General features: G+C 46.4%; 1 protein-coding gene across 1 annotated transcript; it reads right to left on the bottom strand.

The window, feature by feature from the left end:
* Nucleotides 1-38,506: 38,506 nt before the first annotated feature.
* cbln1 (cerebellin 1 precursor) lies at nt 38,507-67,665 on the bottom strand. The gene is made up of 4 exons (XM_068739454.1): nt 67,646-67,665; nt 60,015-60,273; nt 59,190-59,309; nt 38,507-38,704 (listed from the first exon to the last, which is right to left on the bottom strand). The coding sequence occupies exons 1-4, from the start codon at nt 67,663-67,665 to the stop codon at nt 38,507-38,509; spliced, it is 597 nt and encodes a 198-aa protein (XP_068595555.1).
* Nucleotides 67,666-72,089: the final 4,424 nt, after the last annotated feature.

Raw genomic sequence — 72,089 nt, 5'->3', positions numbered from 1 at the left:
GAGCATTCAGGCCTCAGGCTCGAGACAGTTCATTAAAGACCCGCTACTGCTTTGTTGGCCTGGCAACCGCCTGGATTGATGCCTAATGTGCCTTTTTGTTTATAGAGAGAGTGGACAAGGGGGAGGAGAGGACAAACTAATTGAGCTTGTCCAATTATTGTCCTGATCGCCTCATGGCCTGTTTGATGACGAGCCAGCGAGGCAGAGATCCTCCCCGTGAGCAATTAGTGTTGCGTCTCCAGCTCGGGACCGTCGCAGGGACGGCTTCAGGTGTGATCGTTCCTGGCAGACTTTTTGAGCATGGACAGAGCAAAGTTGTAACCCCCTGCGGCTCTTGTCAGCAGATTTTTTTAAAATCTCCTTTATCCTTTCAATTCGCAGTAATAATTGAATTCATACTCACACATGTGAACAAATGGCCCCGCTGGCTGTTAGCGTGCGAGTCCAAATAGACCGCGCTATTATGGCGTCTCACACAGTAATTACAACCCGGCTTTGCCTATTAATTGCTCCTCCTCCTCCTCATTTTATCAACCCTCTCTTATTCCCCCTCCTCCGCTTCCCTCCATTCCGGTCTGTCGCTCCTCACCACACTACACTTGAAAAATTAGCTGCGCTAACGCAGGCCCTAATTGGCTGTCACCATGTGTTCAGGAATGTGGAGCCACTTCTTCACTGTAATCGTGTTTAATCGTGTTTACACACCGGACTGCCGGGCTCGTCTCCATCACGCTTGTTTAGGGAGTCATTTACTGTAAAATTGGTGATGATAGTCAGACGCAGAAAAGGAGAGCAAGGAAGAGGCAGAGCGTGAAAAAGACGGCTGATGAGACACAGTATACGGCTTCATGTCTTTCTTCTTGCTAATGTGTATTTCTTTGGAGGTGGGCGTGTCAGTTTCTACTTAGTATATACCATGGTCATTATCACCATATTATCGTAACCAGTTTAAGACTGCTTAGTCTATTACCATAACTAACTAATCACACGTATCGCGGCACGTCTATTTTCAGAAGAGCGCATCATCATTTATCTTTTGAATTTGTTTATGTGCAACTCTTTTCTTTTACTCAATTTATCACACTAATTGGGAGAGAAAACATTTCAGACATTTCAATGACAAATCAAGTTCTAACAGCACAATTCGTCCATTGCTGCAATTCCACCCAGTATAACAGATCTAGATGGTAAAATGATCAAATGTGTTAGCTCAAATATAACAGTCACACATCAGCGTTCACTTCTAACTAGTATCATTTTCCATGTCTCGAGAGGATTTCAGATTAAAAGCATCTCCATTTGGAAGCAAGTGACCGGAGGGCAGCTCTCCTCGGAGCATCTTCCTTTTTGGCGGTCCTGTTAATTCCCATTCCCAGCACAGCGAGGGTTCGGGAGCCACTTGAGAATCTGCACACTGTGAAGTAGACCTGACATTTCTCTCCTCTAATTGTGTTTTCTTCTCCCTTAGCTGGATTGCAGTGTTCGTTTATTTATCTCAGTTTGTGTGTGTGTAGCTGTGCAACAGAGATTGTATTTACAATATGCCTGTGTCCATATGTTCAAGTGTACTTATTCATCTGTGTGTGTGTGTTTGTGCAAAAACAGTGTGTATGTTTTTGCCAATTAGGCGCTCAATGACAGGACATGTGGTGAAGCAGCTCGTTGGGCTATTCATGGATCAGCAGTTATGAGAGGAAATTTCAAAATACCAACCGGCCACACACACACTCACAGTAAGAGAGAGCTAAAGTCATTTGAAATACTCTGGGTACGAAGCTCCTCTGTGTGACTCAGAGCATCGTGTATCGACACAATTGTCTTTCTCCAGAATCACATATTTCTAAAGTTTTGACATGTGATGTTAAACTGAGTTCTCTGCTCTGCTTTGCGCTCAGGCTGGCAAATGAATGACATCATGAACAAAAATTAAAGCTCTTGGCAAATATATATATCTGTATTAATCTACAGTTGGTTTCAGGTCAAGAATATTTTTAGATTGGATTTAGCAAAACTGATTTTAAAAGACTTGGTGTTTCAACGTGGGACTAAATACCCTCCTCCAGAATGGAGAAACAGCAAATCATTGGGCAAAGGCTGCGAGGTCTTTGAAAATAATGGTTTGCTGTTCAGGGATGACAGGATCAACTTGGGATAACCGATCAGCTGACGCAATGTGGCTACTCTTTACCGACAGAAGCCCTGATTTTATTAAAGCATGATAAAATACGACCATGGGGGTTCTATCTGCATGGAAGTAGACGGTGTACTCTCTGCTGCTCCTTTCTCCACACACCTTCACAGTGTTATTGAAGTACAGCTATCAATCAATAATTATCCCAATTACATGGCACACATTCCACAATTTCACATGTAATAGTTGCTATTTCATATGTTGGAGAACAATTTGCAGTTACAGGCAGCACTCATGTCGTTAATGTATAGGAGGAACAGTAACGGCCCTAGAATGCTGCCTTGAGGAACCCCACAGCTCACCGGGAGGGACGAGGACAAGGTTCCGTTTATGTCCACCATTTGTTCTCGTCCCTCAAGGTACGATTTCATCCAGTTTGTTGATGTGCTATCAAAACCAATCGCCCCTAGTTTATTCAATAGGATTGAATGGTTAACGGGGTCAAAGGCCTTCTGGAGGTCCAGCATGACCATGCCGCAGTATTTGCCCGAGTCTACTTCACGCTTGACGTAGTCGGTCAGATATATGAGGCACGTGTCAGTGGAGTGGGATGTTCTGAAGCCTGATTGGAATTCAAAGAGCAGGCTATGCTCGGCGAGGTAGCGGTTGAATTTTACTACATAAATGTACTTAATAAACATTATCATCCACCTTGCTTTGCATTCAGGCTGTGTGTCATTTAAACAAACAAGGAACGTGGGACATTAAAGCACTATTAAAGCAATAGGTAAAAAGGATTGTAACATCCAGTCCCATTCCGGTATGCAGTCAGACAAGTTTGGCTCAGGGATGAGGATGCCCCTGCCGTTCAGAGTCCAGTGCACTTTGGGTAACAACACCATATCCTGTGTTTCTAAAACTGATCATCTGGATAAACCAGTGACTGCTGAGAAAGATCAGCTGGCAACTAGGGAAAGACCTTGTGACAGCTTGGAAAGACTGCAGACAGGAGGGAAAGACCCCGCCGGGCCTGTGCCACAGGCTAGCTCCCTGTGGTGGGAGGGGTATGGCACTGTAGTGCACATATCCCACCCAATATTGGCTACGAAAAATCTAAATAAGAAAATACCCCTAGAATCTGCGAGAGCGGGGGCGGAAGATGATTCAATGGCAGACCACACGGTAATTGACCCTGGAACAAACTCGACAAGGAACATGATGATCAGCACTTTACCTGAGAAAACAACATCTACTCCAGGAAAAACGCTCCAGAGTTGCATTTGTGGCTGGGCGAAGGTTACATCTGCTGCAGGCCTGAAGATACATCAAGGCAGGAAAAGATGTTTGAAGGAAGTGGCGCAGGGATCTCGCATCGACCACTACTTCTTAAGAAGCAAGTCGAGTCGGTCAAGTGAAGTTCAGCGGCAGGACGTAAACCATAGTCCGCATGGTTGGGCCCTCTGACACCTGTGGGTGGGATGGGTGAGGCTGGGGACTACGGTCGGGCTACCTCCTCCCCCCGCCTGGTTGGCTGGGGCCTCATGTGCTGTGCCTCTTAACTCACCACCTTAGCACAACACATTTGTAAATATACACATAGGGTACATGCACCTGGGGGGCCTGGTGCTGGGGAGCATTCACCGAATGTCCCTCTGCAACCCCCCCCCCCCCCCATTTTAATGCACCACGTGGGGTTACGCGGGTGCTAGGCGGGGAGATAAGGGGGAGGGCGCAGGGCAGGAGTGCGCCGTTGCCCTCCTCCGCATCCCCCGTCTGGCCCCTCCTGCCCCAAATTTTAACGCACTACATACATGTGTATATAGCACCTGGGTGTCCACACATTCACGGTGTTGGGAGGGTTCCCCAGTCTGGGATCTGGGGAGCCATATAGACAGGGTATGGGGGGGGTTCATAATCAATTTATTTATTTTGGCCTTGGCGCGGCATGTGGGGCCTTAGCGGGCTGGGCTTGGGGTGGGACGGTGGTCCGGCCTCCTGCTCCCTACTCTCCATCCCAGGGAATAATACTCTCCTCCCAAATGGCTGTATAGGGTCGGATAGGGCTGAAGCCCCTGCACTGTCTACTCCCGTTCCCCAGACGCTGGTTCGCTGGGTTGGGGGGTTGCCCGAGCTCGGCGGTGGGTTGGGTGGTGGGGGGGGGGTGCGGTGGGGGGGAGGGGGCGGGGGGGCGCGGGGGGTGGGGGTGGGGGGCGGTGGTGGGGGGGGGGGGGTGGGGGGGGGCTGGGCCGTGGGGGGGGCTGGGGGACTGGGGGGTGTGTGGGATGGGTGGAGGGTGCTGGGAGGGGGGCGGGTGGTTGGGGGGGGCGTGGTGTTGGGTGCTGGTGGGGCGCCGGGCCGGCCCGCTGTGCCCCGTGCCGCTGCGCTGGCCTAGGTTTCGTCGGCTGTGTTGGTGTAAGTCGCCCCCGGGCCCTGGACTGGTTCTTCTGCGTGTGGCTCTGGTGGGGCCATGGTGGTCGTTCTTGGGTTGCTGTGGCTGCTTGGGGTGATCTGGGGGCTTATGTCGCCATTGTTGGGTCCGGGATGGCTGCCCCGTTCTTAGGTGGAGGTTTCACGCATGCCAGATCCACCACTCCAGCACCTATTAAAACTCGTTTAGAGAGTCAACCCCGCACACAGATCTCTGAGTTAGTGGAGGTTGCTGGGTTAGTGCTTGTGGCTCTCACTATGCTCTCTCTCTTTTTCTTCAGATCTGAGAACTTGGTGATCCATACTTTCCTCTAGAGACGAATGTGAACCTGGTGTATTGGGACAACTCTTGGTGATGATTGGATGGAAGGGGTAGAATTAAGGGGCACAAATAAATCCATTGCACTTTCTTCTCAGAACACTGTGTATTTGTCACTTTTTGTTTGTTCATGTTGTATGTTCACTGCGGTGTGCACAGCCCTCTACGGCGGTAAGCAGGTAATAAAACAAATAAAATAGGAATAGGCTAGGCTGCCAAGAGGGCAGGTGACGGTCACAATCACTATAAGAATAAAAATTGCATAGAACTCCAGCAGTGACTGACGTTATGTCCGTCACTGTGGAGCACGAATGCAGACAAGGTAAAAAAAAAATAAAAAAATAAATAAATAAATATATAAATAAATAAATAAAAAAGTAAACCATAGTCCGCAGGACATCAATCCCCCTGTCCAAGAGGAGGAGGAATCAAGCACAGCAGAGTACCATGAGCCTAGCATACAGCATCATGCAACAGAAACGAAGACCCAGGAGCGGAAGTCACCCATTAACTGGCCAAAATCCTGTGATAAAAAGGTATGGGAAACAGTCAACACAGACCTCATATTGCTGTTGGAGCAGCTTCGGGGAAATGCAGTAAGAAACTGGAGAGACTGGGAGAGCTTATTTACAACTATGGAGCTGAACGCTTCGGAGCTGCAAGCAAAAGGAAGAAAACACCATCCATCCCTATTCAATCCAGGAGACAGCAGGAAATAATTCGACTGGTTAAAGAAAGAAGGCAGCTGAAGAAACAGTAGAGGAAAACCACAGAGGAAGAGAAGGAGGGTATAAACGTGCTGCAGGCAGAAAGTAAGAACCGGCTAGCCGTACTGAGGAGAGCTGAAAACCTGAGAAAGAGGCGTAGAAAGAAGGAATGGGCAAGAGCTAACTTCTTCAAAGACCCTTTCAAGTTTGTAAAGGGTCTGTTCACGAAGGAGAAAAATGGATTCAAGATTCAAGATTCAAGATTCAAGATACTTTATTGTCATTATGCGAGCATAATAAAATCGTGAGAAGGCCCACGGCTTAAGGCACACATCATAACATAAACTAAATTCTCTCTCTTAAGAAACAATATATATACACACAGAGAGAGTGAGAATCACAGGCAGTAGTGCAAAATAGCAACAGCAGCAACAGGACCGGCATAAAGTGTCCCAGATCGCTACGAGGGAACGACTGCTTTCACAGCTCGGGGGAAGAAGCTGTTCCTGAGCCTCGCTGTGCTGCTTCTTATTGTCCTGAACCGCCTCCCTGATGGGGGCGGGACAAACAGTCTGTGGCCCGGGTGGGTGGGGTCTGTGGGCGGGACAAACAGTCTGTGGCCCGGGTGGGTGGGGTCTGTGGCGATGCGTCTGGCCCTCCTCTGGACTCTGGAGGTGTAAACAGAGTCCAAATCAGGCAGACGGTGACCCACAATCCCCTGAGCTGTCCTCACCACCCGGGATAGGTCCTTCCTGTCCTGCGCCGTGCAGCTGCCGTACCACACGGTCGCACTGAGACACAGGATGCTCTCTATCGTGGCCCGGTAGAAGTCTTCAAGCAGCACAGAGATTCCAGCCCGCTTCAGCTTCCTGAGGAAGAAGAGCCGTTGCTGGGCCTTCTTCACCAGGTGTCTGTGTTGAGTGTCCAGGAGAGGTCAGAGGAGATGTGGATGCCCAGGAATTTAATGTTCTCCACACGCTCCACTGCTTCCCCTCGTATGCACAGGGGGGCGTGTTCAGTCTTCCTGGACCTCCTGTAGTCCACTATGACCTCCAAACAACAAGGGAAGACCTCGAAGCCCACCTATCACAAATATACTCCGACAGCCGCCGACATGAACAGGTCTCACTACCACATGACATGCCACCGTTACATCCTCCAAAACATCAGCTAGACGTCAGCCCTCCCAAGTGGAGTGAAGTAGAAAGAACTGTACGTCGAGCAAGAGCAGCATCCTCCCCAGGGCTCAACGGGGTGCCATACAAACTCTATAAGTATGCACCAGATGTCCTGCGTTTCCTATGGCGACTGATGAGGCTGGTATGGCTGAAGCAGACGATACCAACAGCCTGGCGGAGGGCAGGGAGCATCCTGATCCCAAAGGAAAAGGACTCTACTGATATTAGCCAGTTCCGCCAAATCAGTCTCCTGAATGTAGAGGGTCAAATCTTCTTCAGTGTAGTGGCTCACAGGCTGACCAACTATCTGGAAGTGAACAACTTCATTGACACATCTGTGCAGAAAGCGGGGATGCCAGGCTTTCCCGGGTGCATGGAGCACCTGAGCATGATATGGCACCAAGTCCAGGCTGCAAAAAGGGATGGAAGAGACCTCCATGTTGTTTTCCTTGATTTGGCCAATGCCTTTGGCTCGGTTCCACACAACATCTTATGGTCGGCATTTAGCTATTTTCAAGTTCCAGATGTTATCACTGCCCTCGTCAGGGCCTACTTCCGAGATGTGCAGATATGCCTGTCAACAGCAGAGTACACCACAGCTTGGCAGCATCTGGAGGTGGGCATCATGGCAGGATGCACCATTTCCCCACTCGTCTTCACCATGGCCATGGAAGTCATTATCCGTGCATCTCGATGGGTGGTGGGAGGAGAGCGGCTAAAACCAAGCTTGCGCCTCCCTCCAATTAGGGCATACATGGATGATATGACCACTCTAACTTCAACCATTCCATGCACAAGAAGGCTGCTGAGGAAGTTGCAGGAGAACATCGAATGAGGTTTAAACCAAGTCCAGGAGCTTATCTGTGGTGAAAGGGAAGCTATCAGACCAGCACTTTAACATCGGCGAGGAGCCCATACCAACTGTATTAGAGAAGCCAATCAAGAGCCTCGGGCGTTGGTACGATGCAACCCTTAAGGATATGGTTCAAGTGGAGCAGCTTAGACGGGATGCCATCAGCGGTCTTCAGAGAATTGACAGGACCATGCTCCCTGGCAGGCTGAAGCTTTGGTGTCTTCAGTTTGGTCTCATACCTCGGCTGATTTATGAGGTACCGTGCTCGAAGGTTGAGAAGCTGGAGAGGGTCATCAGCTCTTTTGCCAGGAAATGGCTTGGGCTTCCCAGGTGCCTTACCAACATAGCACTGTATGGTAAAGGCATCCTGGAGCTTCCTCTATGTAGCCTCACAGAGGAATGCAAGAGCAGCAAAGTTAGGCTGGAGATGACGCTGACAGATTCTCGAGACCCCTGTGTAGCTCAAAACGCTCCTGCAATTGCAACTGGGAGGAAGTGGACTCCAACTGTAGCTATACACCAGGCTAAATCAGCCCTTAAGCACCGGGATATTGTCGGCCACGTGCAAATGGGAAGAGGAGGCATTGGCCTAGAGGAGAGTAAACCATCCTGGTGCAAGGCATCTCCAGCTCAGCGACGTGGGCTGGTGGTGGAGGAGGTTCGCCGAGAGGAGCAGGCTGCAAGGTGTGCAAAGGCTCCCCTTTCCTCCCATCTTACATCATTAGGACATTTTGTCCGTGAAGGGGAGAAACAACAAAAGAGATGTATTCCAAAATCAGAGGTAGGACAGATGGGAGCAGCACGGGACTGGAGGCTCCTTGTTGATCTGGAACAGAGACTCTGCTTTCTAGTGGAGATTGCCACACCCAACCTCAGGCCAGATCTGGTGTTGTGGTCTACCTCAATTCGAAGTGTTTACATCATAGACCTCACAGTGCCATGGGAGGATAATATAGGCGAGGCCTTTGAGCGGAAGAAGCTTCGGTATGCTGAGCTGGCAGCGGATGCTGAACAACGGGGCTGGAAGACCACAGTCCTCCCTGTAGAAGTGGGCTGCAGAGGCTTTGTGGGCAGGACTGCTACTAGTCTCCTCAGGGGCATGGGAATCCGGGGCCAGGCCCAACGTCAAATCATCACAGCCCTGTCCAGTGCTGCTGAACAAGCAAGCCAGTGGCTCTGGATCAGGAGAAGAGACAACAGCTGGGCTCCAAAATGACAGAGACAACATCAGGGGGTATAGAAGGGGGTAAGGCAGAGGGGGGCACACCCGGGACGCCAGGTGTTGCTGCTGAACCCTCTTGAGGTGTCGTGGGCCTGTTCAGTGAAACACCTATGATGGAGGGTGCCCACCTGATGACCCCAATGAAACCCTTAGCCCCTTCTATCCTGCCCTGTGATGACTATAATCCCTACCCATTTATCAAGGTAAAAAGGATTGTAATTTCCCCCCCCCCTCACTCCTCCCTTTTTTTTTTTTTTTTTTTTTGTCTCCCTTGTTGGTGTCAGTTTTTATTATTTTAATTATCAATGTAAGTGTGTATGGATATGTGTACATTGTATGTGTATGAGTATTTGTACATGCTGTACTTCAATGTTTTATGTGTTCATAAGAAAATAATAAAAAGATTTTGGAAAAAAAAAAAAAAGGATTGTAATTTCCAGTCCCATTCCGGTATGCAGTCAGACAAGTTTGGCTCAGGGACGAGGATGCCGCTGCCGTGCAGCGTCCAGTGCACTTTGGGTAATAACACCATATCCTGTGTTTGTAAAACTGATCTAGTTAGATCGAATATAAGTTTGCAACAAAGACTCAGTGTGTTTCTGTCAGGATCAAGCATAGGAGCTCTTGTTCTACACAGATTCAGTTCTCTCTGATCAATCCTATAGAATCGTCTCCCCCCCATCGCCTGAGCTCGTAACACAAAATCAACACAGTTTGTCTTGGAGTCCAACATGTCGTGTATGTCTGTGTTTTGCTCTGTTGAAATATGCAGTGCCAACAATGTGACTGCCCAGCCTTTGGATGCTGGTTCTGATCAGGGAGGGGCTGGCTGGCATCTGAGAGAATGACGCAGGCCCCCGGTCATGAGCTAATCTGTCTTGTCTGTTTTTTTCTTTTCATTGTTATTTTATGTTTCATATCTACCAACCTCTATCAGTCTTTTGATTTCTGTTTTAATTATTCTACCAAGCTCACAATCCTCGATGGAGCAAGTTGACTTCTGTGTTCAGGTTTAAAGATGTTTCAGCTCACATCTAAGAGGCTTCTTCATGTCTAACTGCCTGGTGGGGGGGTAACACATTAGAAGCTAAAGGTAATATTACGAGTTGTATAAGTCATTGAAAGCGCACGTGGCTTGTTTGCCTAATGGTGCATCATGTGAATCACTTGATTCAGGTGTGAACGCTGTGAACTTTTCACAATTGGAGAGAAGAATGACAGCAATTAAAAGAACGGCAACCAAAACAACAATAATCATAGCATTGTGTTTACCGTGACAGCAACCTTCTGATTAGCTTGAACGCGATGCTCCCTGGACGCCTCCTGAGGGAGGTGTTCCAGGCATGTCCATCTGGGAGGAGGCCCAGAGGCAGACCCGGGACTCGCTTGAGAGGTTTTATCTCTGTTGGCCTGGGAACGTCTTGGGATGCCCCCAGAGGAGTTGGGGAGAAGAGTGTCTGGGCTTCCCTGCTGAACCGGCTGCCCCCGCAAACTGATGAACGAATGAGTTATAAAGCTATGAACCATCATCTGTGTGTGTGTAGGTGGTTTTACTGGTTATACATTTAAGACGGGGGTTATATATATATATATTCCATGGAAAATTTGAGCTCCACATTTTCCAAACAACCGTAAGATGGCAGTCAGTCAGCTTAAGTCTTTGGTACGCCACTTAGAACAGAGTGATCAACATGAAAGGTACAAGTATAACTTCCCTGATATAGTAGAGAAAGGGAATGCTGAAGAAGTACCAAGTGAGGATGTGGGGGCTGATAATGGTTCGGTGTGGCATCTGCCACATCATGCAGTGGTGACTGCTTCAAAACCAGGTAGGATCTGTCCTGTTTTTGATTGTGCAGCCAAATACTTTGGAGTAAGTCTCAACAGTGAATGTTTGTTGAGTTCTGTTGAGATTCCGGCAGCATCCTGTTGCAGTGACTGCAGATATCAAGGCCATGCACCATCAGGTCAAGATACCCAAGAAGGACAGGAATGATCTATGTTTCCTAGAGATGGGGCTGCTGCAGTACAGAATGACTTCTTATCTGCTTATCTTTGCATGTAGTGATTTAGTCAAGACAACGGTAAATGAAGCCTTCTCTGTTGATGATATGCTGAAGTCCGTTAAGACCTATGATGAGGGCTTAGGGGTTGTCTATGGCACCAAAGCCACTTTACGTCAAGGTGGGTTTAACGTGGCTGAATTTCAAACGCACATCATTACTACGAAATTTGTCACAGCAAAGTGGGACCTCTGAGGAGAGACGCATGTTGCCAGATTTACAGATTGTTTTATTATTGTCATTACTGTTACGATTGCACAGAGAAACATTCAGAGTCTGAACCCTCACTGACAATGGCAATGAACTGATCCTGATTCTGATAGGGGTCAAGTGGAATATTAGTCCGGATGTATGAGCAATTACCCACCAGTGGCCCGAGCGAAGTGACAAAACGTTGCATAAGGTCTCGAGTACGTACGATCTTCTTGGTTTGAACGCACCTATCGTGCTTCAGGGAAGACACGTGTTGTAGTGATGGGAATTCCGGCTCTTCTAAGAGAACCGGTTCTTTTGGCTCGGCTCACTAAGAAGTGGCTCCTCAGATTTTTTGTTGTTGTCAAAATTTATTTAATACCAAATCATGTCCATTCTGTAAAATTAGCTACTAATGTAAAAACATACAATATATCAAATGTTTATTAAATGTCTTTATTTAAATTCTCTTTGCACTGTTGCACTGAGAGCATGAGTATAGCTTCTGAATCCTTTGTCATCCACAACTGAAAAGAGCTGAAAATCTCGTGCAACCATTTTAGCCAGTTCCTCATCATTTGTGTTCCGTTTTGCTGGGGTCAGACTCTTTAGGCTCGTAGAGGTCTGGCTTGCAGGTCTAGCTAGTTTACTGGACGATGCTGCTGGGGTCAGACTCTTTAGGCTCGTAGAGGTCTGGCTTGCAGGTCTAGCTAGTTTACTGGACGATGCTGCTGGGGTCAGACTCTTTAGGCTCGTAGAGGTCTGGCTTGCAGGTCTAGCTAGTTTACTGGACGATGCTGCTGGGGTCAGACTCTTTTAGGCTCATAGAGGTCTGGCTTGCAGGTCTAGCTAGTTTACTGGACGATGCTGCTGGGGTCAGACTCTTTAGGCTCGTAGAGGTCTGGCTTGCAGGTCTAGCTAGTTTACTGGACGATGCTGCTGGGGTCAGACTCTTTAGGCTCGTAGAGGTCTGGCTTGCAGGTCTAGCTAGTTTACTGGACGATGCTGCTGGGGTCAGACTCTTTAGGCTCATAGAGGTCTGGCTTGCAGGTCTAGCTAGTTTACTGGACGATGCTGCTGGGGTCAGACTCTTTAGGCTCATAGAGGTCTGGCTTGCAGGTCTAGCTAGTTTACTGGACGATGCTGCTGGGGTCAGACTCTTTAGGCTCGTAGAGGTCTGGCTTGCAGGTCTAGCTAGTTTACTGGACGATGCTGCTGGGGTCAGACTCTTTAGGCTCATAGAGGTCTGGCTTGCAGGTCTAGCTAGTTTACTGGACGATGCTGCTGGGGTCAGACTCTTTTGGCTCGTAGAGGTCTGGCTTGCAGGTCTAGCTAGTTTACTGGACGATGCTGCTGGGGTCAGACTCTTTAGGCTCGTAGAGGTCTGGCTTGCAGGTCTAGCTAGTTTACTGGACGATGCTGCTGGGGTCAGACTCTTTTAGGCTCATAGAGGTCTGGCTTGCAGGTCTAGCTAGTTTACTGGACGATGCTGCTGGGGTCAGACTCTTTAGGCTCGTAGAGGTCTGGCTTGCAGGTCTAGCTAGTTTACTGGACGATGCTGCTGGGGTCAGACTCTTTAGGCTCGTAGAGGTCTGGCTTGCAGGTCTAGCTAGTTTACTGGACGATGCTGCTGGGGTCAGACTCTTTAGGCTCATAGAGGTCTGGCTTGCAGGTCTAGCTAGTTTACTGGACGATGCTGCTGGGGTCAGACTCTTTAGGCTCGTAGAGGTCTGGCTTGCAGGTCTAGCTAGTTTACTGGACGATGCTGCTGGGGTCAGACTCTTTAGGCTCATAGAGGTCTGGCTTGCAGGTCTAGCTAGTTTACTGGACGATGCTGCTGCAACACTTGCAGTGGACATACTGACACCTTCATTAGCAGGTTCCATTGCCCGTCTTTTTTCCTCTAATGGCACTAAACGATGAAGAGTCTGCATGTGCCTGTGTAAGTTATTTGTAGAGCCTGCTAGGTATGATTTTTTTTTTTGCAATGTCAGCCTTTGTGCCGTCAACCGCATTAAAATGTGACCAGATTTTACTCCGTTTTCTATCACTCATTTTCTTTCCTTACCCTTTCGTGTGTAGGCGTGTGTAGTTTCTGCAAAGCTCTCTCTCCCTGCCTCCCGTTTGTCCGCTTGTGCATGTGCGTGCGTAAACCCTCCCCTCCCCCCGCTCGTTGTGGACATACAGACGCCCACACACATCTCGACCAATCACGTTAGACTTTAACATAAAAAAAGTTTGGGCTCCCAATCGGCTCCCAATGATGGGAACCGGCTCTTGTTCACTTCAAAGAGCCGGTTCTGAGAACCGGCTGGTTCACGACCGACACATCACCAATGTGTTGGATCACTGTTAAAATTGGTGAATTATCTTGCATATATTTGTTTATTGTTGTTAAATTGTGATGGAAGTTGTTGTCATTGTATTGGTTGTTTCATTTGAAGTTTACCACACATACTGTATGTACTGCATGTACTGCATGCTGTGCATATGGAAAAGAAACCCTGCCCTGAGAAACCAGTCCGTGTTAAAGTATTACAGTCCCTACTCTCAATCATAAACTCTTCCATTCCCTCTTCTCTCGCTGCAGATGCACCCGTCTCCTCCGTCTCTGTCTTTGACCCACAGGCATAACAATACATCCTGGGAATAAAATAGTTAACAAAAAAGATAAGCCTGAACTAAATACATGTATGGAGTCTTGATACTTTTGGTTGTTCCGTTCCATTTTTTGACTGATTTGTGTTTTTTTTTTTTTACCTTAAAACAACCACCATGTCCTGTATTGGCCTCCATGTCCTTGCACACATCAGGATATAGTTGCATACTTGCATTAAACTTATAATAGCTATGCTGTGAAATCCTTCCAAGACTCAATGTAATCATTCAAAAAAGAAAGAAGAAAGAGGGATATGGAGAAGTTAGAAAAAAAAACATTTCCCACAATTATGCAAAAACAGGCAGACGGGGAAGACGTAGCTGGCCGTAGCCTGCCTCCCCGAATGTGAAAATGTATTTAGTCATATTTACCTTTGGAAAAGGCTTTCCAAAGGTAAATATGTGTCTGCAAGCTTTTGTTTGAGGGAGAAAGGGTGAGCCAAAGGCAACGGCTTCAAGGGATCTGTGTCAGAGATGGAAGCGTCTGCATTTGTGCCAACCACAAAAAACGTGTGAGTGCAGTGCAGGTCAAAGGTCAGCTGTCATTGGGATGGAAAAAACTGAGTCTATTCTTTTTGTTCTGTCTAGATGTCAGTCTGCTTCTCTATCGGTCATTATTGCTGGCTGTATATCTGCCCTCATGCCCATCTGGCTGGAGTGAGAGGGCATTGGGGAAAAACTGTGTACGGCTGCAGGAAGAAAGGATGTGTGAGTGCGTGCTCAACTCTTGGCAACTATATTAAGTGTGTGGACATTTCCATAGAGCTGAAAATAAAATGCTGCATCAGACCCCTCTGTCAGCTCTCGGTTGACATTGAGAGGAAAGGTGAGGAAGAAGAAAGGAGGAGAAAAGAGGGTGAATGCGCCTCCCCCAACACACACAGAGACAGACACGCACACACATTTGTTTGTTATGCTGTAACCTGCAGCAGACAATTATGCTACTGTGCTCTGCCACAATCAAATTACAGTTGGAGGACGGGGCCTCTGGAGAGACCTGGTGTGAGAGGAAAGAACGCACACACACACACACACACATAGCTTAGAGACAACTTGCCTCGTCAAAGCACACTTAACAAAAAATAATTTGTAAAACTGAACAAAGCCCAAGAAATCATTGTCTACAAGAGCCGTTTAAACGTGTTGGTCATCCTTCAACGGAATGAAGGAAGCACTAGAAGAGCAGATGCAGCCGTCAAGGTTGCACAAGGTCAGAACTCTGAACCATGAGAGGGACATGGCAGGCTGTGCAGCCTCAGGAAGGAGGTGGAAATTAAAGTGCTTTCTGACTTTTATCATCAACATGATTTGAAATAGTACAGAGTAGCCACCTGAGTAGTACTGCATAGAGTAGACCCTGCAGCATATTTAGCAATAGAGGGTTTGTTGCACATCTTCTTATACCAGATTCAAATTTTGGATCTGTGTATCTTTATCTTTTACTATTTGAGCTTAATATATATTTTTTTTATGTTTCTTAATCAATATAAATCAGCAATGTAATGATTTTATAAACCCGTGTTGTTGGAACAGCAACAAAGGTTTTTTTCGAGACCGTTTGAGGTATCAGGAGGCAGTTCTACCTCCCATTTCACTTTAACAATAGCAGAATTTGGATTAAGTGTTTTATATACTAGATATACATTTTTCAGAGCATGGAGCGACTTGGCCAGATATAGCAATGTCTCTGTACCACTAAAATACCAAAAATTCTTGAAATTCTTTTTTTCCAATAGTGCCTGGATTGGAAATATCTGAAGGTCGTATTTTGCAACTTATATTTATTGTGTAAAGGCAAGTGTACCATCAATATACAGGTATTCTATTGTGGTTTCCAGAGCTTAAAGACATGAACTAAAGTTATTTCAAGCAATAGGAAGGACAACTGAAATGGGTTACATATTCCAGATGTGAAGGAGCATCTATGACATGGTTCCCTGTTCTAGATCAAACACAAAACACCACATCCTGATTGAGTCTACATGTTGAAAGAAGAATGTGGGACTAAATAGCAGCATGTTTTGAAATCAGTACAATAATTGAGAGAGAAAGAACATCTGTCCTGAACCGACGCTTTGCTTTCATATCTATATATCGCGTCCATGTAAACGCTTTCCTCCTCTAATGCCACTGAGTTGCAGCTGGAGACGAACCAGCAAGATCCCCAACGAGGCACACCTGAAAGCCTTTCTCCCATTATCAGCAGCCACATACCCAGACTCCACCTTCCATTCCCTACCAGGTGATGATTTATCATGACCTGTGTCCTGCTCCCGCGTGTCCTGCTCCCGTGTGTCCTGGTCCCGTGTGTCCTGGTCCCGTGTGTCCTGCCCCCCTTAGACCTGCCCCCCTGTGTCCTGCCCTCCTGTGTCCTGCTCCCGAGTGTCCTGCCCCCCTGTGTCGTGCCCTCCTGTGTCCTGCCCCCCTTTGACCTGCCCCCCTGAGTCCCGCCCCCCTGTGTCCTGCCCTCCTGTATCCTGCACTCCTGTGACCTGCCCCCCTGTGTCCTGCCCTCCTGTGACCTGCCCCCCTGTGTCCTGCCCTCCGGTGTCCTGCCCCCCTGTGTCCTGCACCCCTGAGTTCTGCCCCCCTGAGGCCTGCCCTCCTGAGTTCTGCCCCCCTGAGGCCTGCCCTCCTGAGTTCTGCCCCCCTGAGGCCTGCCCTCCTGAGTTCTGCCCTCCTGTGTCCTGCCATCCTGTGTCCTGCCATCTTGTGACCTGCCCCCTGAGTTCTGCCCTCCAGTGTCCTTCCATCCTGTGACATGCCCCCTGTGTCCTGCCCCCCTGAGTTCTGCCCTCCTGTGTCCTGTCCCCCTGTGTCCTGCCCCCCTGAGTTCTGCCCCCCTGTGTCCTGCCCTCCTGTGTCCTGCCCTCCTGTGACCTGCCCCCCTGAGTTCTGCCCTCCTGTGTCCTGCCCCCCTCGTTTAGTTAATCCTTGGCTTTGTGGTAGTTTTTGTTTGAGGCTGTGCTTTTATGTTGCTTTTTGTACTCTGGACTCCAGCTGGTCCTCTCGTTAGTAATTGTGTTTCTTAGTTGCGTATTTTTGGACGCCTGTTCGTCCGCTTTCTCAGTTTCGAATTTAGCCAAATAATTTTTGCTTCAAGAAAATTCAGTGATAAAATCTCTCCTCTTGGCGTCTGATGTGTGATTGCCTTTTTATTTTTGGGAAGCTGAACAGCCAGAAAACAGTGGAGATGATCGTCGACTTCAGGAAAGTCACAGCCCCACCGTCCCCCCTCGCCCTCACAGACTCCCCTACCCCCATCTCCATCGTGGACTCTTTCCGCTTCCTGGGCACCACCATCACCCGGGACCTCAAGGGGGAGCCGACCATCAGCTCCCTCATCAAGAAGGCTCAGCAGAGGATGTACTTCCTGCGACAGCTGAGGAAACTCAAGCTGCCAACCCAGATGTTGGTGCAGTTCTACACCTCCATCGTGGAGTCCATCCTCACCTCCTCCATCACCGTGTTGTACGCTGGCGCCACCACCAGGGACAGACACAGAGTGCAGCACATTGTACGTGCTGCAGAGAAGGTGATCGGCTGCAAGCTGCCATCGCTGCAGGACCTGTATGTCTCCAGGACTCGGAGGCGAGCAGGTCGGATCGCAGCCGTCCCTTCTCACCCTGGACACGGACTCTTTGACCCTCTCCCCTCAGGCAGGAGGCTACGGTCCATCCGGACCAGAAACCACAAGAACAGCTTCTTCCCCTCAGCTGTAAGACTCATGAACAATAAATTTTCTGTCCTGGACTCCTGAACATTTCATAACTGATAACTTGCACTGTTCTCTTTGCACTGCGTGATTACGCTAGTTTTAATGCTGCTAGTACACATCTGTGTATCCACTCCGGCTGCTGCTGATGTGTCTGTACTTGTATGGTTTTTGTATTTTGTCATTACTGTTGCATGTAACACGACTTCACCGAGAGACATTCCTAGTCTGTGAACCCTCACTGGCAATAAACACCTTCTGATTCTAATGCAAAAAATTTGTTTGGAGTGTTCTTATAAAGATGTCTCTATTGGGTTGTTAAAGACAAAGTAAGTGATGCTTTAATATAAATGTTGTATTTGCTAATATAACGGATGGCAGAGTTGATCCTGGGTGTCGTCCTAATGCTGGCATGCTGCAGCTGTACTAGATCTTGGTGGTGAACACCTTTGTCTGTAATCATTGAACCTTCCTGCAACAAAAACCGCATTAGCCATTGAGGCCATGAATTTAAGAACCTTTTTGTCTTGGAAGCTGCATCGGAGTCTTAGAAATGTGACGTCTACTTCTGTACCAGGCTGAGCTGAGCTGAGATGTGCTGCATCTGCTGTGACGCAATCCAGTCCCTGCACAAGCTGAATTAAAGCTCTGTTAGTACTCGTGTAAATTAAAGCTATGCTAGTACTCGTGTAACTTAAAGCTATGTTAGTACTCCTGTAAATTAAAGCTCTGTTAGTACTCTTGTAACTTAAAGCTCTGTTAGTACTCCTGTAAATTAAAGCTCTGTTAGTACCCTTCTAACTTAAAGCTCTGTTAGTACTTTTCTAACTTAAAGCTCTGTTAGTACTCTTGTAACTTAAAGCTCTGTTAGTACTCTTCTAACTTAAAGCTCTATTAGTACTCTTGTAACTTAAAGCTCTGTTAGTACTCTTGTAACTTAAAGCTCTGTTAGTACTCTTGTAACTTAAAGCTCTGTTAGTACTCTTGTAACTTAAAGCTCTGTTAGTACTCTTGTAAGTTAAAGCTCTTTAGTACTCTTCTAACTTAAAGCTATGTTAGTACTCTTGTAACTTAAAGCTCTGTTAGTACTCTTGTAACTTAAAGCTCTGTTAGTACTCCTGTAAATTAGAGCTCTGTCAGTCTTTGATCCTGTGGTTGAGGCGAATATTATCTCTGCTCTTCCCAATTGAAGTTCTATTGTTGGTTTCATTTCTAAATGACCTTCAGTACATAATGGTGGGGGGGGGGGGGGGGGGGGTCTGCAGCTGGCAGTGAGACACTCAGCCTGAGTCAGCACCAACAATGGCAATGGTAGCACTAGAGAGACAACGCTAGCCAAGGGCAGCAAATGTGTCTGGAAACAAAGAAGAAGAAAACGTGTGTATGGGGACACTTTTTATTTTTACTAACAGCATTTTGCTTGAACAGACTGTTATCTCAAACATCACTAATACTAGTACTAGTATTTGTAACAGCAGTTCAGTTTAACTCTTCAGATCTGGACCAACGACATTCAAGCATTTATTCACACCCAAAATCAACTGATGGAGCATTAGTTAGTCAGTCTGCAAGTTCAAGTCCAGCTTGGACCAAATAACGGACTGGAGTGTAGAAGTTGTTGCTTGTACAAGTTTATCACTTGTTAATCATCGATTCCTAACGCTAACATTATTGGCTTATTCCTCATTGATGGCAACTCAGCTTTGCTGCTTGATGTAGGAACTGTGTGGAAACACATTGAGAATGAACTCTGTCCTGGATTGTAATTCCAATGATAGAACATTTGAGAATGAGATGGACAAGTGGTATACAGTAGTCCCTCATTTTCCATGGTGGTTACGTTCTAAAAATAACCCGCAATAATTGAAATCCGCAATGTAGTAATCTTTATTTTATTACAATTATTATACATGTACATAAATGTTTTAAGGCTGTAAAACCCCTCACCACACACTTTATACACGTTTAACAGTCAGGCATTAATCTAAATAGATTGTTTCAGTATTATAGAATGAAACCAAAGATCAAAACCTTTTCAGAACTAAACATTTGTTTGAGGAATATAAATATATAGTACGTACAGTAAACGTTTTCCTGTTAATAATGTTAAGGCGTGCAGGTCGAGGAAAGAGCCGCTTGGAGTGCAGAAGAACAAATATTCTACTCGTGCTGTCTTTAGCCTCTCATGCTGCTTTATTGGATAGCTTAGCACAGCGGAACGGCAGCGGCTACATGTATCAACAGGAAGAAACGAAACCCAAAAGGGACGTGACGTTTATGCTCCTACAAAATAAAAGCCTCTTTTTACAGAGAGAATAAGAGCGCTATAAAACAAACGCTTAACAAATAAATATGATAGCTTTTAGAAATAACAAATTTAATTTTAATGATCAACCTACGAGGTTGAACACATGAGAAATGATTAATAGCAACTCGCGCGTATTTCACAGTTCCTCCGACCGCGCCTTCGTCCTTGTGCCGTTTCAAGGCGCGTTCAAGTTCAAAAAATAAAATCTGAAAAATTGCATTAAAACTCCGCGAAGCAGCGAAGTCGCGGAAGATGAACCACATTATATCGAGGGACTACTGTAATGTATAAAATAAACATAAAATAATAATCCATAATGGGGATTGTATTGAGAGTAATTGTTTGGGAACTTGGTAAATTCACTCACCTTCACAAAGGTTTGAGGAGCAACTAAATGCAGTAGTAATCCCTAGTAGCAGCATCCAATAACAAAGTTAGTCCAACGAGGAAGCAGTGAATTTGACCTCAGAGTTATCCGCTGTTCACAACTCTCACAGCATCAGGGAAGAAGCTGTTCCTGAACCTGCTGGTTCTGGCCCTGATGCTGCGCAGCCTTCTCCCAGATGGGAGGGGCCAAACAGTCCATGGCAGGGTGGGTGGGGTCCTTCATGATGCAGGTTGCCTTTGTCCTGCACCTCCTGCTGTAGATGTCACTGACGGTGGGTCGGCTGCTCTGCGAAGTCCTTTGGGCCGATTTAAGCACCCGCTGCAGGACCTTCCTGTCTGCAGGACCTTCCTGTCTGCAGGTCCTTCCTGTCTGCAGGGCCTTCCTGTCTGCAGGACCTTCCTGTCTGCAGGGCCTTCCTGTCTGCATGTCCTTCCTGTCTGCAGGGCCTTCCTGTCTGCAGCAGAGCAGTTGCCGTACCACACCGTGATGCATGATGAGAGGACACTCTGCACCGCACACCTGCAGAAGGACGTCAGGACCGGGGCGCCCATACCTGCTTGTCTCAGCCTCCTCAGAAAGTAGAGGCGCTGGTGGGCCTTCTTTACTAAGGCGGCTAAGTTGGTCCTCCATGTCAGGTCGCTAGCGATGTGCACGCCCAGGTACCTGATGCTCTGGACCACCTCGACAGCCACTCCTCCGATGTAGAAGGGGGGGGGGGGGGGTGTAGCCTCCTTTCCTGTAGTCCACAAACATCTCCTTTGTTTTCTTCACATTGATGCAGAGGTTGTTTTCTCTGCACCACTGCACCAGATGTTCCACCTCCTGCATGTTCTCCGACTCGTCGTTGTTGAGGATGCGTCCCACCACTGCTGTGTCGTCTGCGAACTTGACGATATGACTGCTCGGGTACTTGGCTTTGCAGTCATACATCAGCAGGGTGAACAGCAGAGGGCTCAGAACGCGTCCTTGAGGGGAGCCGGTGTTGACGATGATGGGGGAGGAGGACCCAGTCCAGGACCCAGTTGCACATCGATGGGCTCAGCCCCAGTGTCACCAGTTTGTTGACCAGAGTCTGCGGGATGATGGTGTTAAATGCCGAGCTGAAGTCCAGAAACAGCAGCCTGGCATAAGCGTCTCTGGTCTCCAGGTGACTCAGGGCCTCGTGAACCACAGAAGCGATTGCATCATCAGTGGAGCGGTTCTTCCGGTACGCATACTGATGGGGGTCCACGCTGTCATCGACGCTGTCCTTAATGTGTGCCATCACCATCAAAGCACTTCATGACGATCGGAGTCAGAGCAACTGGCCGAGGTAGAGGTCTTGGGGACAGGGATGATGGTGGCCGTCTTCAGACACGTCGGCACTGAGCCCTGGGACAATGAGGTGTTGAAGATGTCGGTCAACACCTCGAAGAGCTGGTCAGCACAGTCCCTCAGAGCCCGGCCCGGGATGTTGTCCGGGCCTGCAGCCTTGCGGGGCTTGATCTTCCGCAGGGACCTCATCACATCCTCAGCAGCCAGACTGAGGGGCAGCTCACCTGGTGGAAGCGTGAGGTTAGTGCAGGGCGACGTGTTGGAAGCCTCAAAGCGAGCGTAGAAGGTATTGAAGGCATCAGGAAGAGACGGGTCCCTGGGGCACTCCGTGTCTCTTTTTTTGTAGTCCGTGATGGTTCTTTTTTTTATTTTATTTTATTTTATTTTTCTTCTTTTTTCTTTTCTTCTTTTCTCTTTACCTTGTCTGCATTCGTGCTCCACAGTGACGTACATAACGTCAGTCACTGTTAGAGTTCTATGCAATTTTTATTCTTATAGTGATCGTGACCGTCACCTGCCCTCTTGGCAGACTAGCCTATTCCTATTTTATTAGTTTTATTACCTGCTTACCGCCGTAGAGGGCTGTGCACACCGCAGTGAACACACAACATGGACAAACACAAAGTGACAAATACACAGTGTTCTGAGGAGAGAGTGCAACGGATTTATTTGTGCTCCTTAATTCTACCCCTTCCATCCAATCATCACCAAGAGTTGTCCCAATACACCAGGTTCACATTCGTCTCTAGAGGAAAGTATGGATCACCAAGTTCTCAGATCTGAGGAAAAAGAGAGAGAGAGAGATGGTCCGTGATGGTTCTGATGCCCTTCCACATGCTCCGGGGGTCGTTGGAAGCAAAATGACCCTCTATTCTCCGAGCATAGGAGGCTTTTGCCCTCTTTATGCCCAATGTCAGGCTTCTCCTCGCCGCTCTGATTGCAGGAGCATCACCAGACCTGAAATCTGAGTCTCGAGCTTTCAGGAGAGAGCGAACTTCACCGTTCAGCCAGGGTTTCTGGTTGGGGTGAATAGTGACTGTTCTGGTGATGGTCACATCTTCAACACATTTGCTGATGAAGCCCAGGACAGATGATGTATACTCTGTTGCCGCTTCCCTGAAGATCTGCCATTCAGTCCGCTCGAAGCAGTCCTGCAGCTTGGAGGCAGCATCACCGGGCCACACAGTGATGGATTTCGGTGTTGGGCGAGCGGACCTGCACACAGGACGGTCGGAAGGGACCAGCATGATGGAGATGTGGTCAGAGAGGCCGAGGTGGGGACGGGGGGTAGCCCTGTAGCTGTCCTTGCGGTTTGTATACACCCGGTCGAGCGTCTTATACTAAGATGGCGCCGCCCGTGCTCTCTGGTCTGGTGCTTAGTTTTTCTTTATTTTTTAGTATTTTTTACCGATTTCTGCGAGGCGACTCTATCATACAGTCGCCAGGATTTACTGGACATCGGCTTGAGGCTCAACATTCCCGTTAACTCGGAATACCAACGCTCACATGGAATCCTGCAGGACATAGCGAGGCTACCGGGATCTCCGTGGATGTTGAGCCCGCCTAGCAAGCGACGGAGACGGCGGAGGCACAGGAAGCAGAAGCGAGGATGCCGGTCCGGCCTAGAGGTTAGGCTACGAAAACAACCACTCAGACCAGCGCTCCCGAGCCTCTTCCTCACCAACGCCAGATCGATCACTCACAAAATGGACGAACTGGATTTACAACTCGCGACAAACAGCTTCGTCCGGAAAACTGTCGAGACTCTTTCCGGACAAATTTGATGAGAAGTGTAGTAGGTGCTCGCAGACCCCTTGTAACCTCACCCATATGTTCTGGACATGTCCCAAGCTGTCTGGGTTCTGGCAAAGATTCTTCAAAACAATTTCAGATATATTAGGCATTAATATAATTCCAACTCCGCATATCGCCATCTTCGGCTTGCCCCCAGATGACCTCCAGATCACAGCGATCCAGAGAGATATTATTGCCTTTTCCTCACTTGTCGCTCGTAAGAGAATTCTCTGATTATGGAAGTCCTCCCAACCACCATTACTAAAAGTCTGGCTCCATGATATTTTAGGCCTTCTGAAACTGGAGAAGATTAAATTCTCGCTTAGAGGTTCATCTGATAGATTCTATACTCATTGGAGACCTCTACTCAATTATCTGGATGGGTTGCCGGCTGGGGAGGTTTCTCTGTAGGGCCCTTGTATGTGGTCTTGTCTGAACCTGCCCTCCTGTGCTGGTCTGCCAGTGGCAGATAACTGCCCCTCTTTCAAGAATTATTCAGACACTGTGGCACAACAAATCTGCTTGACTGACCAAGGAGTAGGCAGCTATTAGGAGTCGTCTTGTTTACATAATCAGATACTGACACTTGTGTGAATGTATGTATAATGTATTTATTTTTTTATTTATTTTTTCTGTTTTTTTTTGTTTTTTATCCTTGTTTGTTTGAGATTACCACTGTTATTATTATCACATGTACGAGTATTGTTCATACTTGTTTATCTCTAGTCTACTATATTGGGGGGTGGGTGGGTGTTCATTTGGTTGTTTGTTTAAAAAAGAAAACATGTAACTGTACATTTGCACTTTATGTCCGACTTGCATTTGATAAATAAAAGTATAAAAAAAATAAAAAAAAACAGCTTCGTCCGGGACTGCAACGTTATGTTTATCACGGAGACGTGGCTACAACCGCTGATCCCCGACGCTGCAGTCCAGCTAGCGGACCGGACGCTACACCGGCACGACAGAACGGGAGACTCGAGTAAGAGCAGAGGGGGGGGCTGTGCGTTTACGTGCACAACGGGTGGTGTTGTAACAGCAGGACCGTTGAGACCCATTGCTGCCCTGATATCGAGGTTCTGGCTGTCTCGTGCAGGCCTTTTTATCTACCAAGGGAGCTAACGGTGGTCATCGTGATAGCTGTTTACATCCCGCCCAATGCCAACGTTAGCATAGCCCTCGGCCTGCTGCGTGCGAGTGTAAACGAGCACCAGCTCGCTCACCCCGACGGAGTCCTGATTGTTGCCGGTGACTTCAATCAAGCGTGTTTAAAGACTGTTCTGCCAAAGTTCGTCCAGTATGTGAAGTGTCCCACCAGAGGGGACAAAATCCTGGATCGTGTTTATTGTAACATTAAACACGCTTACAAGGCCGCCCCCCTCCCCCACCTGGCTGGATCAGACCATCTCTGCCTGCGTCTCACCCCCGCATACACCCCCCTCCGGAGGAGAACAAAGCCACAAATAAAGACAATAACAACGTGGCCTGAGGACGCTCTCCCTCAGCTACAAGACTGTTTCTCCAACACTCACTGGGACATTTTTGACAGCGACAACCTGCAGGAATATACAGACACTGTACTTTCCTACATCAAGAACTGTGTGGACACTGTCACAGTCAGTAAACGGATCCGGGTTTTCCCCAACCAGAAACCTTGGATGACCAGTGAAGTGCAGGCACTCCTCAGACTCCACAACACCGCCTTCAGGTCTGGAAACAAGACCCTCTACAGCGAGGCCAGAGCAGACCTGAGGAGAGGCATCAAAGGAGGCCAAGGGGGCCTACAAACGGAGGATTGAGGAGCACTTCGCCGGGAACAATCCAAGGAGGATGTGGCAGGGAATTCAACCCACAACCAACTACAAGAACAGCAACCAGGCGACTGAACGGGGACGCCTCGCTGGCAGAGGAATTAAATCATTTCTTTGCCCGATTTGAGGCCGACAGACCGGGCACGGTCACACCCCACCAGCCCCGCCCCCTCCTGCAGCAGCACACTGATACTTCAGGAACAGGAAGTGAGACGTGTGCTGAGGACTGTCAACCCCAGGAAGGCTGCAGGGCCGGACGGACAGCACTTCACCCGCATTGCCCGGGCGCATGCGCACGCTGCGACCAGCAGCAGTTCAAACTGCTGTAAACCAAATTTCCCTCCAAGGGACAGATTAATAAAGTATTGTATTGTATTGTACAGGATTCATTAAAGGTCGACATTCCACCAACAATATCAAAAGACTGCTAAATCTGATCAGTATGTCGCAGCAACTCGGCAAAAAGGCAGTGGTTGTATTGCTGGACGCAGAAAAACCTTTGATAAAGTTAGCTGGTCCTTCCTCTTTGCCGTCCTACACAAGCTTGGGTTTGGAGAGTCATTTATTCACTGGGTGTCAGTATTATATAACTCTCCCAAAGCGACCGTAACCACCAACGGGATTACCTCACAGAGCTTCACCTTGCAGAGAGGTACCAGGCAGGGCTGCCCACTCTCTCCTTTATTATTTGCAATATTTATTGAACCTCTAGCAGCAGCAGTGCGCCAAAACACCAGGATCGAGGGAATCAACTCTGCGGTGTCAGAACACAAAATTAATGTATATGCTGATGACGTCTTGCTTTATTTGCAAGAACCCTCGGCTGCGCTGCAGGAAGTATTCAAGTTGATCGCTAAATGTTCACAACTTTCAGACTATTCCATCAATTGGACAAAATCAACATTACTTCCCGTTACAGAAAAGTCATGGAACCCTGCAGACCAGGACCCAAACTACTCCTTTCCTACGGGCAATTTAAAATACCTGGGCATAAATATTTCACTTAAACTGTCTGAGTTAACCCGATTAAACTTCACCCCACTTCTGGATAAAATCAGCAGTGATCTGAAGCGTTGGAATAACCTCCCGATATCCCTTCTGGGAAGAATAGCCACCATCAAAATGAAATTTTTACCACAAATCAATTATTTATTTTTCAATGATTCCGTTTAAACCAACTTCCAACTGCTTCCAGTCGTTGGATTCAGCCATCACCAAATTCTACTGGAAAAATAAAAAAGCAAGAATTAGTCTATCTACCCTTCAGAGGAGTAAATCTAAAGGAGGCCTGGAAGCCCCAAATTTTATGAATTATTACTTGGCTAACCAGCTACAATATCTTGTACTATGGATGCACCCGAATAGAGACTCTAATTACTGGTTAGAATTGGAACAGAAGGACTGCAAGGATATTAGACTCGCAGATCTCCCCTTTATCACAACAACCATCAAACGGCATAACTGTTTTAAAACCCGATGATTTCTTCCACCTTGTCCGCCTGGTGGAAAGCGTTAAAAATTACAAATTCTAAACTGGAACCCTGCATGTTCTCTCCAATCTGGAATAACCCTGACTTTCAGGCTAGCAATCAACCTTTCCATGTAGGTATGTGGGAACAGAAGGGAATCTCTCAACTCCATCATCTCTTTCATGACAATACGTTTATGTCATCTATAAAATTGTTCCAAAAATATGAACTCGGAAGCGGAAATTTCCATTACTATCTTCAGGTAATGAATACAATTAAGAAAAGAATTCCAACGCTCCGGGGCCCGCCTCAGCCACCTGTATTTGTTATGGAAGTCACAAAGATTTCCCCGACAGTTAAAAAGACCCTTTCTAAGATTTATAAACTCCTCTCAAGCACAGATACGTTACTTCTTCCCATCTCAAAATGGGAGACGGATCTGTCACTAACCTTAGATCATGACTTTTGGACACAAATCTGTGAAAATGCATTTAAAATGACAAAACACAGAAATCTTCAACTCATCCAGTATAAGATCCTTCATAGAACACACATTACTCAGTATATGATGAAGAAAATGGGCTTTTCTGAATCTGACATCTGCTCTCAATGCTCCCAAAATACTGCTGACACTTATTTCCATGCCCTATGGTTGTGCTCACCCGTCCAGGATTTCTGGGTCGCAGTATCACATAAACTGTCGTCCATCTTGGATTGTACGTTCCCTTTATCTCCGATCACGTGTCGACTCGGTGACTTAGCAGAAATCGTTATTTCTAAGAAACAAACGCACCCCACACTCGCAGCCCTCGCCATCGCCAAGGAAACAATCCTCGTTAACTGGAAGAATAAACGGTCTTTAAACATCAACCATTGGTTGAACCTCCTCATAGAACACATATCAATGGAGAAAATCTCTGCTTCCAAAAAAATAAATAAAAAACATTTGAAATATTTTACGGAAAGTTGGTCTCCTTTTATTAAATCAATTCAATTCAATTCAATTCAGTTTTATTTATATAGCGCCAGATCACAACATAAAGTCATCTCAAGGCACTTTACAGGATTAGCAGGGAAACACAGAACCCAACTTGACCCACAAGAGCAACGGAGGCAAGGAAAAACTTCCCTTTAACGGGCAGAAACCTTGGACAGAACCTAGGCTCATGGTGGACGGCCATCTGTCTGGCCGGCTGGGTTGAGAGAGAGAGAAAGAGAGAGAGAGAGAGAATGGCAGGTCGGAGACGAGTCAAGGAGATGGATAGGGAAGTGATAGTGAGACAGAGCAGGAGCAGACAAAAACTAAATGCTAATGCTAGCGACGTGGACTTCATTAAATATAAATATTGCAACCTGATTCTGCCTGCTAGCGAAAGCCACCACAACGATGTAAATGGTGATGCTGCTTACATTTTTTTGCATGACTCATCTTGTTTCTGTTTTTATTTAGGAACCCGGTTTCTGTCTCCAGGAGCGAGTGGACCTCAGAAATACATCACCTCCCAGCCATTCTAACTTTCTATGTTTCAGCTCCAGTCTCCAGCTCAATGTTCTTCACACAAGGATGGTTGATCTCCGGGGCTGTTGGCATGCTGGGCTAACTCTTCAGGGGCTGTCCCCGTGGCTTGATATGCGCGGCCCGGCTCCTCTGGTCTCTGCTGGGTGGCGCATGCTTCTCGGGCAGCCGCCGGTGTTCCACTAGGTTGCCATGCCGGGGTGCTGGCCCATGTGTTCGGGATGGCACCGAGCTGGCGCAGTCTGTCACTCCTCTGCTGGTAGTAGCGGCCCGGGTCCGGCTGGTGACCTGGCGTGGCCATGGCCCCCTCACCTCCCCTCCCTCCTTCCTGACCTCTCTCCTCCGCCCTCCCCGTCCCCCGCTCACCCTCTTCTCCTTGGTCTCGTCTCCTGTCCCTCACCCCTCTCCCTTCTCCTTTGCCTCCCCTTCTCTCCCCTCGTGGTCTCCCCCTTTCCCCTCTCTCCCCGCCTCTCCTCTTCCGCCATCCTGCCTCCCGCCGGGGCCTTGCGGCTCCCTCCTTCCTGGGTGCTGGATTATGGGGGATGAGTGGGATGCGTCGGGGGTGGCGCTCGATCCGGGCCCTGTGCATGGTTGGGCCCTCTGACACCTGTGGGTGGGATGGGTGAGGCTGGGGACTACGGTCGGGCTACCTCCTCCCCCCGCCTGGTTGGCTGGGGCCTCATGTGCTGTGCCTCTTAACTCACCACCTTAGCACAACACATTTGTAAATATACACATAGGGTACATGCACCTGGGGGGCCTGGTGCTGGGGAGCATTCACCGAATGTCCCTCTGCAACCCCCCCCCCCCCATTTTAATGCACCACATGGGGTCACGTGGGTGCTTGGCGGGGAGATAAGGGGTAGGGCGCAAGGCAGTAGTGCGCCGTTACCCTCCTCCGCATCCCCTGTCCGGCCCCACCTGCCCCAAATTTTAACGCACCATATACATTTGTATATAGCACCTGGGTGTTCACACATTCATGGTGTTGGGAAAGTTCCCCAGTCTGGGATCTGGGGAGCCATATAAACAGGGTATGGGGGGGTTCACAATTTATTTATTTTTGGCCTTGGCGCGGCATGTGGGGCCTTGGCGGGCTGGGCTTGGGGTGGGATGGTGGTCCGGCCTCTTGCTCCCTCCTCTCCATCCCAGGGAATAATGCTCTCCCCCCAAATGGCTGTATAGGGTCAGATAGAGCTGAAGCCCCTGCACTGTCTACTCCCGTTCCCCAGACGCTGGTTTGCTGGGTTCGGGGGTTGTCCGAGCTCGGCGGTGGGTTGGGTGGTGGTGGGGACTGGGGGGCTGGGGGGGTGTGGGATGGGTGGAGGGTGCTGGGAGGGGGGCGAGTGGTTGTGGGGGGTGTGGTGTTGGGTGCTGGTGGGACGCTAGGCCGGCCCGCTGTGCCCCGTGCCGCTGCGCTGGCCTAGGTTTCGTCGGCTGTGTTGGTGTAGGTCGCCCCCGGGCCCTGGGTTGGTTCTTCTGCGTGTGGCTCTGGTGGGGCCATGGTGGTTGTTCTCGGGTTGCTGTGGCTGCTTGGGGTAATCTGGGGGCTCATGTTGCCATTGTTGGGTCCGGGATGGCTGCCCCGTTCTTAGGTGGAGGTCTCACGCATGCCAGATCCACCACTCCAGCACCTATCAAAACTCGTTTAGAGAGTCAACCCCGCACACAGATCTCTGAGTCAGTGGAGGTTGCTGGTTCAGTGTTTGTGGCTCTCACTATGCTCTCTCTCTTCTTCCTCAGATCTCCTGAGAACTTGGTGATCCAGACTTTCCTCTAGAGACGAATGTGAACCTGGTGTATTGGGACAACTCTTGGTGATGATTGGATGGAAGGGGTAGAATTAAGGAGCACAAATAAATCCATTGCACTTTCTTCTCAGAACACTGTGTATTTGTCACTTTGTGTTTGTCCATGTTGTGTGTTCACTGCGGTGTGCACAGCCCTCTACGGCAGTAAGCAGGTAATAAAACTAACAAAATATGAATAGGCTAGTCTGCCAAGAGGGCAGGTCACAATCACTATAAGAATAAAAAGCATAGAACTCTAGCAGAGACTGACGTTATGTACGTCACTGTGGAGCACGAATGCAGACAAGGTAATTGTAAAAAAAAAAAAAAAGAAAATTCCTCCATCATTGTGCCTGTACCCAAGAAATCATCCATCTCCTGCCTCAACGACTACCGCCCTGTTGCTCTGACTCCCATCGTGATGACGTGCTTCGAGAGGATCCTCCTTAAACACATCAAGGATGCCATCACTGCTGGTTTGGACAGCCTGCAGTTCGCCTACAGGGGGAACCGCTCCACGGAGGACGCCGTCTCGCTGACATTTGTACGGTTTTACCAAACCCTCTTCCGGTTCTTGTTCTCCGTTGTGGGTGCGTAATCAATGAGGAGAATGTGGGTTAAGATTAAGACATTTATATAATTAACAGATCAGTACAAGTTGGTTCAGATGTCAGCGCTGAGATTCCAACACAGCTCTCGTGCCCGCGCTTTGTTGGAATGAAGACGCTTCCTGCTTCGTCCTCACGTCATTCTGTCTCCTGAAGGCGGGACTTTGCCCCAGCCAATCTAAGCCCATGTTTATCTGTGTTGTGTGACGTCACTGCTGTGATGCGTTCAATTGAAATCAGTCATTACAATAACAAACTAAATGTAGTGCATTCCTAGTGGTGTCGGCATGTAATTACTTTGTGGAATCCCATCTAAATACGGAAATTCCCTACACACTGCACTCGGCCCTGACTCACCTGGAGCAGCCTAACACCTACGTCAGGATGCTGTTTGTGGAATTCAGTTCACTCTCCTCTGTGCTGCTTGAGAACTTCTACCGGGCCACGATAGAGAGCATCCTGTGTCTCAGTGCGACCGTGTGGTACGCCAGCCGCACGGCGCAGGACAGGAAGGACCTATCCCGGGTGGTGAGGACAGCTCAGGGGATTGTGGGTCACCGTCTGCCTGACTTGGACTCTATTTACTCTGTCTCCAGAGTCCAGAGGAGGGCCAGACGCATCGCCACAGACCCCACCCACCCGGGCCACAAACTGTTTGTCCCGCCCCCATCAGGGAAGTGGTTCAGGACAATAAGAAGCAGCACTGCAAGGCTCAGGAACAGCTTCTTCCCCCGAGCTGTGAAAGCAGTCGTTCCCTCGTAGCGATCTGGGACAGGTTGAAAATGTCCAGGAAAACCCCGGCCAGTTGGTCACCACACGTCTTCGGTGTCCGGCCTGACACGCCATCTGGTCCCGCAGCCTTGTTGATGTTGATCCTCCTCAGGGCTGAGGAGACCTGGTGCAGCTGCAGGACGAGTGGCTGATGCTGAACCTCAGGCGGTGGGAGATCCACAGACCTTCTGCTGCTCGGAGAGTCGAAGCACTGTGATGATGATGATGATGATGATGGAGATGAAGCATGATAGAGTTGAAGCATGAAACTATCCATAAACATGACCGGGGTGTCCATAAGTGATGGGACACGCCAGTACGAGCGGACTACATGGACGATAGGTACAATCCTGAAACAGAAGGATGTTGTCAAGAACACGAAGCCTTCCAGAGGCAGAACTACTGTGTCTAAGTTTATGTACGTGTACCTGTAAGGTACAATTACTGCATAAAGTGTCTACAAACCGTCCAACCCCCCCCCCCCCCCCCCTCCCTCCTCCACACTGCACACCGCTCTTAGCGCTATCGTCTGTCTCAAAGGTAAAACTCATAATTCAATTCAGTTTTATTTCTGTAGCTCCAGATCATAACAGGAAGTCATCTCAAGGCACTTTACAGGATTAGCAGGGAAAGACAGAACCCAACTTGACCCAAAAGAGCAAGCACTTACTATATACAGTAATACAGGATATCATTTATAGCATTGTGTGTGTGTGTTTGTATCTATATAACAATTATTTTCCATTGTTATTAGCGTTGGTACAATTATTTCAGCAAACAAATGATATTAAATAAGAACTGCTTTTTATGGAGGGAAACGCCTTAACTTGCTGTGCCAGGTAAGCCTCAGAAACTAGTAGGCAAGATGTTTTTTTGAAGATTGATTTTATGATTGAATTATTACAATGCTCTGGGTCAATTGAAAATGTTCATAAACCTCAAGCCTCAATATTTAAGAAGGTAAAAGTGAGGTTTTGGCTTTCTATCTATTTGTGCACAATTATTATGCACTTAAATGAGAAATGAAAATTTCCTGCATGTATTTGTTAGTGAGAATAATAAACAACTCTAAATTAGTGAATAAATATTTCTGATAGTTGATCAATAGCAGTAAATAACGTAAATAACTTCCATTCATGGAGTCCGACCATTTGAGGATCTGGTAACGATCAACCTTTTGTGCAGCAGCAGCCACGGCTTCCTGACGCTGTTCAGGGAGGCGGGCCGTTTACCTTCACCAGGTGCTCTCAGTAGGGTCTCGGTCATGTGGGGGGGGGGGGCATGTCGTTACTCTTTCATCTTTAAGGCCTTTAAGCACGCAGTGGAGTACATTCATGCATGTGATGGACCGTTGTCCTGCATGGAATCATGGTCTTCTTGAAAGATGCCGACTTTCTCCTGCACCAATGCTTGGAGAAAGTGTCTTCTAAAACCTGGCAGGAGGTTTGAGAGCTGGTTTTGAGTCCATCTTCAACCCGACAAGCCCGTACCAGTACCAGTACCACACCTCCACCTTGCTGGCATCTGAGTCGACGTGGAGCTCTGCGGCCGTGTCTGATCCGGCCACGGGCGCACACATCTGGTCCCTCGAGAGTCACTCTCATCTCATCAGTCCATCAAACATTTGAAACATCTGTCTTCATTTTTTATTTTTTTTCTATACCTTGTCTGCATTTGTGCTCAACAGTGACAACGTACACAACGTCAGTCTCTGCTAGAGCTCTATGCAATTTTATTCTTATAGTGAAACATCTATCTTCAGATATTTCTTGATGTTTCCTGCACTGATGTGTCTTGTTCCGAGGTGGTCAAGTGTCAGCCTTCCTAACCTTGGCCATGTCTCTGAGTACTGAACACCTTGTACTTCTCGGGACACATATTCCATCCAGGAATATGATGGCGCTAGATCAGGGGTGGGCAAACTTTTTGACTCGTGGGCCACAATAGGTTCTAAAATTTGGCAGAGGGGCCGGACCAAGAACAGATGGATGGAGTATTTGTGTGAGCTAATATAAATGACACATGAAAGCTATTGCATTAAAGGATTTGGCCTTTTACAGGTAGCATTACAGGGAAAAGGTCAAATGACTGAGGTTTAATTATAATACAATTTTATTTAATAATATAATTTGGACAGGTATGGCGGGCCGGATTAGAGAGACCAACGGGCCGTATATGGCCCCCGGGCCTGGGTTTGCCCATGCCTGCGCTAGAGGATAATTGATTCCTGGTAGCCTGACATTTGATTCTTCTCAAATCTTGGATAGTTAATTTACATCTTTCATTTCAATTCAATTCAATGTTATTTATATAGTATAGAGCAGCGGTCCCCAACCTTTTTCCTGCCACAGACCGGTTTCATGGCGGGCAATTTCATCGCGGACCGGGGGGGGGGGGGGTAATTAAAAACAATCTTACCAATAAACTTTATCTTATGCACTTGCAATAACTGGTCTCAATAATTGCGACTGTCCTTCATGTTCACGTACATGTTTTGTATCGTAAATTCCACATTCTTATTTTTTTTTCCAGGGTTCTTGGTCTCCCTGTGCCGGAGCAGGTTTGAGCGCTTCATTGCCTCCTTAACGAAGCTAATCAGCTGTTGTAGATGAACCCGTGTTTTAAGTCTGTTTTAAGTCTGTTTTGCCTAATACAGTTTTGTACACCTGAATATAGGGTGTTGATTTCCTTAAGCCACACCCACCCTCATTACACACATCACCTGATATGCTTACATCCAATAAGCATTCAAGTATAGAGCTGAAAAATATGTTATGGTTACTGTATTTTATTGCTTGTACTTGTGACATGCTCAATGACAATAAATGTATTCTTATCTTAAAAAACTCACTTGTCTAATAATAATGAGCAAAAGAGACAGCGCGAGAGAGACCCACGAACGTTTATTTATTTGGTTTCTGCAGGAACTGGGGAGATGATGTGACGGTGCTTTTTTAACCCAGCTCTAATTTTCCCTCTGGAACTTATTACGAGTCTGGAGAGAAATGGACCACGAAATCTTCATAGCTAACAGACGTACAAAAAGGAGCGAGGTGGGAGTGGTTGTGTCCAGAGTAAAGAGAAAAAGTACAAATAAAATAAAAAAGAATGAAAGAGACTATTTAGAGGAGCCAGAACAGACAAGGAATACCTCTGTAGAGGGGGGGAGACCATGATACGGTGCACAGTACAGAGGGGGGGTCTGACTGCTGAAAGATGATAAGGAGCTTCAACACAATAAATTGTGAGACCAGGCTTAAAGGAGATTTAAGAAAAATAAAAGTACATTTTCAATTTTATTGATTTCATCAGAGCAAATGAATAAGAAAACAGTAGATTTGTTTTTTGATTGTTTGATAATCATAATTATTAAAATAAATAAACGTCTTGATAGTAGCAGGGACTTTTTTTTCTTCTTATTGTTATTATCCTCAGCATTATATCCACCACTTTGATTGACCCTTAACAAAAACAAGAAGCATGTCAGAAGAGCAAAGCAGCAGCCTCAGATTTCAACAGAAAATCACTACTAAGATTATTTTAGAATAGTTTTCTTTCATGTTACACTAAAGTACAGAAATGCAGATCTTATCGTCACCAATCAGATTCAGTTTTTAAGTATGTGTATTCTAAGTATTATCATAATTATGCAAGTAGAGTAGAAATAGTGACTTTATAGTGATTCCAATATATGTGTATGTATATGTATTGTATACTTGTGTGTGTATATATATATATATAAACAACTTTGAAACACAAGCTGTATTATGTAATGCAGTTTGTGTTTGTCAGTTGGTTTGTTGGCTTCAATGTCCAAAGTTGAAGAAAAGCAAGGACGGATCTGTGCTGGGAGGAAACGGACAGGATGAAGAACAAGGAGGAAGATGGACCGGGATGAGCGAGGAAGAGCGAGGAAGAGCGAGACATCTGCACTCGTGGGTCGACGGCTGAGTTGAAGTGAAGGTGGATGGGCTGTAAAGTGGGGGGAGGGGGGGGTGATGGGGATGGCGTTCACGTGGCACCAGAAAGCTGATCAAATAAACGTCAACAATCTAGCAATGATTTCTGTATGACTTTTTCCAACGCAGTTCATTACACAGAACTACTAGGCAGTCTCAGCCAGTCTCTGTTACAGGCAATCAGAGCTAAGAGGCTTAATACTGGACATTTACACCTTTACAAGAGAGTGGAAATACACAATGTACTGCAGTCGGGCATCGTCTGGCGTTCTCCATGTGGCTGCAGGGTTTGGTTCGGCCTTACAGTTCTCCGTTCAAGCTCTTTTTGTTTTTGTTTTTCTGGGCAAAGTATCTTCATCACAGAAGTAAAACACATTTAAACCGACGACAGAACAAGCCATTCTGTCCAAAGTATTAATACTTCATTAGGAGTGCCTTTCGCTTGTTATATGTTTGTAACGAACAAAGCATAATTCCTTTTGTAGAGCGAGAACAGTAATTTATTTGTGATGGTTAAAATGTAATCAGGAACAAAAACGCATCTCTTTTGTTCTCTCGGACACGATTGTTCTGGGCGGTCAAGCTGCCCAAGCGTTCCTAGAAGATATTCAAGTTATTCATATTAATATCTGAAGCCATTTCAATATATTTTATACTTGTGTTACATACCAGGTTTTATTTCTATTTGTTTTCATGTTCCACATTGATTTAAATGTAACGTGGTTCTAATGCCGTGACTCAGGTGTCGATGCACGCAGGAAGTGCTTGTTCAAGCAGGAAGTGCTCATTGACCTGCGTCTGTTGTGAGGAGACACATTCAGAGCTTCACGCGAGTCACGTTGTGGGTCAGCCTGCTGCCACTGAAACTATTCCAGTATTACATTTGACACAACTTGCAGTTCCAATCACGGAGAGCCTGTAGGTTGGTTAAACTATCAGCATTATGTATATGTATATATATATATTGTTTCTTGAGAGAATTTAGTTTTTGTTTCTGATTTTGATTGTTTTGATGAATGCCTTAAGCCGTGGGCCTTCTCACGATTTTATTATGTTCGCATAATGATAATAAAGTATCTTGAATCTTGAATGTGGGTTGGTAAGTTGGTTAAACTATCAGCCTGTGGGTTGGTAAGTTGGTTAAACTATCAGCCTGTGGGTTGGTAAGTTGGTTAAACTATCAGCCTGTGGGTTGCTAGGTCGCAGCTGTTAGCTTAATTTGAGACAAAGGGGGCACGGCTGAGGTTCCACAAGGGTTCAATCTACGCCATAACCTGTCTCACCCTACCTAATCTTTGCTAACTATGCCATAACCTGTCTCACCCTACCTAATCTTTGCTAACTATGCCATAACCTGTCTCATCCTACCTAATCTTTGCTAACTACGCTATAACCTGTCTCACCCTACCTAATCTTTGCTAACTATGCCATAACCTGTCTCACCCTACCTAATCTTTGCTAACTATGCCATAACCTGTCTCATCCTACCTAATCTTTGCTAACTACGCTATAACCTGTCTCACCCTACCTAATCTTTGCTAACTATGCCATAACCTGTCTCATCCTACCCAATCTTTGCTAACTATGCTATAACCTGTCTCACCCTACCTCATCTTTGCTAACTACGCTATAACCTGTCTCACCCTACCTCATCTTTGCTAACTACGCTATAACCTGTCTCACCCTACCTCATCTTTGCTAACTACGCTATAACCTGTATGTTCCTGCCTAATCTTTGCTAACTACACCATAACCTGTCTCACCCTACCTAATCTTTGCTAACTACACCATAACCTGTCTCACCCTACCTCATCTTTGCTAACTACACATTAACCTGTCTCACCCTACCTACAGCATATGAGGTTGCTTTTGTTCGCCTCAACCATGAAATGAATGAAATTATGTCTCTTCCGATACGATAACTAGACCATTCATTTGATCCTGCTTTTATCGCTGCTGACAGACACACACATTTTGACATTAATCTCCAGCGCAAATCTCGCTCCAACAAATTATACCCACATATCAAGCATATCATTGTATTGTGTGTTTCTATAGGTTGAATTTTATACTAATTTTATTATGTGTGGTTTTCATGGAAATATGTTGTTTTAGGCAACTCTTGGCACAAATGTCATTTGTCCACAGTATATTTCAAGCTGTTGTTTGTGTCTTCACCAATCATCACTAGTAAATTAAGCTACATAATTGTGCCTTTTAGTATGTTTGAATTTTCTGTGAATCTCGTTTAGAAGAAACACGCTAACATCGTTCTGCAGCTGCTCGATGTACCCAACAACAAAGGTGAAACCCTGAGAACCCCTTTTGACTGGACAAGAAGTCCCCAAAAGCAGCATTGCTGGTTTAACCATGCTCGAATGCCAGGTGTGATAATTGCTTAAAGAAAAGTAACAAAATAAATACTGTTGATGAGTGGCCGAAATCACCTGGGCAGCATTCTATCACATTGTTATGCTGTTGCTGCACAATGGAGACAGTTTCCGTTCAAATAGCACGCTTTATATTTGATGTCTTGTAGCACGCTGCATTTGGTTTCTTTGGTGCAGCATCTTTCCACTAGTAGCCAGAGCTGACTGTCAGAGCTGGCGAGTACGCTGTTCGCGTTAACACGTGTGATCGTTCTATGACAAGATTGGAATACCATAGTTACAATAGCAAATGAGTCTTTCATAATCCAATATTTGCAATGACACCCACAGAGTTGACACGTAATATAAAAGAGTGTGGAGCACCTGAGTTTGAAATATTCTCAAGCATTAAAAATAACATTTAAAAGAAATTTGCCACAGTAAATGGGATGTAGTGAACAGTGGGAGAAACATTCTTTAAAGCTTGTGTTGATAGGAATGGATGGATGAATCATTGAATGAGTGTTTCGGGATGGGGGAGCTTACACGGAGGATTAAGAAGAGTCTAGAACATATAAATGATCAATTGTGTCTTTCAGCAGAGAATAAAAATGTTTTGGCGGTCCAAAGCTGCAGTCAAGCAACAGCGAGAGGAGAGGAGGGATGACAGGAGGGCGTTAACACTAATTCATTCTACAGATTTACCCTCACAGAATCATTTGGGCTCGTGATCTTACATCTGCAGCATCTCCCATCGTTCCTCCCTCCTCTCACTGCAGTGTTCCAAACATAGTTGGTTGTCCTCTTCTCTCTTTGTCATATGATTGACACCATCTTTTCTTCCCATGCTGTTCTTTTTCCAGTTGCCTTTTCATCATCAGCAGCATTCTCATCATCATACTTCCTCATTTCCACTCCTGGCTCCTCCTCCTCTGCCTCTTCTCCTACACAGGGAACACCAGGAAGCCAGAGAAGGTGGAGTATTTCCATCCTCCCATTAGGTTTCCTCTCTCCAATTTGAGGTAGGCCCGGTCACCCTTCTCCATTTGGATCAAAACGCCATTGCTGGCCGCCTCGCGCGTCACGTCCTGGTCTCCAGCAAAAGCTGAAATCACTGGCCATCCATTGTGCATCAGGCTCACCTGGATAAGACAGAAACAGATGTTGATAGATTGATAGAGTGAAACATGCAGTGCAAGGACCGATACTCTCACAAACCAGCAAATGTTCTCTGGCTCTGCCACACGCTGAAAGCACACTCCAAGAATCACTGCTGGTTTACGGGAGGCGCTCACTACCAGATAGATGCACCAACATGTGTACCCTGTTGTTGCTTGCTACATCTGAAAGCATGAGTCTTTTTATTTGGATAGCATCAAATCAAAGCAAGTTATCTCAAGGCACTTTCCAAAAAGCCCAGGGGCCTCATGCACGAAGACTTGTGTGCATTTCCTACTGAAACATGTTGTACACTAAAATCCATGAAACGGCGTGCGCACAAAAATATCCCTCTTCACGATCAGCAAATGAAAAGAGTGGGAAAAAGAAGTTTCATGAACAGGAAGTTGGAGGCGCTACTCGTGGAAGTGGATGAGTGTAACAGTCTTGTCTTTTGCACGCTGTCCTCCGGCATAAGCGGCAAATGTCAGAGGGCCGAGTGGGAGAAAGCGTGCGAGGCTGTCGATGCTGTGGGGTCAGAGAAGCGGCCCAACATCAAGGTGGATGTGAAGGGGAGGACGGATGCCCACTGCCAGGCAGTGGGACAGAAGCAGACAGAAGAGCCCCCCCCCCCCCCCCCCCCCGCCCCGTGTGGACAGAGTCACCACTGCTCTCTCTCAGAGGAGGTGGGACCAAATGGCTCTGTAGCTCACAACCAGAGCATCAATGCAGCAGCCCCCCCACGGCCCAACAAGACAGAGCTTCATGTGTGGATGCTGTCGGTATGGTATTTGGTGTTAAACTGTTTAAATTCAAACATGCCAAAGAGGATCTCGATGACTTTGACTCATGTTTGATGACTAAATGTATTATTTTAAAACAGAGGCGTGGCCTAGCGCTCATGCTGGGTCGCCAATCTGGGAACATGTGCACTGAGGCAAAAAGGCTTTTTGCAGATAGCAAGCAAAGAGAGTGATGCGCTACTCGTAGGTCGCTCTGGGGTGAGTGTGATGACTGCAAAGGTGGGCGAGCCATTCAAAGGGCGGGGCCTTCAAAAAAGTGCACGTTACAGGCTGCAAGTACAACCTGTCGGGAAAAGAAGGCTAAGTCAACGGACGCCAGCCAACATTTCTGACGATAACATGTACGATCTTGATGCGAGCACAGACTTCGCTGACACTGCACAGCTCGTGATGCGTTTCCATGGCGTTGACAATCATTTTGAAGTGATGGGGGAGCTGCTGAGTGATTCCGATGCATGGCCAGCCCACTATTCAGGAGATACGCTGCCAGCTGTGTGATGCCGTTGTGGATGCCGGTTTGCCAGGGAAGATGGTTGCTGGAATAACAAACGACGGCGTGCCGTCAGTGGGGGGGGGGGGGGGGATGGAAGAGGATGACCCATTAGCAGGACAAGTGGTGACAATGTGATGTATGTCTTTGTGAAATGCATCATGCCAGGTCCAGGGGCTTCCAACACTGGCAGCTTTGTGCCTTTTGGAGGAAATAGAGTCGGCTATGAGGACGTGTTCTACTTCAACAAGGCACAGTATGTTGGGAAACCTCATGAAGAGGTTGTTTTTTTACGTTAAGAGCAGAAGTGAAAGCCTTCTTGGAGAATGATGGGCTGGATTTTCCTGTGCTCAGTGAGCCCAAATGGCTCCTGGACTTATTCTTTCTTGGAGACATCATACAGGAGCTGCATAGACTGAACAAGACGTTGAAAGGCCAGGGGCAGCTTGTCAGTGCTGCCGATGACAAGTGTGTGCGTCTTCAAGCCATACTGAGGGTCTCAATTGCTTCCTCCTTCAAGGCAAATGTGAGTCAGCTGTGAACGAGGGAGGTATGAGGATTAGGTTGTTCTGCAGGACCGTTCATGTTCTGAACTGTTACATACCTTTTAAGCCCATCCTGAACCCGAGTCTACCTCCAGAGTTTGAGACCCCTGCTTTAGGAGGACTGCAGTGATCTGGTCTTGCTGCAGGGGACTCAGCGTATTCATTATTCTGCAGTTTCCAGTGTTCCCTCCCGTTAGGAATGTTATCCTGTCGCTTTGTTGTTGCTTGTATTAAAACAAATTTAAAGTTAACCCACACCTGCAGGAGTGACATGATCTGGCCTCAGGTAGAGAAATCTGGCCCGAGTTATTTACCATATAATCTTTAGAATGAAATAAACAAGCACGGTACACAACTTTACAGAACACACACAATGTTTGGAAGCATTGTGTCGGTCACAATATTTATGAAACATGGTTCATCCTCCGACTGACATCCTTGTTTTAAATTCAATACGACTTTGATACAAGTAATTATAAAACTGTTACTAAGCAACAGTCATACACACCCAATCACTATGCATTTATTCACCTCATTCTGCCTGAGGGTCAGGAGAGGGATGCGTGTGTGTGATTAATGAATTACCAGCAGGGCTAAAGGGCCCACAATACATTGTTCAATCAGAGTTAAAGTCTTGCCCCGTTACAATGTCTCTGTTCCACCCCCCCCCCCCCCCCCCCCCACCAAACCACCGAGCGACCAGTCTGGCCAAGCTCTGGCATTAACAGCAGCGCCCTCAACTACAGGAGGCAGGTTTGGACTCATCAGCAAATCTGATCGAGTCTGCTGGAAGGACATATGGACGATGCTTACGTGCTCAGCATAGCTCCACCGCTGTGGCAAAACTTACACAACAATTTTAAAGAATATTTTATCAAAAATTGCCTGATCCAGATCCAGATCCTGACCCAGATCCAATAATAACCAAAATGAATCATCTCAAAGATATGCTAGGTTCCAAATTTGGTAAAAATTGAATGAGAATACCTTCATTCATTATTGGATGATCTTGCTAAAATGTAACAAACAAAAAAAACAAGCCAATCCCATAATCGCCTTAGCAGGGTTGCATATCAGACTTCTTCAACAAAACAAATGCTGACTAACGTAAATGTACAATTATTTCATTTATGATATTTGTATTTACAAGATCCATAAAACACCCCGATAGCAGCATGCAAAGCATATAATGTGCTAAAATAATCTATAATTAAAATACATTTTTCTGCTTGCACATGTGTAATAATAATAATAATAAACCACGGCTGTACTTTCTTCTTGTCCCATGAGTCATCGCCACAGCAACTCAACCTTCTCCACTTCACCCTGTCCTTTGTATCGTCCTCTCCAACACTCTCATGTCCTCGTGGACATTGGACTTAAGCTCAACGGGGAAGTCACAACTGCCTTCACACGGGACCAAGACATCCCATTGGCGATAGCGAGATCTCCGTGGATTGTTGTCGGGCCCAACAGGCGATGGCGCCGGCGCCGGCACAGAGAGAGAAAGCAAAAGCGGGGGTGCAAAGCGGGTCTGCTGACTCGGCTGAGGAAGAGACCACACCAACCTCCAGTCCCTTCCATCTTCCTTACCAATGCCAGATCTCTTGCGAACAAAATGGTTACAATCACTGAACGCCTACAACCGCCACATTCGGGAGTGCTGCCTGTTGATCGTAACGGAATCCTGGCTGCGCCCGCTCGTCCCTGGTGCTACGGTGGAGCTAGCACGCCGAACCATCCACCGCCAGGACAGATACGAAGCCTCCGGTAAGAACTGAGGGGGAGGACTGCCCAGTGCAGACCGTTTTATCTGCTAACAGTAGTCATTGTCACGACTGTCTACATTCCACCCGGATGCTAACGTTAGCAATGCATCTTCAGTGTATTGTAAACAAACAGCAGTAAGCTCATCCGGACGGCGTCCACATCATCGCAGGGGATTTTAATCAAGCTAAAGACTGTGCTCCCCAGATTCCACCAACATGTAAAGTGCCCAACCAGAGGGAAAAACACACTGGACCATGTTTACGCCACCATACAGGCCAACCCCCCTCCCCCACCTAGGACAATCCGACCACCTCTTCCTGCTCCTCATTCCAGCCTATACCCCCCCCCAGAAAACAAAACTCCCCGACTACAAAAACCATCAGAACCTGGCCTGGTGATGCCCTCCCTCAGCTACAGGACTGTTTTGCTTGTACAGACTGGAGCGTCTTTGAACAACAGGACCTGGAGGCACACTGTGATGTTTTACATTAAGACCTGTGTAGAAAATGTCACAGTGGACAAACGCATCCGGGTCTTTCCAAACAGGAAACCCTGGATGATGAACGGAATCCAGCCTCTGATAAGAACTCGGAACGCTGCCTTCAGGTCAGGTGACACAGCTCTGTACAGCGCTGCCAGAGGAGAGGCATCCAACGTGCCAAGGAGGCCGACAGGAGGAAGATCGAGGGATTCCTCATGGACAACAACCCTGGACAGGTGTGGACAGGCATCCGGGCCCTCACCAACTACAAAGGCCAGCGCCAAATGACCAGCTGCAAGCTGGCAGAGGAGCTAAACAACTTCTTCGCCCGCTTTGAGACCACCTCTCAGCTGGACACACTGCCCCCTTGACTCCAGCGCCCCCCATCTCTCTCTCCAGGAGCATTAGGTGAGGAGAACATTGAGAGCAGTGAACCCCAGGAAGGCTACTGGACCGGATGGCGTCCCGGGAGCAGTGGTAAAAGCGTGTGCAGAGCAGCTGTCGGGGGTCTTCACCAAGCTGTTCAACCTCTCCCTGGCGCACGCCACGGTCCCTCCATGTCTGAAGGCTGCCACCATCATCCCCATCCCAAACCCCCCCAGACAGCTTCAACGACTACAGACCCGTAGCTCTCACGTCTGTGGTCATGAAGTGTTTTGAGCGGCTGATCTCGGCCCACATTAGAGACCTCTTACTCCTTACCTTGACCCCCACCGGTTCCCTTACAGTGAACCGATCAAAGGACGCCATCGCCCTGACACTCCACAGAGCGCTGAGCCATCTGAAGAGGAAGAGCAATGTGAGGATGCTCTTCGTGGCCTACAACTCAGCGTTCAACACTATTATCCCGGATATACTGGTTACAAAACTGATTGGCCTAGAGACCCCCCTGTCGACCTGCACCAGCCCACAATCCGTCCGACTTGGCCCCCACCTCTCCTCGTCACACACTAAGCACTGGTGCCCCTCAGGGCTGTGTGCTGAGCCCCCGGCTGTACACCCTGTACATGCTCGATTGTACCCCGTCACACCCGACCAACAGCATCATCAAATTTGCAGATGATGGAGTCCAGACGGACCTGAGATGCTGACGGACCAGATGTGAACGACAGGAGACGTACCGTGTGATGTTTGGAAATTATATATGACGGCTTTCTGCTACAAAGATTAGACTCCACCATTGCATAATTCTCCCTTCTCCTTGGGGGCATTATGGTCGGGCTCCCTACTTCCCCCGCCTGATTTGTCGGGGCCTCCTAACTCACCACCTTAGCACATCACTTCTAAATACACACGGGGGGGCTGGTGCTGGGGGGCATTCCTCGAGCATTCCAATGCAACCACCCCCATTTTAATGCACCACACATACCCCATTTTTGGGGGTTCGGGTGGGTGCTAGGCAGGGAGATAAGGGATATGGCGGCCACGGGGCAGGAGTGCGCCATTGCCCTCCTCCGCATCTCCCGTCTGGCCCCGCCTGCCCCCAATTTTAATGCACCACACCCACTTGTATATAGCACATGGCTATTCACTCATCCACGGTGCTGGGATAGTTCCCCAGCCTGGGAACTGGGGAACTACATAACAGGGTACGGGGGCTCACATTCTCTGGCTTTGGTGCGGCATTGGATAAAAGGGATAGAATTAATGAGCACAAATAAATCCATTGCACCTTCTTTTCAGAACACTGTGTATTTGTTACTTTTTGTTTGTCCATGTTTTGTTTCACTTTGGTGTGCACAGCCCTCTACAGCGGGAAAAAAAAAAAAAAATTGCTGTGGTTGGGCTCATCTCAGACTGGGACGAGATAGTGTACAGGACCGAATTTGTCTATCTGGTGCTCAGAAAACAACCTGACACTGAACGGCCAGAAAACAATATAACTTTTTATGGACTTATGCACAGACCAGACCACGCCCCACTCTTCATCAATGGAGTACGTGTGGAAACTGTCTCCACCTTCAGTTTTCTGGGCACCCACATCTCCAGCGACTTATCCTGATCCCCCAACGCCAAGACCTTATCTATCTGACCTTATCTCCAAAACGTCTAACCTTCACTGTCCCTCTTATTGTCTCATTTCTAATCCTGTCCAGCCTGGTCACTCCCAGCAGGACAACCTCACCATCTTCATCTCCTCCACTTCTAGCTCTGCCTCCTGTCTTTTCCTCAGAGACACTGTCTCTAAGCCGTCCATCATGGCTGTCCTCACCACTGTCTCTTAGCCGTCCATCATGGCTGTCCTCACCACTGTCTTGTAGACCTGTCCCTTCGTCCTATCACAGAGCACACCTGATACTTTCCTCCACCCGTTCCAGCCTGCCTGCACAAAACTCTTCACCTCCTTTCCACATTCTCTCCATCACTCTGCATTGTTGACCAGAGGTACCTGAAGCCCTCTGTTTTACTCCTGCTCCTGCTCATCCCTCTATTCCCTGCTCATCCCTCTATTTTCTAGAGCAGACCTCCACTTCTCTAGATTATCGTCTACCTGCTCTCACTGCAGATCACAATGTCATCTGCAAACATCATATTCCAAGGAGCTTCCTGTCTCACCTCATCTGTTACTCTATCCATCACCATGGCAAACAAAAAGGGGCTCAGAGCTGATCCCTGGTGCATACCACCTCTGCACTAAATTCCCTGTTACTCCTGCACACTTCGCTGCTGTTATACAACTGTCCTACATGTCCTGAACTACTCTGACACACTTCTCTGCCACTCCAGAATTCATCATGCAGTACCATAGTTCATCTATGGGCACCCTGTCCTAGGCTTTCTCTAGATCTACAAAGACACAATGAAGCTCCTTCTGACCTTCCCTGTACTTCTCCCTCGCTAGCCTCAATGCTAACATTGCATCTGTGGTACTCTTCCTCTGCATAAAGCCATACTGCTGCTCATAAATACTTACTTCTTTCCTTAGTGCAGTCTCAACCACTTTTTCCCATAACTTCATTATATGACTCATCAGCTTTATCCCCCTATAGTTTACACAACTCTGTATGTCTCCCTTCTTCTTGAAAATGGACACCAGAACACTTCTCCATTCATCTGGCATATTCCTCCCCTCTAGGATTGTATTAAACAACCCCATTAAAAACTCTACAGCTACCTCTCCCCGACACTTCCATACTTCTACAGGTATGTTGTCCAGTCCAACTGCCTTTCTAGCTTCACTCGTGCCAATCTTTGACACTTCCTGGTCCACAAGAGGTGCCTCTCCTACCCTTTGGTCTCTCTCATTATCCTCATTGATTAATGCCTCTAAATACTTCTTCCATCTTCCTACACACTACTGGCCTCTGTCAACACCTTCATCTCTACTCTTCATCACTCTAACCTGCTGAACATCCTTCCTGTCTCTGTCTCTCTGTCTGTCCAGCATGGACAGATCCTTCTCTCCCTCTTTACTATCTGACCGGGCATACAGGTCATCGGATGTCCTCTGTTTGACCTTTGCCACCTCTACCTTTGCCTTGCGGCTCATCTCCCTGTACTCCTGTCTACTCTCTTCTGTCCTCTCAATGTCCCACTTTTTCTTAGGTAACATATTTTCCTGTAGACACTTCTGCACTTCTTGGTTCCACCACCAGTTCTCCTTTCCTTCCAGAAGACACACCCAGTCCTCTCCTACCTGTCTCCCTGATCACCTTAGCTGTTGTATTCCAGTCCTCTGGAAGCGTCTCTTGTCCACCCAGAGCCTGTCTCACCTCTTCCTTGAAAGCCACACAACACTCTTCATTCTTCAGCCTTCACCACTTTGTCCTTTGATCTGCCTTCATCCTCTTCCTCACCACCAGTCTATGCTGGTTGGCTACACTCTCTCCTACCACAACCTTACAGTCACCAACCTCGTTTAAACTGTCGTCCACCTGTGTGCTCCTCCCTCCACTCTCGTAGGTCACCCTATGTTCTCGTCTCTTCTGGAAACAAGTTTTACCTGCTGCCATTTCCATCCTTTTGGTAAAGTCCACCACCATCTGTCCTTCTAGGGTCCTGTCCTGAATACCAAAGTCCACCACCATCTGTCCTTCTAGGGTCCTGTCCTGAACACCAAAGTCCACCACCATCTGTCCTTCTAGGGTCCTGTCCTGAATACCAAAGTCCACCACCATCTGTCCTTCTAGGTTCCTGTCCTGAACACCAAAGTCCACCACCATCTGTCCTTCTAGGTTCCTGTCCTGAACACCAAAGTCCACCACCATCTGTCCTTCTAGGTTCCTGTCCTGAACACTGGAGTTTCACAGCAGTTGTTCTTGGTGCAGTTGTACTGGGGAACAGGAGTAAAACATAGAGCTGACGCTTGTGTTATTTTTCTTCTTGTAGTGTCCTGCTTTGAGTGTAGGATCAGTCTTGCACACACACACACACACACACCTACTCTGAGCCAGCATGTGGTGTGTGAAATATCGGTCCAATAAAGCTGTGACAGCTGCTTTAGAAGGATGACACTTTAGCCCCCCCCCCCCCCACACACACACACATGTGGGCTGTAATGAATACAGACCATGTGCTGGTTTTGCCTTAGACCAATCACACAATCACACCCAAACTGTCAAATACACTCTTACAGTTACTCGCCATAAATATAAAGGCAGGCAAATAGAGCTGGAGATTGTGTCATACCACAATGATCAGCATTCATGAATGTATAAAAGCACAACATATCTGGTGTGTAATAGAGAGAGAGAGAGAGAATATACAGACAGTAAAATAAGGATCTACCAAAGAGGCAAATGTGTGATACGTTGAAATCACAACCAAAGTAAAATGTAAAATAAAGCTGCATTTATTTTTTTGTCCATCCATCCATTTTCATCTGCTTATCCGGGGCCGGGTCGCGGGGGCAGCAGCCCAAGCAGGGAATGTTAGGGATCACAGCAGGAAAAAACCCAATTGCACGACAGTAGAGTTGGGATCCAAAAACGGAGCTTTATTTTTCGTTACCGGGTAGTCAGTCCAAACCAGCAGACAGATCCGAAGGGGCAGGCAAAGGGAAGGTCCAAAAAACAGGCAGAGGTCACAACCAGGAGATCCAAACAGACAGGCAGACAGATCCCAGGGGCCATCACGTGACTTGTCGCGCGTCAGACAGACACTTACAGCATGTATTACAGTCAAACATCCTGTCTAAGAGGAGCATTTCAAAAAAACCCTTGCGGATTTGTTTCAGGGCGTTCATCACCTCCTCATTGAGGATTGCCGGCACTAGATCTCAGGCTATTAATGACACAAGATCGATCTGGCTCCCTGACCGGGAATCGAACCCGGGCCGCGGGGGTGAGAGCGCGGAACCCTATCCACTACACCGCGGTCTCCACATATATGTTCCCGTGTATCGAAATTTCTGAATATATATATTGAAATGTCTGAATATATATATGGAAATTTCTGAATATATATATCAAAATATATATTCCTGAGTTCGGTCCATATTCTCAAAGTTTTCATATATATATTCCAGAGTTCGGTCCATATTCTCAGACTTTTCATATATATATTCCAGAGTTCGGTCCATATTCTCAGACCAGATATATATATAATAAGTTCCTGAACGGCATGCCATAATATATATATATATATATTATATTGTAGGAGCATAAACGTCACGTATGACGTCCCTTTTGGGTTTTGTTTCTTCCTGTTGATACATGTAGCCGCTGCCGTTCCGCTGTGCTAAGCTATCCAATAAAGCAGCATGAGAGGCTAAAGACAGCACGAGTAGAATATTTGTTCTTCTGCACTCCAAGCGGCTCTTTCCTCGACCTGCACGCCTTAACATTATTAACAGGAAAACGTTTACTGTACGTACTATATATTTATATTTCTCAAACAAATGTTTAGTTCTGAAAAGGTTTTGATCTTTGGTTTCATTCTATAATACTGAAACATTCTATTTAGATTAATGCCTGACTGTTAAAAGTGTATAAAGTGTGTGGTGAGGGGTTTTACAGCCTTAAAACATTTATGTACATGTATAATAACTAAAATAAATAAAGATGACTACATTGCAGATTTCACTTATTGCGGGTTATTTTTAGAACGTAACCCCCGCGGAAAATGAGGGATTACTGTACTTCCTTCCTTCCTCTCCTTACCCTGTATCAGACTCTATTCCAATCACATTTAGATTATTGTAATGTCATACGGTGCAACACGTATCCGAGCTACCTTGAGAAAATACAGATTTTACAGAAGAAAGTTACGTGTGCTGCATCATGGGCACGATTTAATGCTCCCTCTGGTCCTCTATTGTATCGTGTCACAGGCCGGCCGAAGTCTGTGACAACCGCATCGGGCAAGTAACACAATTTATTGTAAAATAATAATAAATCCAAACAAAGATTGTGGTTATGAAATTTGAAGATGCGACTATAGAAGGCGAAAGTGTGTGAGTGAAAGTGCATGTGTGAAGATGAATGGCTGCACTCCGAAGCAAGCCGGAGCAAGCAGGACCGGAGAGCAGAAAGAGAAGGAGAAATTGTGAGAGCCTTTATAGAGCCCAGGTAGCTCAAATCAACAGGCCCCTCCTCTGCCAGCAGGAAGAACCAGCCTGCTCGGCAGAGGAGGGGCCATGACAATAGGTGAAAGCTTCTGAAGCTTACTGAGTGCAACAGTCTTGTATTATGTACTGTATGATGTACTCCAGTGTTTCCCAACCTTTTTTGAGCCGCGGCACATTCTTTACATTTACAAAATCCTGCGGCACACCACCAACCAAAATGACACTCTAACAGTACATATTATATTAGATGACCTTTATTATAATATATAGAGTTAATAATATAGTTTTTTAATGTATTTATACTTAGTGAGAAACCTGGGGCTGTTTGGATGAACACAAAATGGATATCCTGGCAGTAATGGTAGAAAGACACACAGGAAGCTCTTCCTCAACAGCTCTCAGTCTCTCTGTTTTTAGTTTTTATCGCCGTCGAGCTTGAGAAGCTCAGCACACAGATATGTGGTTGAAAACGGGAGCAATGTCAGAATAGCTTTGTTGGCTAGAACGGGGAACTCCTTGGCAACAGATAACCAGAAACTGTCCAAAGGAAGATCAGCAAAGTTTAGCTTTAAACCACCATCTTGTTTCAGTTCAGTGAGTTCCTCTTGCTCCTTTAAAGTCAGGTCCTTCCAGCACCGGATGCTGAGCTGTGTGGGTCCCTAACCCAGTCAAGCATTCTGTGGAGGCTGAATAGAAATAAAATGACAACTTCTCCTCAAGAGGTTTCAAATGTGGGCCAATCACCTCGCTCATTGCAGCAGTGTTGCCATCATGCAGTTCCTCTGTGAGTGGGAACATCTCAAGGTTCCCACGCTGCACCTGTTGTTGCCAGAGCTGCACCTTTAAACGGAATCCGTTCATTTTATCGGTGCTTGTAAGCAGGTTTTCATTTCGGCCTTGCATCCGAGTGTTCAGTTCATTCAGATGATGAAATATATCAGCAGGTACGCCAGCTTTGAGTAATCGGACCTCTCGTTTGTCAGAAACACTTTAAGTTCCTCTCGTAGCTCGTACACACGGGCCAGCCACCGGACCTCCGTGTGGAGCAACAAGACTTTATGCTCCGCTCCCACTTTAGCTATCTCTTTGGCCGCGTCAGGGCCGAGCATCTCGTTTACCTTTACAAGCTGGCAGTATTAATGTTTCTCATTGTTTGTACGTAAGCGTACAGAATAGTCCATCGGCTTGTTTTGAACCGAAGGGTGTTTCGTTTGGAGACGGCGTTTGAGCTTGCCTGGCACCGTGGAGTTATTGGATAGCTTCTCACCACACACCAAGCACAGCAGAGAATTTTGTCCAGGGTCCTGTTCGGCATTTGCATTTTCTCTTCTCAGAAACGTCTCCATCACTGTCACTTGCTCGTCTTGCTGTGATCCCAAACTGCCACTGAGGATGACCCTCCTCAAAGGGGAACCGAAGCGCTCACAAAGTGTACAGTAGGCAAAAGCCAAAGCATGAAGAACTGGTTTTGGGGGAAAATATTTGTTTTCTGTTTTTTAATAAATGCATTTTTTTTTATCTGCCACACTGTAAATGCAGCGCAGTTGCGTGACTTTTATTTTGAAGTGTGCACTCTTATTTTGTAGTGCAAGGAGGAGTTGCTGTACTAGAGTTAGCGGCCGAGAGGAACTGAAGAGCGATCTATGGGCGGCACACACACTTTATTACAGCACAGACACCCGACAATGGTTCATTAGGTGATATTAGAAAAAAAAAGAAAAGAATTGGTGATATTAAAAAATTTCTCAAGGCACACCTGACGATCTCTCGCGGCACACCGGTTGGGAAACACTGATGTAGCAGATAAACTAAATGTGAGATTCTGTCACCTCTTTCCAGTCACTTCTACAACTTATGAACTTAATACTGGAAGAAAATCGCGATTGCAAGGGAAAAGCGTAAACTGAACACGAGCTTTAGGTTGCATGTCAGGGAACGAGATCGGTCACTCCATAAAACATTCACTTACTCTTGACATTTTGAAAAAGCGTTTGAAGTGAAGATTGTTCCTGCATTATACATAATAAAACCCAGCCGGCTGGGGATTCACATTTTGCAGATGATATTCTGGTCAGGCCGATAAAGATTTAACGAGTCTGAGGCTGTTTATATGTTTATTATTTTGATGGGTCTTGAATCTACCAATAGTGTGTGTGTCTGGGGGGGGGGGGGGGATCTTGGAACTGTTATATATTTACTTGCAATAATAATAATGGGGCAGTAGACAGGATTGTTTCTGGTCTAGGGGCCTAGACTCTTGCATGTAGACAGGCTAGTTTCTGGTCTAGGGGCCTAGACTCTTGCATGTAGACAGGCTAGTTTCTGGTCTAGGGGCTAGACTCTTGCATGTAGACAGGCTAGTTTCTGGTCTAGGGGCCTAGACCCTTGCATGTAGACAGACTTGTTGCTGGTCTAGGGGCTAGACTCTTGCATGTAGACAGGCTAGTTTCTGGTCTAGGGGCCTAGACTCTTGCATGTAGACAGGCTAGTTTCTGGTCTAGGGGCCTAGACCCTTGCATGTAGACAGACTTGTTGCTGGTCTAGGGGCTAGACTCTTGCATGTAGACAGGCTAGTTTCTGGTCTAGGGGCCTAGACTCTTGCATGTAGACAGGCTAGTTTCTGGTCTAGGGGCCTAGACCCTTGCATGTAGACAGACTTGTTGCTGGTCTAGGGCCTAGACTCTTGCAGGTAGACAGACTTGTTGCTGGTCTAGGGGCTAGACTCTTGCATGTAGACAGGCTAGTTTCTGGTCTAGGGGCCTAGACTCTTGCATGTAGACAGGCTAGTTTCTGGTCTAGGGGCCTAGACCCTTGCATGTAGACAGACTTGTTGCTGGTCTAGGGGCTAGACTCTTGCATGTAGACAGACTTGTTGCTGGTCTAGGGGGCCGCTAGACTCTTGCATGTAGACAGACTTGTTGCTGGTCTAGGGGCTAGACTCTTGCATGTAGACAGACTTGTTGCTGGTCTAGGGGCCTAGACTCTTGCATGTAGACAGGCTTGTTGCTGGTCTAGGGGCTAGACTCTTGCATGTAGACAGGCTTGTTGCTGGTCTAGGGGCTAGACTCTTGCATGTAGACAGGCTTGTTGCTGGTCCAGGGGCTAGACTCTTGCATGTAGACAGACTTGTTGCTGGTCTAGGGGCCTAGACTCTTGCATGTAGACAGGCTTGTTGCTGGTCTAGGGGCTAGACTCTTGCATGTAGACAGGCTTGTTGCTGGTCCAGGGGCTAGACTCTTGCATGTAGACAGACTTGTTGCTGGTCTAGGGGCCTAGACTCTTGCATGTAGACAGGCTTGTTGCTGGTCTAGGGGCCTAGACTCTTGCATGTAGACAGACTTGTTGCTGGTCTAGGGGCTAGACTCTTGCATGTAGACAGGCTTGTTTCTGGTCTGTTGGAAAATGGAACGCAAGAGGCTAGGCTTGTTTCTGGTCTAGGGGCCTAGACTCTTGCATGTAGACAGGCTTGTTGCTGGTCTAGGGGCCTAGACTCTTGCATGTAGACAGACTTGTTGCTGGTCTAGGGGCTAGACTCTTGCATGTAGACAGGCTTGTTGCTGGTCCAGGGGCTAGACCCTTGCATGTAGACAGACTTGTTGCTGGTCTAGGGGCCTAGACTCTTGCATGTAGACAGGCTTGTTGCTGGTCTAGGGGCTAGACTCTTGCATGTAGACAGGCTTGTTGCTGGTCCAGGGGCTAGACTCTTGCATGTAGACAGACTTGTTGCTGGTCTAGGGGCCTAGACTCTTGCATGTAGACAGGCTTGTTGCTGGTCTAGGGGCCTAGACTCTTGCATGTAGACAGACTTGTTGCTGGTCTAGGGGCTAGACTCTTGCATGTAGACAGGCTTGTTTCTGGTCTGTTGGAAAATGGAACGCAAGAGTCTAGGCTTGTTTCTGGTCTAGGGGCCTAGACTCTTGCGTTCCATTTTCCATCAGATGGGAAACATCGGAGAAGATATTTCCTGCATTTAGAACCCTTAAGGACTTTGTTAAACTTTCTAAACGCTTGATGCCAAAATCATGATCTTTTTTTAATTGCAAAAACCTCCTCTAACTTTTACAGGCTGAAAAATATTACAATTTGTATATAATTATTGATCTAAAGATCCAGAGAAATGTTTAATTTATTTAGGTAAACATTTTCTTTAGGCCTGGAAAGCTATAAATGTCAAACATGAAATATAAATGTTGCTTTTTGGGAGGATGTCTGCAAATCCAAAGAACTCTTCAGAGGCCTTTTTAGGGGGCCATATTAATTCTTTAAAATATTTACTTTCAGATTTCCCCTGTTTCACACATCAGCACAAAGCAGCAGAGTTTTCTGTAAACTGCCAAACTAAAACTGACTGAGTACTGGCTGGACAAAATAAACGTTACAGACTGCAGGATTATAAACTGTTTCATTGGCTTTGTGTTTGTCGGTTTGTCACAGAGATTAAGAATGCAGGATCTCTTCTGGATCCTCACCAAAAGGTTCTAGATTGAATCAGTGTTTTCAATGTTAAAATTAAAAACACTAAAACAAGATGGCACAGAGCATCATTTTGCATCCTTAGATGTAAAATGTTTGATTTTTATGTAGCTCACAGTAGCTGGAAAGGAAGGAAAAGAAGCAGATTTGAACTTGAACTTGAATTTAAATGGATTCAAGAAATAGGGCAGGTTAATCTGTCAGTACAGTAGTCCCTCATTTTCTGCGGGGGTTATGTTCTAAAAACAACCTGCAATAAGTGAAATCTGCAATGTAGTGATCTTTATTTATTTTAATTATTATACATGTACATAAATGTTTTAAGGCTGTTAAACCCCTCACCACACACTTTATACACGTTTAACAGTCAGGCATTAATCTAAATAGATTGTTTCAGTATTATAGAATGAAACCAAAGATCAAAACCTTTTCAGAACTAAACATTTGTTTGAGAAATATAAATATATAGTACGTACAGTAAACGTTTTCCTGTTAATAATGTTAAGGCGTGCAGGTCGAGGAAAGAGCCGCTTGGAGTGCAGAAGAACAAATATTCTACTCGTGCTGTCTTTAGCCTCTCATGCTGCTTTATTGGATAGCTTAGCACAGCGGAACGGCAGCGGCTACATGTATCAACAGGAAGAAACAAAACCCAAAAGGGACGTGACGTTTATGCTCCTACAAAATAAAAGCCTCTTTTTACACAGAGAATAAGAGCGCTATTAAACAAACGCTTAACAAATAAACATGATAGCTTTTAGAAATAACGAATTTAATTTTAATGATCAACCTACGAGGTTGAACACATAAGAAGTTATTAATAGCAACTCGCGTGTATTTCACAGTTCCTCCGACCGCGCCTTCGTCCTTGCGCCGTTTCAAGGCGCGTTCAAGTGCAAAAAATAAAATATGAAATTGCAATAAAAAACTCCGCGAAGCAGCGAAGTCGCAGAAGATGAACTGCATTATATCGAGGGACTACTGTACTCAATTATGGGAGGGGCATTACAAAACTACATGGTAACCAAAAATGACTTGGTGACCTGTCAATTCCTGGCTAACACAGAACACCAATTCCTAAATTGTTATTAAAATAATTAATAACTTTTTTAAATTAAATTGCTGTGGACCACTTAGTTTGTGTATCAGTTATGTTTCTTACTGTCCATTGGAAAAGAATGACCCCTCCGCCCCCCCCCCCCCCCCCCCCCCCCCATCTTCTTCTGGACGCCTGCGTGAAAGGCGGCTCGACAGCGTTCGCTGCAGCCCGACGCGCACGCAACTTCGTTGTCGTACTTATACTGTGAATGAGGATACAGTCTATACCCTCTTTCAAGTCAGATGAGAATCATTCCTGAATTGAATTATCTTCAAAGTACCTTGATGGTATATTTACAATATAAACTATGGCTAGACTTAAGTATAAACAAGAGATTTAAGGGTGATTTTACTTTACTTTTCTCATTTTCACCATTTAATATGAGAATTTTATAGTCGGGGGCAAAAGTAGTACATTCAGATTATGAATACAATATAATCAAAATAGGATGAGATGTACTTTAACTGAGACCCCATGTAGGATATTCAGTTTGGCTCCGCAGTAAAAGTGTAAATGGCCTTTTCTAGTCTGACTGACTCAAAGTGCTTTACATCAGCCGCATTCACCCGTTCACACAAGCATTCAAAGGGAACCTGCTCTTCAGGAGCAGTAACCATTCACGAAACAGCCAGCGGGAGAAATTTGGGGTTCAGTATCGTGTCACTTTGGACACTTTGAGAAGAGGCCTGCAGGGTTAGGGATCGAACTGCTGACCGTCAGTCGGCCGCTGGGCCGCTGAGCCCAGCCGCCGTGCAGAGGAAGCAGCACGAGGTACTGACATAATGTGTAAAAAATAATAAAATAAATAAAAGCAACTATTAAAAAAAGAATATTAATCCATCTGTAATTTAAATATATTTCAGATTATATACACAGATACAGACTTTATATATATATATACACACACACACACACACGTTCATCACTCGTGTATCGTGGTTGTAAAGTTCCAGGCCCTCCAGCGATCGGTGAAAATCTGTGAAGTAGCCACACCATATGTATTGTATTATTATATGTGTATTTTTACCTTTATGACCCCCTCCCTGTGCTGTTATCAACACACCCTCTACTGTACTACCCATTCCCACACGCCTGCAAACACGTTTGTATTCTAATACAGCATGTGTGTCAAACTCAAGGCCCGGGGGCCAATGTGGCCCGCCGCGTCATTTTTTGTGGCCCGCAAGAGCTTTGAGCATTTTGTAAAATGCTGGAAAGTTAAAGTGAATCAGAGTTGATGTGTATTTGTAACTGATTTCTAATCTGTAAATGGGGTTTTAATATTAAAATTAAATATTTGTTGCTGACTCCATTCTGGATCCGACCCAGATGATATTCAGTGGCGAGATAGAGCCCCCCCCCCCACCCTACATGACTGTGTTAAATTCCCTAAATATCGGTCAATAATCAATAATCAATGGAGATATTGAAGAACAAATCACAGACAGACGCCGGCGATTACATAACCTTGGCGGATATTTTTACAGCGGTAAGGTATCGATATATTTTTAGAACTATGCAATTGCATATGTAATATTTATAATTTAATTAAGTATGTAGTAGTAAATACAGTTTTTAGCAGCATGTTAAGGAGTAGTTACATTTATTTACATTTACAGCTGGCCCTTTGAGGGCAGCCGTAATGCTGATGTGGCCCTCGGAGAACACGAGTTTGACAGCCCTGTAATACAGTAACAGTTGTGTATATTTCTTCTGCTCTTAAACACTGTCAATGCTGCCTCTAATCTTAATAAATTGCACAATAATTATTTATGGAGAACAAAATTATTTGTCTCTCGGTACAATAATATTAATGATAGTAACTGTACGAGGCTAATACACGAGAGCAGAGCGGGGTACTCGCCATTGAAGACCCTGCAATGAAACGTGAATGATAATGATGATAAATATGCTGTGCAGTGATGATGACGATGAAGGCGATGATGACATTTAAAATAATGGAAATGTACAAATGTATACATACCAGAAAATCCGCAATATATAAATACACATACTAAATGAGACACTAAATTGCCCGTAGGTGTGAGTGTGTGTGTGGCTGGTTGTGTGTCTCTGTGTTGCCCTGCGATGAACTGGCGGCTTGTCCAGGGTGTAGCCCCGCCTCTCGCCCATTGACTGCTGGGATTGGCTCCAGCTTGGCCCGCGACCCGATAACGGATTAAGCGGTTGGGACAATGAATATAAATACACATGCTTGGCAAGAAAAACCATGATACAGGGAAGCAGTGGAAGGTTATCCTGGATATAGCGAGGGACGACTGTATATATGTGTATATATATATACACACACACATATATATATATAATATATATATATATATCGAGAGAGAGAGAGCGAGAGAGAGCAGTGAACTTAATACAAAAATGCAATGCAAAGAAGATGTGTATAATATTAATACAAACGCAGTACTCAGCACTCAGGCCACCATACTCTTGAGTTTTTTTATATATTTGTTTGATGTTTGACAGGTATTTCCTCAAGTTAGATTTGTGTGATTCAGTCCCCCCCCCCTGCTTGCTCCAATACTTCAGTCACACTCTCCATCAGATGTGGTCCCAGGTACCAAAACTTGGCACCGATTAATTTGATGTCAATCAATACTTGATATTGGTGACATTCTTCAGTGTGTGGACTTCAGAGTGGCACATTTTCAAGTGTCTTGCCCACACGTTGAGGGAGTTCCTCGCCTTGTTCTTTCCTCAGAACCGATCAGAACCGTCTGTCTTTCTAATGTCTGAACCTTTTGTTTCAAACTCCAAACAAAGGGAATTCATTTGTTCCAATTTTCTCCCCAACGCAGACCAGCTGCGCGTAATTAAAACGTTTCACGGTGGCGACACGCTCAGCAGCAGGGAGTGTTTTTCAGACATATTGCAAGCAGCTTTCCCCTCCAGGATGGCTAAAGGACGGTATTTTGGATGGTGAAGTGGAACTCTCTTCAGAGGAGAACATATAGTGCATTCAATTTGCAATACTTGTATTTAATTGCTGAGCAAAACACACAAAGGTTAATAGCCTTTTCCAGACAGACAAACAGAGCCTGAGATTCTCACAGCGTCCGGACTTCTTCCTCGCTCGCCCTTTGCCTACCTTCCTGCGCTGTTTCTCCCTCCTTGCCCATCCTTTATTCTTCATATTGTTCTCCCACCTTTTGTCTCATTTTCTCTTCTTTACTCCTGCTGGATTATCCGGTCTCTCCTTCCCTCTATTCTCTTTTACATTCTCATTCTCATCTACTGCTGTCCCCCTGCTGCCTCTCATCTCTCGCCTGCTCCACAGTAGCTGCCTCGAAGGCAATCAAACAGTGGGACGTCTCCACACAGCAGATGTGCTCGGCGGACGGCATGATGAGTGGGAGAGGTCGGAGGTCGAGAGGGGAGCGAGGACGACCAAAACCGGCCCGTTTCACATCAAAAAGGAGACAGAACACCGAAAGCTGCAATTGCAATTCTAAAATGCTGCTTATTTAAAACAACTTAATTACACTCGCAATAGAATTCTGGTTTTAATTTCGCCGCTTCTGCATTTATGCGGCCGTCTTTCATTGTTTTACTGTTATTGGCCAATACAATAAATGAATATTCATAAACACAGAAAACACGTAGTATAATCACTTCTGATTTGACAGTAATTATCTCTTTCTCAAGCATTAACGGTGGGTTGCCGTCGCCGTTGCTATTATTGCTAACGCGGATGTGATGCTAATTAATTCAATGCTCTGATAATAAAGTATAAGTAGCAAAGCATAAAAGCGAGGCCCTGTGCAGCCAGCGGCGTAATTACACAAATGTTTTATTTGCATTGAATTGATGATGCTTAGCTGCACACATGCTAAATGCTGGAAACTGCAAGTCTTTCCTATCGTTTAATTCATATTTAAGAATATAGAGACTGCATTATAATACGTCGCGAACATGCTTGGTTCGGAGGATGAAAGGAGTTGCGTCGGGCTTAGTGTGTGTGTGTGTGTGAGTGTGTGTGTGTGTGTGTAAACATATACAATGTGCTATTCTAATTGAGCTTGTCTGAATGTTCGATGTCATATTTTTCGGTTTGCTCTCTGAAGCGGACCTTGGTGCTTTCCTCCGGATCATTTGGCCGTGCATTGATTAATTATCATTGGGTGGGGGGGCAGGCAAATCGCCCACCCCCGTGGCCGTCTCCCAGGAATGACTAGAAAATGATTAGCAGTGAAGGTGCTAAAATAGCAAAGCGGTGCGAGGCACACGCACACACACGCACACACACGCACACACACACACACACACACACACACACCTGTATCGTTTGGCGGTTGTAGACTTTGACTACGTGGAAGTTAAAACTGTAAATCCCTTTCCGTGGTGCGATGAAGTTACTTCTCTCCTCATCAAAATTCTTTCCAATATTTACAAGAACCTGAAAGAAAGAAAGAAATTAATTAACAGCTTTACCTACAAATTGGTAAACAAAATATGTATTATAAGGGAAGTAAACAGCTTTAACAATCCAAACTAATACTTTCAAATGTTTTAGTAAAATAAATACAAACTTCCTGATTTAATAATGTATTGAACTGGAGAAACTGGAATGTGCAGCAAACATTGCTACATTTTCTGAGAAAGGTGAAGAGCCCATCCGCCGGCGGCTGCTTTGATCTCATTTTCCAGCTGTTAGTAATTCCACACTTAATATGCAATGAACTTAATCAATATTTCAAATGAACATTTCAATTATGCATTTCTGCAGCCAAATGTCTGCTTTTATGGACGGTGGTGAACTCCGGGCGGAAACTGAACGGCAGTTTGGGGGAGAATTAACCTTTGAGGGAGGCGGGACGCAGCTGCCCCCCCCCTGACCCGCCGCTTCTCAGCTCTCATGGCGCGCACGAAGCTGAAGTACACGAATGCTTGCGTGCCAGTTAAACTTCTCCTGACTCCTTGTCTGCTATCCAGTGCGCGTAAATCTACCCAGAGTGCTCTTGTCAATCGTTTATCCGAGTTTAATACAGTTTTTTCTAAAACTACTGGATGGAAGGAAAAGACCGTCCGTGTGCATTCCTTTTGTTATCTGTCATTTCACGCAGAAGAAGAAGCGACTTTCTCGGTGCGCTCTGAGTCCTACCCGGTCGAAGTAGATCACCATGGTCCGGTTGCTCATCTCGGACGGCTCGTGGTTCGTGTTGCGCACCGCGGAGAACGCCACCTTCGCGCTGCCCGAGCGCACCGAGATCCCGAGCGCCGTGCCCGTGGGGTCCGCGGTGGGGTTGGAGTCGCACACAACCAGGCACTTCCCCTCCAGCACGATCGGTTCCGTCTCGTTCTGAGCGCCCGCCGGGCTCGCCACAAGCCACACGGCACTCATCAGGCTCAGCGCCAGCATGCTGGACCAGGGTCGGGGTCGGGGTCGGGGTCGGGGTCGGGTCCCCTTCAAAGGGCAGCTAGCAGGAGAGTCCCGGTGTTCCTGCTGGAGGACTCTGGCTCCGCTGTCCCGGGACAGAAACGCACTCTGGGGACTCTGGGGACTCTGAGCACTCTGAGGACTCTGAGGACTCTGAGGACTCTGAGGACTCTGAGCACTCTGAGGACTCTGGGGACTCTGAGGACTCTTTCCCTTTTCTTTCTGTTTCCGTTCCGCCGGTGGATCCTCCAGCTTTGAACCGTTAACTCTCTCTAGAACGTGCGTGGGAACCCGATGGGTGGGAGTTGCGTGCGCGCGGTGCGGAGTGACGACGCAGCAGCACTCGTCGCGCGCAGGGGGGGCTCCGTCTGGTCTCTCGTCTCGCGAGCGCTTAAATTATTGATATGAGAGTTTCAAACACAAAAGGCTGAGGAGGAAAGGACGCCGCGCGCGAGCGCAAGATGGCCCCGCCCTTTTTTACAGTCGCAAGTAACCGATTACCATCACAGCATTAGCGCGTGCGCGTCTTCGTTATTTTCCAATCACTGTCTGCCAATCGCGCCATCCCTCTCTCTCTCTCTCTCTCAGCCTACACCTCTCTCTCTCTCTCTCTCTCCCCCTCTCTCTCAGCCTACACCTCTCTATCTCTCTCTCTCTCTTTCTCTCCCTCTCCCTCTTAGCCTACACCTGTCTCCCTCCCCCCCTCTCTCTCTCTCAGCCTAAACCTGTCTCCCTCTCCCTCTCTCTCTCTCTCTCTCTCTCTCTCTCAGCCTACACCTGTCTCCCTCCCCCCCCCCTCTCTCTCTCTCAGCCTAAACCTGTCTCCCTCTCTCTCTCTCTCTCTCTCAGCCTACACCTGTCTCCCTCTCCCTCTCTCTCTCCCTCTCCCTCTCTCTCAGCCTACACCTGTCTCTCTCTCCCTCTCCCTCTCTCAGCCTACACCTGTCTCCCTCCCCCCCCCCTCTCTCTCTCTCAGCCTAAACCTGTCTCCCTCTCCCTCTCTCTCTCCCTCTCTCTCAGCCTAAACCTGTCTCCCTCTCTCTCTCTCTCTCTCTCAGCCTACACCTGTCTCCCTCTCCCTCTCTCTCTCCCTCTCCCTCTCTCTCAGCCTACACCTGTCTCTCTCTCCCTCTCCCTCTCTCAGCCTACACCTGTCTCCCTCCCCCTCTCTCTCTCTCTCTCAGACCACACCTGTCTCTCTCTCTCTTCCTCTCCTCTTTTCTCAGCAGCATACAGGTGAATCTTCCTGAAGGAGGAGCCCCACTCATAAAAGCATCGTCACCTTTTTGATGGTACTTGTTGAACCTTGCTAATACGAAGGAGTCTTATCCGGTGTGTGAATGAAACATCTGGAACGTGAGTCCCTTCCTGAGTATTTACAGAGGGAATTAATTAAGGCTGCAAACTGGTGCAAACAGTCACGGTCTCTCCAACGATGCAGGAAGTGTGTCAAATGAGGACCGCTGGGAGCGAGACTAGCCGGGACACGCTAATCGTGACTTTAGTCCCTTGGGTCAAGATAACAAAAATACAAATAAACCTTCTCTCAAAGCCGCTGGATAGCAGCTGTATTTATTACCTTTGCCTTGCAGATTCCACACTTGTGTTTTTGGAAAGGATTTGAAGTATAAAATAGTTCAAACTAAATGAGCTAGCTCTTTTATTCTTAAAAATGTTTCACGGGCCAATTAATACCTGCTTTCTGAACAAAGGGTTGATACATGAAGGCACACGTGCACAGTATGAGTGTGTGTGTGTGGGGGGGGGGTCTTTTAGACCCCTCCTTTTTTGTTTTCTTTTTACTGTTTTTTTACATTTATAAAGTCAGTCGTTGCTCGAGTTATCATGTAATTTATTTCTAATGTGATTGTGACATCACCGAGCGTATTATGTTTTATTAACTCCGTGAGTGCCAGCCATTTTCAGCTCAGCTTCCTGTGACGCTATCGGTTGAATGCTGGCTAAACACGTTAGCAGCTTGAAGGTAGTAGCGCGAGAGCGTCTGCGCTGTGGAAGTATTCTGAAGTGGATGACTAAAACCTGGCGAATGAGGAGCTGTTCATTTTATTTTAAATAAAATATAATATTTCTTGTTGCACTAGTTCAAGTTCAGAGTAAAAAAAGTATTTTATTTACTACTTGAATGTTCAAGCTACACCACAGATGTGCTCTGTTTACGAGTTAAATGTTGAAATCAGAATCAGAATCAGAAGTGGTTTATTGCCATTGTCAGTGAGGGTTCAGACTAGGAACGTTTCTCGGTGAAGTCGTGCTACATCTAACAGTAATGACAAAATACACAAAACATACAAGTACAGACACATCAGCAGCAGCAGGAGTGGATACACAGATGTGTACTAGCAGCAGTAAACTAGCGTAATCACGCAGTGCAAATGGAAAAGTGCAAGTTGTATTCAGGAGTCCGGGACAGAATTATTAAGTGTTCATTAGTCTTACGGCTGAGGGAAAGAAGCTGTTCTTGTGGCGGGAGGTTCTGGTCCGGATGGACCGTAGCCTCCTGCCTGAGGGGAGAGGGTCAAAGAATCCATGTCCAGGGTGGGAAGGGTCGGCTGTGATCCGACCTGCACGCCTCCGAGTCCTGGAGACATACAGGTCCTGGAGCGATGGCAGCTTGCAGCCGATCACCTTCTCCGCAGCACGTACAATGCGCTGCAGTCTGTGTCTGTCCCTGGTGGTGGCGCCAGCGTACCACACGGTGATGGAGGAGGTGAGGACGGACTCCACGATGGAGGTGTAGAACTGCACCAACATCTGGGTGGCAGCTTGAGTTTCCTCAGCTGCCGCAGGAAGTACATCCTCTGCTGAGCCTTCTTGGTGAGGGAGCTGATGGTCGGCTCCCACTTGAGGTCCCGGGTGATGGTGGTGCCCAGGAAGCGGAAAGAGTCCACGATGGAGATGGGGGTAGGGAAGTCTTAATCAAAAATAACAATTATTACCTCCGCAATCGCCGTCATTTGTCCGTCTGTCCATCTGTTAGCAAGAACTCAAAACATTCTGCACGGATCTGGATGGCATTTTCAGGAAATGTTGGGAATGTTACCAGGAACAGATAAGTCAATTGTGTTGATACTCCAGAAGAGATCCTGGATTATGGCTCAGTTTGAAATTTCAATTAACATTGCAGTCAATGCAGTAAATTATGTTTAATTTTAACATTACAACCCCATTTACGGATTCAAAAAACAGTTACAAATACACATCAAGGCCAACTTACTATTACTTCTAAAGGTTGGTGTATAAAGATACCAAGAACAATGAAAGGAAAATATTTATTTTATTGAACCTGTATTAGTAACCGACCTCTTTTAGTCATTATCGTCTTCACTTCTTTGTTAAGTTTTTTTTTTCATCTATCACTTTTATCTCAGAAGTGCGACATATTCTGTCTAACAACTAGAAATATTTCGTGTGTTCACACTGAAATTGGCCAAACATTTGCTGCTTGCAGGTATGCAGTTAATTATAGAAAAGGTGTGGAGAGAATGTGTGAATAGAACTTTATGAAACACACAGACACACACACACACACGAAGAAAAGAACAATAGAGGCAGTTCAGTAAATGGTGTACATGCGTAGAAAGACACACACACTGACACTCAGGCACAGTGAGCCAGGTAAAGGCAGGGATCAGGGTTAACCTGTGCATTAGTGAGATGTGCTGTCTGACGATGGCTCTCTCCCTCCAGAGACCATGATTGTGTGCGTGCGTGTGTGTGTGTGTGTGTGTGTGTGTGTGTGTCAATGCATGTGTGTGCATCTATTTTCATTGTACTGTCCAATGGCTTCATCTCTACTTTCTGCCTGTACATATCACACGTCTCTAAGCATGTGGCTGACTGAAAACAGAAGCGCAACGTGGCAGAAGACCAGTGGCAGTTGTCCAGTGGTCTAATCAAGCATTTTAGGAAACCGGGACATAGCAGATAGAGAGGCAGTCAACAAAATGGTGTTGCGTACCTGTCAACCAGTACGTTTTTATGCATTTTAAGACGTGTACGGCATAGAAGAAAATCTGTACGGAAAAATGCAAATTTGAACATTATGGGTACTGTAGCGCCGTCAGACGCTGAAACAAGGACGAGATGTTCTCAGAACAAGCTTTTATTAATCGGTAACCCCGCCGCTAACAGAACAGATATCCTCCCCCGTCTCTCTCACCCCCTCCCCTCGGGAGCACGCTCACACACACCCCGCCCCTCCTCCCTGGATGCCTTCACTGACTCCCTGCAGAGTAGGAATTACGAACACAAACTGTTACAGTACATCCGGTATGCACCGAATATCAAGAAACGTGAAAAACATGTTTCCCAATCACAAGGCTGCAAAGGTTTGTATGTTTCTGTCCCTGTTTGAAATTTAAATTACAAGCATCACTGATCGATACTTAAGTTTGGTTTACAAAAATAAAAATGCTAACGATTTGTTTCTCTCGAAATATCTGTTCTTATTTAAACATTTAAATTACAAGCATTATTAATGGATATTTTAGTTTAGTTAAAATATCAAATGTCAAACTGTATCATAATTAATAATGTCCAACTACGTACATAAATAAACGCATTTGGAAAAAAAATGGTGTAAGGTTATTTTGTAAAATTCAACGGTTTGTAAGGCCATGGAGCCTTGGAGGTTGACAGGTACGGTGTTGTGTAATAATCATTCCATAAGTAGTCAATAATAGAGCAGCTGTGGGGGTCGTGTGGCTGCACTGGTTAATTTGCCTTATGACACACACCTGTGTCTGCCTCTCACTCCAGGACCTGCGGCGGACGGATTGGCTGCGGTCAGCCCGGACACACCTGAGGCAGATTGAGGCAAAACACCACCAGCCTTCATCAGCCCTGCTCCGCCCGCTGCTCCCGGTCGGACTATTCTTTGGATCTCGCCTCTGGGTGCAGAACGTCTTTCTGCCGCTCCCCGTCCCTGGGTCTCGCCTTGCCGACCGCCGCTGATTCGTGCGCCCAGGTCTTGCGTAGCGTTTTCTTTTTGTTTTGCGAACGATTGTTAGTAGAGCTGGCTTTTTGTTATTCTTTCTCGGCTGTGTCTTGTGTTATATACCGTATTTTTCGGATTATAAGTCGCAGTTTTTTTCATAGTTTGGTCGGGGGTGCGACTTATAAATCGGAGCGACTTATATATGCTTTTTTTTATTACCGTATATCATTTCACATGTTATTTTCACATTAAACCGCAAGAGGAATGGATTGACAAAGCATGGGCTTCAGTGACAACCGCAACCATCCTGTCGGGATTCAGAAAGGCTGGAATAATTGGAACTGCAACTGACGATGAGTCTGATGTAAGCGACGTAGAAGAGGAAGCGGCGTCTTGTCTACCTGCCGAGTTGAGGGAGTTGTTCAAAAGTGACACCGAGGATGAAGATTTCCTTGGATTTGGTGATTTGGAGTAAAACCTGATATTTTGGTAAACTTGTTAGCATGTTCTTTGTGCTAGAGTTATCTGAATAACTCTTGTAAAAGACTGTTCTGGGTTACCGTAAAAAGGAGGTGTGTCCATCGGAGTTGCGTAGAGCGAGAGCTGCGGTGTTATGTTGGAAAAAAAAGAAGTGAAGCGGAGCCTGATGTTCTCTATTTTATTTTAATTTAATTAATTTATTTTAAATTGCTTTTCAAGATGACATGTATGTTGTTTGGTGTTGGATTTTATCAAATAAATTTTCCCCAAAAATGCGACTTATCCTCCAGTGCGACCTATATATGTTTTTTTCTTCTTAATTATGCATTTTTTGGCTGGTGCGACCTATAATCCGGAGCGACGTATAATCCGAAAAATACGGTAGATATTTTCGTTGGGCTCCAGCCACCCCGCGATCCTGTGTACAGCTCCAGGAGGTTGAGCTTTCTTCAGTAAAATATAAAGTCATCGTTCACACCGTCTCTGTTCTCTGTTCCCTGGGGTCCCCTCGCTTCAGTCCAGCAGCAGCATATCGAGCTCCACGTCAGTCCAATTGTTTCTTGGATTGTCAATTAGATCATGCACAAATAACTGAATGGCTGAAGTATCATGTGAGGATTAGTGTTGGGTTAAAACATGCCCCATTAACTTATGTGTGGACCTTCAGTCAGTAAGATCAGTCTGAATTTTGCCTTCTGGTTTTTCAAGATAGCCAAATTAAGTACTTTCAGAAATGGTCATTGTTTTTTCAGGGTAGACAAGACGATGTCAGAGGAACGGAGAAGTGTTCTGGTGTCCATTTTCAAGAAGAAGGGAGACAAACAGAGTTGTAGAAACTACAGAGGATAAAGCTGATGAGATACGATGAGGTTATGGGAAAAGTTGTTTGAGGCTAGACTAAGGACAGAAGTGAGTATTTGTGAGCAGCAGTATGGCTTTATGCCGAGAAAGAGTACCGCAGACGCAACGTTAGCATTGAGGCTAGCAATGGAGAAGTACAGGGAAGGTCAGAAGGAGCTGCATTGTGTCTTTGTAGATCTAGAGAACGCCGAGGACAGGGTGGTCAGAGAGGAACTGTAGTACTGCATGAGGTACTGTAGTACTGCATGAGGAATTCTGGAGTGGCAGAGAAGTATGTCAGAGTAGTTCAGGACATGGAGGACAGTTGTATAACAGCAGTGAAGTGTGCAGGAGTAACAGGGAGTTTAGTGCAGAGGTGGGATGCACCAGGGATCAGCTCTGAGCCCCTTTTGTCACGCCTCGAGGCGGGCCTGTTCCATTCCCTCACTAACCGTACCTGTCAACCTCCAAGGCTCCATGGCCTTCCAAACCGTTGTATTTTTCCTTACAAAATACAAAATAATCGTACACCATATCTTTTTTTCAAATGCGTTTATTTATGTACATAGTTGGAAATTATTAATTATGATACAGTTTAACATTTGATATTTTACACTTGTTTCGTTATATTCTTCTATACACACGAAGTAAATGCTTGATAAATTATGTAAAGGAGCAAAATGGGCATCCATTGATCGATAGGTTTTCGAGACGTCTACGTTTCTGGCGTGTGTCTTTAGATCATAGAAACCGGAGGAAGCTATTTTCACGTCTTTTTTGCAGCAACACAATCCGAATATTCCACACCTTTCTTCGACGCTTGTATCGATCCCTCGTATCGTCCTGACATTTGCTCCCACTCTTTGATGTTTGCCTCTTCCATTTAACTTGATTCAGGTTCGGACATCGCGACTTGATGATTGTATCCAAAATAAGTTTACACGTTGTACTGTGCTTTCGCTCTGTTCACACGTGATCGGAATGATGAATGAATGAATGAATATATTTATTAGATAGAATGTTCGAGTACAAGTACAGTCACACAGTAGCATGTATTACAGTACAAGTACAGTCAAACATCCTGTCTAAGAGGAGCATTTCTAAAAAGCCCTTGCGGTCTTGTTTCCTTTGAAAGTCCTTCGTACATAAATCATCGACATTTAACAATACAAATTTAACAATACAAATAAAAATAAAACCAATATTCAATGCAATGTGAAATACCGAGGCGGCACACGCATGCGGACAGTAGGAATACGGAATGGAGGCTACCGTGTGTGTGTGTGTGCTGCGAGGAGGGAGAGAGAGACGGAGCCGACGGAGGTGAGCCGTGAGAACGATATCTGTTCTGTTAGCGGCGGGGTTACCGATTAATAAAACGCTTGTTGTGAGAACATCTCGTCCTTATTTCAGCGTCTGACGGACGCTACAGTACCCATAATTTTCACATTTGCGTTTTTCCGTACAGATTTCCTTCTACACCGTACACGTCTTAAAATGCATAAAAACGTACTGGTTGACAGGTACGCCCGGTCTTCACCTCAGTCCTCCTGCAATCACATCACTCCCGTCGCCTGTGTTCCTGTCAGCACCTGCAACCCGTCAGCAATCAGCACAGACACTACTGAAGCTCAGCTCAGTCACCACACCCCTGCCAGATTGTCAGTTATGCTACCTGCTCTCCAGCCCTTCAGACCGACCCCCCGCGTATCGAACCTGCCTGCTTCCCGGGTTCTGCGTCTTCGCCTGCCCATTGTGTTCCGTCTGCCTACCTGCCTGGATTCCCTGGTTTGTAGGGAAAGTTTGTAGGGACAGTGGTGAGGACAGCCATGATGGACGGCTTAGAGACAGTGGTGAGGACAGCCATGATGGACGGCTTAGAGACAGTGGTGAGGACAGCCATGATGGACGGCTTAGAGACAGTGGTGAGGACAGACACGATGGACGGCTTAGAGACAGTGGTGAGGACAGCCATGATGGACGGCTCAGAGACAGTGGTGAGGACAGCCATGATGGACGGCTCAGAGACAGTGGTGAGGACAGCCATGATGGACGGCTGAGAGACGGTGGTGAGGACAGCCATGATGGACGGCTTAGAGACAGTGGTGAGGACAGCCACGATGGACGGCTCAGAGACAGTGGCTCTGAGGTAAAGACAGGAGGCGGAGCTAGAAGTGGAGGAGATGAAGATGCTGAGGTTCTCCTTGGGGGTGACCAGGGTGGACAGGATTAGAAATGAGACAATAAGAGGGACAGTGAATGTTACACGTTTTGGAGACAAGGTCAGAGAGACCAGACTTTGATGTGTTGGACATGTCCAGAGGAGAGACATGGATGCTGAGGATGGAACTGCCAGGGAACAGGACTAGAGGACGACCCAGGAGAAGACACATGGACGTAGTGAGGGAGGACATGAGAGTGGCTGGTGTTGGGGAGGACAATGCAAAGGACAGGGCTAGAGGACAACCCAGGAGAAGAGACATGGACGTAGTGAGGGAGGACCTGAGAGTGGCTGGTGTTGGGGAGGACGATGCAAAGGACGGGGCTAGAGGACGACCCAGGAGAAGAGACATGGACGTAGTGAGGGAGGACCTGAGAGTGGCTGGTGTTGGGGAGGACGATGCAAAGGACAGGGCTAGAGGACGACCCAGGAGAAGAGACATGGACGTAGTGAGGGAGGACATGAGAGTGGCTGGTGTTGGGGAGGACGATGCAAAGGACAGGGCTAGAGGACGACCCAGGAGAAGAGACATGGACGTAGTGAGGGAGGACATGAGAGTGGCTGGTGTTGGGGAGGACGATGCAAAGGACAGGGTGAAGTGGAGAACATTGATTTGTTCTGGCGACCCCTCACGGGACAAGCCGAAAGTACAGGAGCATTCGTTCTCGTGTCAGAATTGAAGGCATTTTTACTTGGTCTCCTCTCGGTCTTGGTACAGGTTTTTGTACAAGACCGGTCGAGACCAGGTCAGTCCTGCTGTGATAAGTGATAAACGCCAGCTGTCTCTATTTCCCAGAAGCAGGCCAGGTGATCTCTCCTGTGTATGTCCAGCCGCTATCAACGCTCTGCTAACTGTCGCCATACCCCCAGAAAAATAACCTGGCTTTCCACCAAGGACCTTCCCCTCAGGGCCGAATCTCGGAAACTGGCAAATGAAGCTTCCGAATGACCTGTAATATTGAAAATCTTCACATGGAAGATTACAGCTCTAATCTCTTTCGGCACAAAACCAAAAATCCATGTCTAGACCGGGGCAGCACAATGGTAATAATAATAATAATACATTTTATTTATATAGCGCTTTTCTATACACTCAAAAACTCACAGTTTCAGTTTGAGGAAGTTTTGTTTCATCTAACTTTTGAGGTCGGTTAAGCAGCTGGTGAGTGTGGAGTGGACCTTGGAGTCTATGGAATTAGTGGAAATGTAGAGTTGTATGTCGTCAGCATAACGGTGGAAACGGAGGGAATGACGACGGATGATGTTGCCAAGTGGGAGGATGAAGAGGAGAGGACCAAGCACTGAACCTTGGGGGACACCTTGTAATAGTGGGGCTGTAGGGGAGGAGCAGTGGTTGATGTGAATGAACTGTTGTCGGTTTGTGAGGTAGGACTGAAGCCAGGACAGAGCGGAGCCGGTGATGTTGAGGGTCGTCTTGAGGCGGGATAGGAGGATGGAATGGCTGATGGTGTCCAATTCTGAGGTGAGGTCCAGAAGGATGAGGATGCTGAGATGGCCGGAGCCGGAGAGAGGAGGGGATCATTGGTGACTTTGATTAATGCTGTTTCAGTGCTGTGGTTTGGACGGAAACCGGACTGGAATGGTTCAAACAGACTGTTGGCGTTGAGGTGAGTCTGAAGTTGTGCAGCAATGACATGCTCTAGAATTTTAGACAGGAAGGGGAGGTTGGATATGGGCCGGAAATTTGTGAATTTGTCAGGGTCGAGACCAGGTTTTTTAAGTATTGGGGTAATAGCTGCCCGCTTGAGAGACTGGAACAGAGCCAGAAGAGAGTGAGAGTTTATGGTTCTTCTGATCAGCACAGAGATGATGGGGTGGTTGCTGGGTTTAACTTGTCCATTGGTGTCAAAGTAAGCATGAATGTTTTTCACTCTGATGACCGAACACCCTTTACCAGGGTGAAACGGACTCTCATCCAGAGTTAGTTCGGGGCTGGAGTCGGATTGGTGCAGCCTGTTATATGAAGAATGAACATGGATCAATTCCAGTGACAACAAAATGATTTTTCAACAGCAAAACACTTCATTAGAAATGATTGATTGTCAAAACAAATTTTTATTTAATATTTATTTATTTTTGACCATATTATAAATCACTGTAGCAGTTTTTTTCCCCACTGTTTTTATTGATGTATCAAATTTCTGATGCAGCAGGATAGGACAAATCTAATCTAATATCTATTTATTTTATAGTGTGTTTCCTGGCAGAAGACTAATTAACATAAAGTCTGGCTATATATAGACATATTTTTAAAGGCGGGGTGCCATTAAGTGAATTATATTCTGTCAGTACATCTAGCACCTCTGTTTAAATAATCAGATCAGATATGTAGAGTACAGCCTGTAATTGAGTTTACCAAACCTGATTGCATTTTGTTGACAGGACATTGGCAGGTCTGATGGTGACTGAATGTGGCAGCCAAGTGCACTGCAAGGTCGTCAAGTCCTATACAAAGCGTGCCATTAGGCCGATGGAAAAACAGTTAACAGCTGCTACCAACTATGGTATAGTTTCAAAATAGAAGTATTTCCTACAAGTGTTTAATGGTGACCAAAATTATACTGTAACTGAGAGCTGAGAGGCCAGTCACATCAGCAATCGCTCTCTCTCTCTCTCTCTCTCGCTCTCTCTGCATGTGTAGGTTATATAAATAGGCGACTGCAAACGAAGCATTGCCATCACCTGTAATGACGTTAGATATCACTTCTACCCCCAAAGAACCGACGTGTGAGCTACAAAGTGTGATTAATGGGTAACAGATGTTGTCTCTTTTACACGGATCAGTTCACCATGGTAACGGACGCTACACATTACTGTGCAGAAAGGGTTATGTTTAGAGGCCAAGATTAAATTGTAAATAAAATCATTGTTCTATTGTTAACCAATATTTTATATTATTTACACATAATGTCAAAATGACCAGGCAAAACTTACATTCCTGTGTGTTTCATGAAATAGACAGTATACACTTTTATACAGCACATCATTCGTAACATAAATAGACCGTTTGGATTATATAATTATTGTGGCTTCTGTTTTGTTGCCAATGCCCATTTTACACAACTGATGTTGCAGATAAAATATACATTTTGAAAACTGGTATATTAATGAGTTGAGTTTGAGTTTCTCATAGAAAAGCTCTATATAAAGTCCAAAGCATTATTATTATTATTAATTAATGAAATAAATTTCTCATTAATTCTGCTAAGAACTTACAAAACAGTAGCAGATCTAAAAGTAATTTGTATGAGTAGAATAGAATAAAAGTGTATCTGGTGCT

The sequence above is a fragment of the Brachionichthys hirsutus genome, chromosome 5 (genome assembly GCF_040956055.1).
Source record: "Brachionichthys hirsutus isolate HB-005 chromosome 5, CSIRO-AGI_Bhir_v1, whole genome shotgun sequence".
Classification (NCBI taxonomy): domain Eukaryota; kingdom Metazoa; phylum Chordata; class Actinopteri; order Lophiiformes; family Brachionichthyidae; genus Brachionichthys; species Brachionichthys hirsutus.
Note: the sequence above shows the minus strand (reverse complement) of the source record. Positions and strands in the feature narration are given on the sequence as shown.

What these genes read in the sequence shown, in the direction of transcription:
- cbln1 (XM_068739454.1), bottom strand. Translation starts at nt 67,665, where the DNA reads ATGCTCCTCTTAGACAGGAT. An exon ending in ATGCTCCTCTTAGACAGGAT is followed by an intron (nt 60,274 to 67,645) that starts GTTTGACTGTAC and finishes ACCCTGGTCCAG; the next exon opens with CATGCTGGCGCTGAGCCTGA. An exon ending in TGGTGATCTACTTCGACCGG is followed by an intron (nt 59,310 to 60,014) that starts GTAGGACTCAGA and finishes TCTTTCTTTCAG; the next exon opens with GTTCTTGTAAATATTGGAAA.